The sequence below is a fragment of the Coffea arabica genome, chromosome 10c, assembly GCF_036785885.1.
Source record: "Coffea arabica cultivar ET-39 chromosome 10c, Coffea Arabica ET-39 HiFi, whole genome shotgun sequence".
Lineage (NCBI taxonomy): Eukaryota > Viridiplantae > Streptophyta > Magnoliopsida > Gentianales > Rubiaceae > Coffea > Coffea arabica.
The window spans coordinates 45,271,539-45,343,627 of NC_092329.1; the positions used below are offsets into that span (position 1 = coordinate 45,271,539).

Below are 72,089 nucleotides of genomic sequence, written 5' to 3' on the forward strand. Positions count from 1 at the left end.
CTTTGCTTCCAAGAACTGGGTTCAGAGACGCTGCAGTTGTGCTCATGCTCATTCATCAGGTTCGTGTATCACTGATCTATCTAAATTTTCTCCTAGATATCATACTTTTAAAAAAAAAATTATCCCAAGAACTATATTTATCTAGTTAGAAAAGCTACCTAATTATTGAATTTGGAATTCAAATATACATAATTTTTGTTTTCTTCAATCCATTGCATTAAACAGCCTTGCATTTCAATCCAATATCAATTTGCCACCGAATTTCTTTTACGTCACTCAACCCCCTTGTGACTAAAAAATGCCCCTCCAATTTGTATGATTATTGTGCTTTTAATTTCTCTTCCTTCTTAATTATCATTTATCAAATCATTTTCTTTTTTCCCCTTGCCTCCTACAATATTCTTCTGGGCAATTTTTTTTCTTTAAATTTCCATTATGCTCTCTGAACATCCTCAATAATGGACACTATGGGAACAACAAGATCACTACTAGAATAAACAACTTGTAGTCCATTCCGACATTCTTATTTCCACAAATAGCGTTAGTAAGAAGTTTTGCTCCCAATATTAATATTAATATTAATTTGAAAATTCTAATGCTTGCAGTTTATCACATTTGGATTTGCATGCACACCCCTGTACTTTGTTTGGGAGAAATTTATTGGAGTACATGAAACGAAAAGCTTGTTCAAGAGAGCACTTGCAAGACTGCCTGTGGTTGTTCCAATATGGTTTTTGGCCATTATTTTTCCTTTCTTTGGTCCAATCAATTCCACAGTTGGATCTCTTCTAGTCAGCTTTACAGTCTACATAATTCCTGCTTTGGCCCATATGGTCACTTTCGCTTCAGCATCAGCCAGAGAGGTATGATAAATTCTTTTTACCTCATTTCTTTGACAGTCGAAGTAGATATTTTAACTAAACGGAATGATTAAGGTTTATGAGCTGCATTTTGAACAATTTTATAGGAAAACAGTCATTTTCCAAAATTTGATGGTAACATACAACAATGGCTTGATAAACTTGAATTGGAGGTATTACTTTCTATTAAAAATAAAACGTGCAAGTTAACTATTTAATATTTCAATTGCCTCCCTTTTGTTAAGAGATATACCTACTAGATCCCGATAGGTACTCGTTAACATACCTAATCTATATCTAATTTATTTTTTGGCTTCTTTAGATTTAGATATTTACCTAAGTCGCTCTTAAGCAGTTTGCCATAGGCCGCCATTAGATCAAGCCTGTGTTAATTATTGTCATGACATTGTTCATGCCTCTATACTACATAAATATTTAGACTATTTATATGGGGTACAAAATTGACTTGAATGATCATTATAATTTCCCTTGGGATTATTGTTTTGTTGGAGACCAAAAAATTGAGTTGAATGCTTTTGTCACAGAATGCTGTGGAAAGACCACCAAAGTTCCTTGGAGGATGGGCTGGCTTGTATTCAATGAATATTTTTGTGGTGGTATGGGTTTTTGTTGTAGGTTTTGGCTTTGGAGGGTGGGCAAGCATGGTAAATTTCGTACGCCAAATCGATACCTTTGGCCTTTTCACAAAATGCTTCCAGTGCCCTCCAAGAAAAGCATGATCAGTTATGTTACTTTTCAAAAAACATAAAGAATCAAGGCAAGGAATCTAGATAAACATGTGTTGATCAAGTGTGTAAATTGATTGGCTTTGGAACATTTTTTGCTTTTTTTTTTAAATTATTTTCTTATTTTAATTTTGGGGAAGAGCTGGTTAACTTGTGTGATTATTGTATTAAAAGTGTGACTCGACTCCCGCTATACTTAAGGGATTTTATGCAATAGTGTTCATTTAATAATGAATTTTGCCACAATTTCCATTTCAAAAGAAAAGTATTACAACCATCCCATATAATATATATATCAATTAATCTTTAATAGTCCAAAATTAAAACAAATCCTGATCACAAATGCTTCCTTCTAGAAACATTTTTCCACGTATTCTATGGCTGCTGTGCCATTCAACAAAATGAGTTGATCCAATGACTAGGAGAAGGTGTTTAGAATTCTCTCCCCTGTCAAGTTTAGATTCAAACCTTGAATCTAACAATTTTGAGTGGAAAGGATGTGAAGAGCGGGTGAAAAAAAAAAGTTGAAAGATATGGTTGGTGGAACAAGGGAGACGAACCACCAACTAAGCTTCCTCTTTAAAGCAATTCTGTCTAATCTCCCCTTGAAATTGCTTTAAATTATAGAGCAATCGGAATATTAGCGTGCCATCAAAACTCTCATTACCTCCAAAAGGATTTTGAAGTCTGAAACACTAAAAGTTTGTGTCACGCTCCGAGCCTGCACTTAATAGGAATGTTAGATTCATTGTATCTCCAAAGTTTATTTCCAACAATCCTAGACATCATATTCCTAAGTACAGAAATAACTAAAGAACAAATTTTGGAACTTAACCATCGTTAGAAGCATAACAGAAACATTAAAATCAAGGAACCTATTTAATGTGTCAATCGCATGTTCACTAGGTTGCTGCTGATTTACCTAAATTTGGAATCTATCAAAGCTTCAGAGTATAGTATTGTCATTTTTCACATCTGTTAGATTTAATGATTTTCTCCCATTAGTGCAGATATTATGGAATAAAAAAAGAAAGAAAAGAAAAGAAGCTATTCAATGATCCACATTTGCTCTAGTACTCAAAATGACAGTAATTAGTCTTTGGTCAACAAGTCTACTCCACTTCTCCTACACAACCATAATATATTTCACTGAATTCTTTACTTTGTTCAATGGCATAGCAGTAGAGTTGACTCATGATTGTCCGATGCTATTGCTACCGGATAAGCACAACACCCCAATTACTGCAGGGTAGCACGAATTTGGTGTTCTTTTCACAGGCAATTACCAATCAATAATGCACTGCTGACTTTTCCATCGTTCATGTGCAATATGCTGCCGGCTTTTCTACATACCATTGTTGTCTCCCTATTTGTTTTTCCTCTGTTGTGTGGAGGCCGAGGGAGGAGGGATTTACAGTTGCACCTTGCATTGCTGGTTTTTTCTTTTTGACCGCTAGCCAACTCAGATAATAGCTGCATTTCCGATGTCTAGAGAGGGCTAGGGTCCACTGAAACGAAAGCCATGAGCTCTTGATCATGTTCCATGATATCCATCTCTTGTTGATCCAGAGTCACCCATGCTTCAATTCCATCGCCTAATCTGGTTTCCATCAGAATGATAAGATTCATGAACACTGGAGCATTTACTGCAAAGCTACTGACCCAAATAGGCTTTCCCCAGCCAAAATCGATCTCATAGAAACCGAATCCACACCAACTACTGAACCCGAGATAGTCCACCGCTGCTTCTTTGGACCCAAACTCTCCGATCTCTTTCAGGGATTTCCGCATCAGGGCTGGTCCTTCATTCCCGTGCATCTTCTTGACATAGTCACTGTTGATTTTTGATATGGAATACTGGATTTGATCTGCCAGGGCAGGCATTCCCCTGTCTTGGTTCACCAGGCATCTTGCGCCTGATATCCAGATAAGGTTTCCAATTGAATGTTCCGAGAGTGTTGGAGCTGCTCTGCGTCGAAGATTCACGACGTGCGTAAGCATAGAAGATTTTCTGTGACCAGAATTGGCTTCCGAGGCAGCCATGCTGCATTTCCAGACGAAAGCAGAGATTGCTTCCACGCGAGTCAGGCATCGAGCACCTGAGCTCGTTGCCATGGCTCTCAGGGAAGCTATTGATGCAGCATCGAAGACGAATCTCTTTGTAGCAGGCCTTCCTACCTTGAATGATGCCCCCCACATCGCCAGTGCAGAGTCTTTGAGCCAAAAATCAGTTGCAGGGAAAAGAGATGAGGCTATAAAATTGGGGCTAGCATTTTCCTCTGCTCCAGTGGCCGTCGCGGCCCAACTCTTCAAAAAAGATTTCAATGCTGCTCCATCTAGAATTCTGTGGGAAATACAAAGACCAATTGCGATTCCGCCACATTCAAAAACGTTTACTTGGATATTAGTCACGCGAGTTCCTGCCATCGGTCCAACAGAACAAACATCACAAGGCAGAAATTTGCATATCAAATGAAGGTCAGGCTTACTCAAGAATTGGAACAGATGACAATCAACTTTGGTAGTAGCAAAATAAGCCCCCTTATCGTTGCATTCGATGGATAAATCATCTTGGATTGTTCCAGCAAGAGGGTAAAAGCCAGCTAAGGTTTTCGACAATGATTGCTCAAGCTTTTCGACCCTTTTGAGGATTTGAGGATAACTCGCACCATTGTAGTTGGGATAAAATAGGACTATTGGTGCATAGGGAGCAGGAATGAGCTGGTCCAACAAAGAAAGCTTGAAGATTTTGAGATGGCTTGGTGTAGGAGAAGAAGGTTTTACAATCACTTGGGAAATGAGTTGCACTTCCATTTCTATCTTGATTGTTGCTGTGCCAATCAAGGCAGTAGAAACTAGTGTTATATGAACTTAGAAAGCTTGAGCACCAAGTACTTATATTGCAAAGTTCACCACTCACTTAGAGATAAGATCACACAAAAGTATTTGTTTTTTTTTCTTTTGTTTATTCTTTTGATTGTGATTACTAGCATTTAGATTAATTAATGATTATTAGATGCTTTATACTTTAGAAATTGCCTGCATTAATGTCAAGCAAGGAATCTGCATGCTCTCTAGAACATCGAATTATTGCTGGGGTTCTTGGCGCGTCAATAGGAGTCATTTTCAAGTCATTTTCAAGGCTTCCATTTTCAAATTTGTGCCACGGTAATTATCTCAAGGTTAATTGCCATTTGATCAGCTCTAACAAGAGTCCTCGTCTACTTCTCCTCTTTTCTGTCTTCTCTCTGTTTCGTCTCCTTTTCTCATAGGCTTTTCTTGTAGGGGAAACTGCAGCGATTTATTTTATTAGAAAATAATTTTAAAATTTCTTGTATTTTCACATCTATTCATAAATTTTTAAATCTATTGTATTTGTTAAATTGTAGATATGTAATTTCTAATACATATTTAACTTGTTATTAGGACAATGATATATAACAAATCATGCTGGATGATTTTGAGTAGTCCATTAATAAAACTTGCTTTATATATATATATTTATATAACTCTAATAAGAATCACTTGACATGTGTATGAAGTTGAACTATGCTCCTAATCATGGCGTTAATCAGGTGGTCCTGCCGCCTAGAACTGGATTTATTATCCAGCATTAGTCTTAAAACCGTCCAAAGCATCTAATTAATTAAACCATTCTATCAAATCAGTTAATACTCTCCTAATTAATAACCTAGTGCTCAGGCCAACCAACATGACACAGCTGCCGTTACAACACAGGCATGCTACTGTTTTCCTTGACATTTTAGTAATTGTAACTGTTACATCACAATAATCATGCTCATTAGGCTTAAATAATTAAGCATAATCACTTACCAAAATGCTGGGTTTGCCGCCTTCCACGTCCAGTGTCATGGACTGTGTTACTGGAAATAACCAAGGATCTATCATGCAAGATTTCTTTAGATTATACACCTAAAACGATGTCGTTATTATGTGAAGAGAAATTTAATTCAACATGATGTTTTTATTATAAATTTTTTGTGTTGTGAAATTATTGAATTTAATTCTTATTCAAGTAGTAAACAATTTGTCGTTTAATAGCTTTAAAACGTTTGTATTATTGGAGAGATATTCCATAAATTGGTTGTTTAGAAGATAATGACAAGAATTTTTCATAATATCGACTGGTAATGTAAAGGAAAACTTATACTTTGCCAAATTGAGGGGTACAATTATGATAAAAATATAAATATTTTTAATAGTTTCAAGACTATTTTTTAAAAGTTTATAAAATTGCACCCCCCGCCCTTTCAACGTAGCGTGGCTCCACCACTGAAAAGCAGGTGTCAAGTGCGTTGAAGTTTTCTTTTTCTAATACAGCCGAGTTAGCCTAGCATGATTCCAAAAACTTCAATCATTTCAATTTGTTAAGCAAAAAAAAAAAAAAAAGTAATATCCACACCTAAATATCAAACCAATTTCACATGAATCTCAATGATCACGAATTGAGAATTGAAGCAGCAAGTAAATATAGAATGTGTGAAATCTCACCGAAGAGATTCTTTTTGTGAATTTCTAGCTACCGTGAGTTTAATCCTAGTACCTTTACGTTGTTGAAGCAGAGACAAAAGAAAACATAGAAATTAAAAGTTAGCTGAGATGTCAGTAGTTTTTCCAGCCAAGAACAGCAACATGTCTAGGCTCTTGTGGTCTTGTGTACGGCGGCTTGTCCATTCCAACTTGGTTGTGTATTGGTCAGTACTCTCATCTAGTCATCTTCTTTAGCAAAAGAACCCCCAAAAAAAAAAAAAAAGTTTCATGATTTCTGGATAGGTGTCCAAATTAATTGACTAACATGTCAAGAGATAGGGGCTCTTGTATGTATACGTGTAAATCTTTTCTTCTCCTTCACCTTCTGGCAAAAGGTCTAAACAATCAATTGAGTTGAAAGCTCTAGCTGTGGACTTGTTCCAACAGAAGCATCTAAATAATGCGGTGTAGCTGCCAAACTTGACCACACGCAGCTTTATACTGTATCTGATGAAGGACAAAAGTTTGAATAATCCAGCACAAGGATAGGTGAGGCTCTCTCAAGGAATTGATGTGAGAACTTGACAGTTCTTCAAGGCATTGTTGGAACTTGGAATTTAGTGAAGAAAGATAAAGAATATTTCTTGTATTTGGCTTTTATTTATCTCTCAATTGTTAATTCTTGAATTACACTGCAAAAGCTTTATCTTATTCTGCATGAGATAAACGTGAGAATTTAAGTAAATAAGTTCGTACTGGTTTGGTCATCACGATGATTGTTTTCTTTAGGTTTCCATAGGAAATGGGAATCTTCAATTCCAATTCTGTCCAGATGTATAAACTGACAATATATCAATGTAAATCGGTATAATTTTGATATAAACGAAAATTATAATTGAGTTGGTATAAAATTCACGACTACATCAAAAATATATTAATTTATATCGAAATTATGCCAATTTATACAACTAGACGAAACTGGACAGAATCTCAAATGGAGAAGCCCCTAATCCGTTTCCATACTCTGTGTCGTCTGAAGTACTTTATTTAATTTACCAGATGCACCAACCTCGGGATGCTTTACTCGTAACCCCACGATGTTCCGAGGTGGAGATTTAACCTTATTCTGTGTGAGATTAATGGGAGAAAAATAAATTCTCTTCCTTATACTGTCTTTGACATGATAAGTAAATCAATTGAGATTTTCAATGTCCATTTTTTTTATGTTTGCTTTAACCAAAAATTTTAAAAAAAAATCCACAAAAAATAATAATTAAAAAAAAAGAACTTAAGTTTTGCCTCTCCTAGGAGCTGGCAAAAAATTCACAAAAATTGAAATATTGGAGTCAATCAGATCCATGAACGATAGTATAGATTTGTGTTTAGTTATAAGAGTATGTAGAGTGTAAACGAGGCAAACTAAGCCAAAACCTCAATTATTCAAACTTTTTTTTTAATTATTTTAACAGGCTTGAAGTCATATTCAAATTTGATTTGTTTATCTATCGAGCAAAACTCGAACGTAGTCGAGCTTAAGTAGTTTAAACATTTTATATATAAATCTAAAATATTATACTAGGAGCCAAGATCAAATCGAGTTTGAAATTTTATCCAAAATATTGTTCATATTTGAATTGATTAGTTAACGAACCAAGTTCAAATTATCTCTATTCGAGTAGAGCTCGATAGAAGTATCAAACATGTTGTTTTGACTTTCAGCCCTAAGGGTAAACAAGTCCGTTGCTTCATAATGTGTTATTGGCACATTACAAGTAGTGTAAGAACAGTCAAACGGTCCGGATTAAAAGGAGCTCAACCCACTCAATAAAAAAGGAAGAAAAAGTGCTTTAATTAGACTTTTGCTTCTTTTAGTCACTAGCTAGTACTACTACCCGAGAAAAACAATGAGGTAAATGATTCCCGTAGCTTTGAACATTTTGTATGCAAATATAAAATATTATACTAGGAGTTAAGGTCGAGTCAAGTTTGAAATTTTATCAAATGCAAAATATTGTTTGTATTTGATTTAATTAGTTAGCGAACCAAACTCAAATTAACTTTACTTGAATCGAGTTCAATACGACTATCAAACAAATTGATTTGACTTTCAACTCCAAAGGGCAAGCAAGTCCGTTGCTTTGTGATTTGTTATTGGCACCTTATAAGTAGGGTTAGAATTGTCAATTGGGCTGGATCAATCAAATCTCAACCCACTCAATAAAAAAGCGAAAATGGGTACTTTAATTAGACTTTTGTTTCTTTTAGTCACTGGCTAGTATTACTACTTGAGAAAAATAATGGGGTAAATGGTTCCCGTAGCCCCCCAATTTTTAACCAATATTCTTTTAATTAGTCCCTAATCTTTCAAAAGCAAGACAGAGAAGAAAAGGAAAGAGTAAACGCACAAATACCAGATTTAAACATTTACCATGTGTGTACTATCGTAGTCTAACAATAAAGTTTTATAGGTAAATCAGTTAAAGTGTGAAGCAAATCATTGCTCCCGACGATTTCTTCCAAGGTTAACTCTTGAGCGTGAGTTGCATTTTTGCATGCTTGCAAAGCATGTCTATTGGCATCAGGCTCAATAATGTGAATCCGAAATTCGTTTGCCGGCAAGGTCTCAAAGTGTCTTGTGTGTGAAACCCCGTATTTTTTTTATCCAATTGTTATCATTATTACTCAAATGTCTAACATGTAAATAAGTAGGATTATCAAGAATTTTATTCCTAATTAACTAACTCCATAATAATGTGATAGTGGTGTGGAAGTTAGTGTGATTAGATATCCACATTACACTGAAGTTTTACTAGACTTCTAACTTCTTTCAACCACAAGAGATAGTGGGTGTTAAGGCACCACGTTTGCTAAGTCACGAGACCTATATCTATTCTTTTTACCAACTCACTTTTCTCTATTCAGTTAATAAGGTATGCTTATCTAAAAGCAAAAGAATTGTGTGGAGTTAGACAACAGTTTTGCAATAATGGTGGACAAAATAGTAGTAGTGGGAGTGTATTAAACAAAACGATTTTTCCAAGGTGTTAAACCACCACTCAACAATTTGTTTCTTTCCTTAACTCTATTTGTCAAAGACCAAAACCCAAAAAAAAGAAGTTGTGTGCAGGCAATTATACTGAATGAAAGGAGGAATTATGCAAAGAGAAGACAGAATGCAACATCCTCAAGATGTGATCATGTAAGACTATAGATTTCGTTAATATTTCTTATACTTATTTTTTTTAAGGCCATGAATTCGTCATTATAAGCCTTAAGCATGTCTGAATCAAAGTAAGTTTTACACATAAATAGGTTTTGGAAATTCCTCTTCACAATCAAGACTTGATTGGCTTCACGGCTGACTAAATGGAATCTATATGATATCCTTCTAGTTAGAATCATTAGACTCTTTGTCATTTAATATTAGTACTAATACCTTACATGTGTCAAAAGTTGGATTGACCGAAACCTGTAAACATGAATTTGTCATGCGTTATTCCAATGGGTTCTCTGGTTCGGAAACACACCAAAAAAAAAAAAAAAACTTTCATCTTCACACCCTGAACAAGGCTCTGACTCATAATTTTCTGATTTATTCATTTTATGAATTTCCTTTAGCCTAGACTCCACTGGAAATTTATCTGGATTTGTGTCTGCCATTAGAGCTTTTTAGTTCATAGTCCGTCATATTTCAATTAGTGTTGGCTGTCAATATTTCATCTTGTGCTGCTAGTTAAAAAATAAGAAATTTTAAGGCTTTATATGTACTAAAGTCAGGCCTCGGGTTCAGACAAGTTAGGCACAACCATTGGATTTTATTTGGTTTTTCTACCAAATAAAGAAAAGCAAGAGGCTAGGCTGTCTGGTCGAAGCTATGGAAATACTAATATATTAGATAAGCAAGTAAAAAAAAAAAAAAAAAGGATAAGACCTAACGGAAAATCTTGGTAAATTTAGCCATGCACGGTTAACGGCTTTTAATTTGATTGTTCATAATGATGACTATTGGAATTGTAACTTTGAGGGGGGGGGGGGGGAAGAGTTGGAGGATTAATAAATAGTGGAAGAATAGATAAGGAGAAAAGAAGAAGAAGAAGTGTAGGAATATAATCCACAGGATAAAATAAATCAAAACAAATCTCAAAGTCAAAGAAATAAGTATGACAGCGGAAACGAAAACCGAAGGAAAAAAAGGCAATGACAAGAGATGGAAACAAGCAAAGCTTTGGGAGACACCAACCAATCTTATTCTTCTCAATTCACGGTGCACAGAACAAGACTACTAGCAGTGGTATATATAGATCAGTTAGTTTCCTAAAACTTAGCTTTCGAACCAAAAGGGAATCTTTTATACAATTGGACTTGGACTTAAAAACCACTACTGACATAACCTAGAAACTAGGACCAACAATATAGAAATTAACAAATAATAATAATCTTGATTTAACTCCTACATAGCCTCCCTTAAATCAAGATCTTCAAATTTCACCATGCCGAGCATCTTCATCAATTTCATGAACATCTCCAACTTGAGCAGCTTTATCAAAATGTCAGCAACTTGATCTTCACTTCTGCAATAATTAATGACAATTTCTTGCTCTTGAACCAACTCACGAATAAAATGATACTTGGTGCCAATATGTTTGCTGCACCCATGAAAAACTGAATTTTTTGTCAACTCAATAGCAGACATGCTATCACAAAATATTTTAGTAGGACCATCTTGCTTGTGTTGTAAGAATCCAAGCATTCTCCGCAACCAAAGTGCTTGAGTAGCACTACTCATAGCTGCCATGTACTCTGCTTCTACTGTGGACAAAGCAACCACTTGTTGTTTCTTTGAAGACCAAGAGAATACACCAAATCCCAAATAAAATGCATTACCAAAAGTGCTCCTCCTTTGTATTGTGTCACCAGCCCAATCATTGTCTGTATATCCAACAAGGTTGCTACCATGTGAAGATGAATAAAATATACCATCAGATTGCATACCTTGAACGTATCTCAAAATTCTCTTAGCAACTTACAAGTGAGACTGGCGTGGAGATTCCATGAATCTACTAATCAAACCAACTCCATAAGTGATGTCAGGCCTCGTAGAAGTTAAATACCTGAGACTCCCCATCAACCTCCAAAAATAAGTAGTATCAACAAAATCACCAGTACCATTTTTGGTTAATTTCAATTTTTCTTCAACCAGGATCATCATTGGTTTAGCCACATTCATCTTAAACTTCTTCAAAATATCACCTGCATATTTCTTTTGGGAAATGAAAATTCCACCAGCCAACTTACGAACATCAATACCAAGAAAATAAGACATCAATCCCAAATCTGTCATTTCAAATTGACTAATCATGGCCTCCTTGAATTCAGAAATTAGTTTGGGATTGTTGCCTGTAAATATTAAGTCATCCACATACAAGCATACAATAAGAACATCTCCTTCAGGGTTGAATTTGATGTACAATGTATGCTCATATGGACATCTCAGAAAACTATGCTCAACAAAATAAGTATCAATGCGAGCGTACCAAGCTCTAGGAGCTTGTTTCAGACCATATAATGCCTTCTTCAATCTATATACTTTGTCTTCTTGACCCTTTCTAACATAACCTACAGGCTACTCAACATATACCTCTTCTTTAAGAAAACCATTTAAAAATACAGGTTTCACATCCATTTGATGAATTTTCCAGCAATTATTTGTAACCAGTGATACAATCATACGAAGCGTATCGAGTTTGGCAACTGGTGCAAAAACTTCAAAATAATCAATACCTGTCTTCTGCTTATAGCCTTTGACAACCAATCTCGCTTTGGAGCGATCCATCTCTCCTGTTGACTTATACTTGGTCTTATATACCTATTTCACTCCAATTGATTTCTTTTCAAGTGGGATAGTGGTCAAATTCCATGTATCATTTTTCTCAATGGCGTGAATTTTTTCATCCATTGCACTAACCCAACAATCATCTTTGGCAACTTCTTCAAATGAGACAGGATCACAATCTGCAAAAAGAGCAAAATTCACAATCGCTTCATCAGTTAAATCATCATCTTTACCAACAACATAATCATCAAATCAGGCTAACATGTGGCGTTCTCTCTGGGGTCAGTTGGATGTCTCAACCTGAATAGTGGAAGTTGAGGGATCACCATGAGAATGCACAACTTGCTCCACTACTTGCTTACTAGCACTCGGTCCTATAATGGGAGAAATTCAAGGGTACTTTTGGCGATGTCTCAGGATTTTTTCTGGACCAATCCCAAACTCCATGTTCATCAAATGTTACATCTCTGCTAACAATCACCTTTCCTGTGTTTGGATTGAACAACTTATACCCCTTAGTCTCATGACTATATCCAACAAAAATACACTTCTCTGCTTTGTCATCCAATTTCTTTCTCAAATGATCTGGAACATGCGCATACGCAAGACAGCCAAATACCTTGAAGTGAGAAATATCCGATTTCATACCAGTCTAAACCTCTTGTAGGGTCTTCCCAAAATTGCATGTAGTAGGACACCTATTCAAAACATAAATAACAAAAGATACTGCTTCTGCCTAAAAGGATTTAGAATACCTTTGAAGTGCATCATAGACCCCACCATGTCCATCACAGTCCTATTTTTTCTTTCTGCCACACCATTTTGTTGAGGTGTATATCTGGCTGTCAATTGATGTTTTATACCACTTTCCACCAAATAGTCATCACAAACAAGATACTCAGTACCTCTGTCAGTTCTCAAAATTTTAATAAAGTAGCCACTCTGCTTCTCCACATAATGTTTGAACTTTTTAAACACATCACATGCATCAGATTTATTTCTTAAAAAATACACCCATGTCTTACTATTGAAATCATCAATGAAGATAATAAAATACTTACTACCACCATTGGAAGGAACTTCAACTGAGCATAAATCTGAATGAATCAGTTCAAACAGTCGATTAGCCCTCCAAGCCTTCCCTTTTGGAAAAAGATTCTTGTGCTTCTTTCCCAAAATACAAGACTCGCACTTCTTGTCAGGAAACTCAACAGAAGGCAACCCAATAACTAATTTTTTTCTTGCGAGAAATTTCAAACTCCCAAAATTCAAATGTCCAAAATGCATATGCCATAACCAAGAATCATCACAAGTCATAGAATTAAAGTAAGGTAAATCACCACAGTTAAGAGAAAAAGACCACAAATGACTACGGTTCATTTTTACCTTAACAATTAATCCCAATTTTTCATCACTTATGGTGCCATTACCATATTTAAAATGCAAATCATACTCTTCCTCAAATAGTTGTCCTAGATTCAACAAATTATGATATAAACCTAGCATATAGAAAACATCAGAAATATAATTCGAAGACCCATCTTGCAAGATAATTCTAATTTTTCCTTTTCCAAGAACAGGAACCTTTTCATTATTTCCAAATCTCACAAATGCATGAAAAGATTCATCTAAATTAGAGAACATCTCCTTTTTACCACACATATGATTACTACAACTGGAATCAATAAACCAATCATTTTTCATAGACTCTTCAGTTGTAGAACTAGCAAATAACAAGGTCTCCTGTCTATCACCACTATTTTCAACCACTTTAGCATGCACCTCTTTATTAGACCAACATTCATTCTGATAATGTCTAATTTTACCACAGTTATAACATTGGACATTAGATCTATCACGCATTTGAAAATTATTTCTTTGATTCTGCTGGTGATTGTTTTTCTAATCTCTATTAGAATTGTTTTTGGGATGGTAAGAATAATTACCTCTTTCATGACCACGAGAGTTACCTCTGGCTCCACATTCTCTACCTCTGAAATTCTGGCCCTTTTGATTTGTATCCATGTGATTCACCTCCTCTTTTCCTTTTGGGTGATCCACCTTAGCTTGTAACACCTCCTTTACTGTATCTGATGGCTGCTGATTCAGTGACATCTCATACGTCAGTAATTCACCTTCCAATTCAGCAAGTGACAATTTGTCAAGATCCTTTGTGGCTTCAACGACCGTCTTCTTGGTGTGAAATTTGGTAGTTAAAGATCTCAGAACTTTTTTAACAACTCTAACCTCTTCCAAATTCTCACCATTGGACTCCATATCATAGACAATTTCTTTAATTGTGCCAATAAAATCTTTAACTGACTCTGTGGATTTCATCTGAGCCAACTCAAATTGTCTCCTAAGTTCCTATAATCTGATTTTTCTCACGTTAGCGGCACTTGATTTGAATTCACCAAAATTGTCTGAACTTCTTTTGCCGGCTTTGTATGCATAAATTTTTTGGCAACATGCAACTGGACTTGAGTGTTGAGATAGTGCATTGCCTTGCAATTCAATTGTCTATTTTTCTCTAATTCTTTAATTGCATCTCTTGATAATTCCACACCTATTGCCAGTTCTGTATATCCTATTTTGATAATATCCTAAATTCCAGTAAATTTGAAAAAAGTTTCCATCATCATCCCCCAGGCCTCAAAATCATTTTTACCATCAAAGATAAAAACATGACAATTGTGCAAATAATTTGGATCCATATTTCAATTTCTCAGGATCTCAAACAAAGCTCTGATGCCACTTTGTAGGAATATAACCCACAAGATAAAACAAATCAAGACAAATCTCAAAGTCAAAGAAATAAGTATGACAGCTGAAACGAAAATCAGTGAGAACCCGCAAAATTTTCTTATTTTATTTCTTTTCATGTATTTTCTTTATTTTATTTTACTACCTAAATTTTCTAGACATTTTTATAAGTGAGTATAGTTTTTAAATTATATTTCTAGTATAAGTTAGTTCCTGTGACGTTAGTAGTGTATATCGAACGTGGGACTCATTAGTGCGTTAAGTGATATAAAATGTTGACGACTAGGTGAAGTTTACCATTGGAAGATATTATTTTATAAAGTGTTAGGAGATAATTAGAGATTAGTTAGATAAAATTACCATTGGAAGACAAGGGAAGGAGAGAAAACTCTAGAAAAGGCCAAGTGTCATGAAACCTATGGAAGAGGGACTTTGACCAAAGTTGTCTTAACTTTTCTAAAACCAATTTTGACCTAATTTCTTCCCCTTTTTCCCTTGCCTTGGCCGAAACTTAAGGAGCAAAATAAGGAGAAAACTTCATCTTGTCTTGCAATTTCAAGGTTGAATCTTGAGTTTTAACCGTTAGTTTTAGAAACTACTCCATACAAGTGCTCACTAAGGAAGTTTAAAGGTGTTGGTGGAGTAATTTTGGAGGGAAAGGCACTAAGCTACCATATTTCTAATGTTTCTAAGGTAACTTGCCAAAGAAATCTCTCTTTGCTTCCAATAATTGCATATTTGTGGCTTAAGATTGTTAAATGTGTAGTTTTATGCAATATTCCATGAGTTGAGGTTGTAACATGGGAAATTTCAGTTTTATGGTGAATTTTCTGCCCTCATATGAAACTTTATGATTGGCCATGATTTGATAACTTTGTCATATGTAATATTGAGGATTTATATGGTAGTTTAACTTGCCTAAAGGAATTTCCAACTTATGTGCCTAAATTTCAGCTTTAGGGTTTCTAATTTGAGCATTGTTAGGGTTAGTTTTGGAGCTACCAATTGGTTGTATTTGAAGGGTATTGTGACCTTAATTAAGTATGTCTAATAGTTTATCATTTGTATGTACAATTGTGGCTAAATTGAGATGAGATTGGTGATTGATTGTAGGATGAAAAATAAGGAAATTTAGAGGAAGTGCTGTTGAAATTTTTTGCAAGAACTCCTGTGCAGTCTCGGGAAATCTGTTATAACTTGATATAGAAAAGTCGGAATCGAGTTCCGTTTATTGTGTTTAAAACTAGAGTCAGAGTACTATCAACCTGAAAATTTCAGTCTTTTTCTCAATTCTCATGAATATCTGTGATTTTTCAAATTTGACTGAAATTGTATACCTATTTTGTCTTTTACTGGATGAAGTAGCAACTTGGGACTCGAATTTGATTAACTTGTGGACTAAATCTAACAAATGTGTTTTCTGGAAAATTGTAACCCTTTGTGTCTATTTTCCGACGGTATAAAGTTTATCAATTTTGGATTTAAGAATCTTGAGATATGATTTTGTAAATAGTGTTGCGCAAAATTGGAAAATTCTGTTTTCTTAGAACAGTTCTTACTTCCATTTCTCACTTTAAATTTGGAGTTGGTAAATCATTGTAAGTATGGTTTTGGGTAGAAGTGAAGGGTTTTGGGGTTGTTCGTGTCTTTAGGATCAACTATTACCTTTTCACTCCGAAAATCACATTTTTGCTTTGCATTAGTAGTTCATTTGGATAGGTATATGACTCGTAATCTAGTCTTACATATGAGCTCCATTCACTAGGTTGTGGATGTGAAAACTATAATTGTTTTATCTTGATTATTCTTAGAACGAGTCGGTGATCAAAGGCATACCTGGAAAGGAAACTTTTGAAATCCTTTTGTTTAATCGGGTGAGTTTACCACTCGCATGACTTGTTGCTTACTTGATTACTTGTACCTACAATTCGTGACTTGAATGACTGTAATATCTGTTTATTTTGGAAGAAACAAGAGTGTACTTTATCACACTCGTGTCTCTTGCTTATTTGACGGTTTACCGTATAAATTTGAATTTGTTACCTGTGCTTGATATGATATCGTATGGAGGCTTGTATCCAACGACTTTCCTGTTAAATTTGAACTGAACCTCATGGATGGTTAATTGAAACGAGCCAACAAGGGGTTTGGTCGAGGAAAATTGGCAAACCATGAGGGCTTGTTTCTTTGGAATCTTTGAATATTGTAAACTCTCGATTCCTGGTATACTTGAATATTACCACCCTTATTCCTGTTGAGGCGTTCGGACCTGGTAAGGGGTATGTTTGGTGGACAGAATTTGGTATAAAATGGTGCTCTATTGGACTGGATACTTTACTTAAAAGTTGACGGAGTGTCAACTACTACCTGATTAAGTTCTGGTAAAGCAGTGGGATTTCGGCTCTTGAGAGTCATCTGTATCATTTCTATTTGAGATGTTTATTCATTTCCTTATTTGATGTGTATATTTGACTGACTAAGAGTAAAGCTCCATGATTCTTGACTGCTTGTACTTTTGGTACCTTATTGGGCGAAAACTCATCCTCATTACCTTTGTTTTCCTTACAGGGGTCGATATTTTGGGAACTATGATTTTGAAGATAAGAGTTGAGCTAATTATAGACATGTTTTGTTTACGCTCCTCAGTAACAGCAGCCCTAATTGTATTTTGTATAAGTATGGATCTTGTGGCTTGTACTTCAAGTAATTTGTTGAAAACTCTTATGTATCTATATATGTAGTGGTTAATCATGTAACTTAAGAGTATTTGTTTGAAATTGTATGTTTTTATGGTGATGTGAACTTTTCTTGAATCCGTTGGGGAATCGGGCATGAGCGAAGTTTGAACGGAAGAAAAAAAGTTTTGACGGAAAAATTCTTCAAGGAATCTGGTCGTATATCCGGCCAAATGTTTGGCCAGATACTTGGCCGAATTGGCAGGGTAGTCGGAAAAAAAAATTGGGAAGGTCACTACCTTGAATCCGGCAGGATATCTGGCCAACTTTTAGCCGGATTGTGACGTGGCATCAGGAATCAATTTTCGATCGTTTGTTCTCGCAGTTCTTTCACCCATTTATGTAGGGTTTTCGAGTGATTTGACTCTGTAGTCCTAGCTAGAGTTGGGCAAGCAGTCTGCTAATTCTTGGGATACACCCTAGAGGAAGGTGGGGGTGTCATAGGTGGTATCAGAGTTGTTTCGCGTGGTCTCTGCGCGGAGTGAGATTGGGCCGAGTGGTGTTATGGTTCTGATTTCATGAATAAGTGTAAAGGACTAAGTGCTCTTTTGAGCATAAGCTAAGAATCATGAACTGTTATAGGTTTTGAACCTTTATCATGGTACTTGAGGACAATAGTTCGATATGTCAGGTAGGAATCTCAAATATAGATGATTTACTCTTAGGACTGGCCAACTCGAGTTGTGAATTATTTTATTTTGAATTCTTGTACCCAAATACTAAATAGATGAGAGTTTAAATTAGAAATGACTTGGGCGAACTAGAACTTTGATTCTACGGAATTTCGTGTGATATATTAGGGTTTCATTAAGTGTGATTAGCCCTGTCTAAAATATAAACTGTGTTATTCTTGTAGGCTATGGATGGAGCTAGTGGAGAAGGCGGAGGTGAGCCATGTTTTGATCCCGTGTGAGGGTAGTTAGGGAAAGCTCTTAGTTAGCTATTTTTGTACTTTTGACCTAGTTTGTACATAGTATTTATGACGATCCTTCTACTTTCATAGGATTACTTTTGTTTGTATCTAACTGATTGCTACTGTATGATTTGTTTGATACAGTTGTGTTATATGTATAATTGCCTTTTATTTGTATATACTTCTTGTCATTTGTTCCTGCATATATTTATCTTTAATATAATAATTGCATTTCGACCTTAGATTTGTTAAACCAATGGAGGGTACCCGTAGTGGACGAGGCCGTGGACGCAGAATTAGGCAATTCTCGAATGAAGGGGGAAATCGAGAACCAACGCGTGAACCAAATCTTGAACCTAGGGTCGATCCTAATGCTTAAATAACCGCTGCTATTCAGCGTATGATCGAACTATCGGCCCATGTAGTGGAACACCAGAGGCAAAACCCTGTTAACCAACCTGGAAACCCTGACAATCATGTAGAGGGTGAGGATAAAACCCTTGAACGATTCCAAAAGTTCTCCCCACCAAAATTTCTTGGAGGACCAAACCCAGACGTAGCCGAGAAGTGGCTGGAGAAGATGATCGATATCTTTGCTGCGTTGCATTATACCAAGGAGAGACAAGTGACATTTGGTGTCTTCCAATTGGAGGGAGCAGCCCGTTCTCGGTGGAATGTGATAAGACTGAAATGAGAAAGAGAATAGACACCGAGGACGTGGGTAAACTTCATGAGAGAGTTCAATGCAAAGTATTTCTCACCTCTAATTCAGGAGAAGAAGAAGGATGAGTTCATAAGATTTCACCAGGGAACTCAAACTGTAGCTAAATATGAAAGTCAATTCACCTGATTATCGAAGTTTGCTCCTGAACTAACCGTGACTGAGCAAAGACGGATAAAACGTTTTGTTCAGGAGCTAAATGTAGAAATTTAAATGGATCTAGCGGTAGCCCAACTCAACACCTTTAGTGATGCTATGGAGAAAGTCCAGCGAGTTGAAAGTGCGAAATTACAAATTAGAAACTTCCAAACGAAAAAAGGGCTATTCCTGAAAGTAGTTTAGAACAAGGGGATAAGAGTATATCTCCTAAGTTTGGAAGGGGAACTGGAGGAGTAAGCATTCCAGGGATATCAAGAGGTGCCTCACAGGGAAGTTCGGTCTCTGCTTCCCGTGGTCCCTGCGGGTACTGTGAGAAGCCAAATCACACGGAGGATATCCGTTGGAAGAAAGCGAAGAAATGCCTACGTTGTGGGAGTGCAGATCATCAGATCGCTAATTGCCCAGTCCTACCTCGAGAAGGGAGTGGGAACCGACAGTCAACCAAGACCAACCCTGGAAAGTCGAAGCTGGAAGGGACTGGATCGAAGGTGCAGGCTCGAATGTATTCCCTAGAGCAACATTAGATCCCTGACTCATCTGAGAATGTAGAAGGTACGATTCCTGTGTTCTACCATTTAATTAAGATTTTGATAGATCCTCGTGGTAAGAAAATTTCGAAAACGAAATTTCTTTAAGGGAGAGAGTGTGTGAGAACCCGCAAAATTTTCTTATTTTATATTCTTTTATTCTATTTCTTTTCATGCATTTTCTTTATTTATTTTACTACCTAAATTTTCTAAACATTTTTATAAGTGAGTATAGTTTTTAAATCATATTCTAGTATAAGTTAGTTCCTGTGACGTTATAATGTATATCGGACGTGGGACCCCCTAGTGCGTTAAATGCGATAAAATGTTAACGACTAGGTGAAGTTTACCATTGAAAGATATTATTTTATAAGGTATTAGAAGATAATTAGAGGTTAGTTAAATAAAATTACCATTGGAAGACAAGGGAATGAGAGAAAACTCTAGAAAAGGCCAAGTGTCATGAAACCTATGGAAGAGAGACTTTGACCAAAGTTGTCTTAACTTTTCTAAAACCAATTTTGACCTAATTTCTTCCCATTTTTCCCTTGCTTTGGCTGAAATTTGAGGAGTAAAATAAGGAGAGAAAACTTCATATTGTCTTGCAATTTCAAGTTTGAATCTTGAGTTTTAACTGTTAGTTTTAGAAACTACTCCATACATGTGCTCATTAAGGAAGTTTAAAGGTGTTGGTGGAGTAATTTTGGAGAGAAAGGCACTAAACTACTATATTTCTAGTATTTCTAAGGTAACTTGCCAAAGAAATCTCTCTTTGCTTCCAATAATTGCATATTTATGGCCTAAGGTTGTTAAATGTGTAGTTTTATGCAATATTCCATGAGTTGAGGTGGTGACATGGAAAATTTCCATTTTATGGTGAATTTTTTGCCCTCATATGAAGCTTTATGATTGGCCATGGTTTGATAACTTTGTCATGTGTAATATTGAGGATTTATGTGGTAGTTTAACTTATCTACAGGAATTTCCAGCTTATATGTCTAAATTTCAGCTTTAGGGTTTCTAATTTAAGCATGATTAGGGTTAGTGTTGGAGCTATCAATTGGTTGTATTTGAAGGGTATCGTGACCCTAATTAAGTATGTCTAATAGTTTATCATTTGTATATGCAATTGTGGCTGAATTGAGATGAGATTGGTGATTGATTGTAAGATGAAAAATAAGGAACTTTAGAGGAAGTGCTGTTGAAATTTTTCGCAAGAACTCCTGTGCAGTCTCGGAAAATCTGTTATAATTTGATATAAAAAGTCGGAATCGAGTTCCATTTATTGTGTTTAAAACTAGATTCAGAGTACAATCAACCTGAAAATTTCAATCTTTTTCTCAATTCTCATGAATATCTGTGATTTTTCAAAATTGACTGAAATTGCATACCTGTTCTGTCTTTTACTGGATGAAGCAGCAACTTGAGACTCGAATTTGATTAACTTGTGGACTGAATTTAACAAATGTGTCTTCTGGAAAATTGTAATCCTTTGTGTCTATTTTCCAACAGTATAAAGTTTATCAATTTTGGACTTAAGAATCTTGACATATGATTTTTCAAATAGTGTTGCGCAAAACTAGAAAATTCTGTTTTCTTAGAACAGTTCTTACTTCCATTTCTCACTTTAAGTTTGGAGTTAGTAAATCATTGTAGGTATGATTTTGGGTAGAAGTGAAGGGTTTTGGGGTAGTTCATGTCTTTAGGACCAATTGTTACCTTTTCACTCTGAAACCACATTTTTGTTTTGCATTAGTAGTTCATTTGGATAGGTATATGACTCGTAATCGAGTCTTACTTATGAGCTCCATTCACTAGGTTGTGGATGTGAAAACTATAATTGTTTTACCTTGATTATTCTTAGAACGAGTCGGTGATCAAAGGCATACCTGGAAAGGAAACTTTTGAAGTCCTTTTGCTTAATCAGGTGAGTTTACCACTCGCATGACTTGTTGCTTACTTGATTACTTGTACCTACAATTCGTGACTTGAATGACTGTAATATCTGTTTATTTTGGACGAGACGAGAGTGTACTTTATCACACTCGTCTCTCATGCTTATTTGACTGTTTACCGTATAAACTTGAATCTGTTACCTGTGCCTGATATGATGTCGTATGGAGGCTTGTATCCAACGACTTTCCTGTTAAATTTGAGCTTAACCTCATGGGTGGTTAATTGAATCGAGCTAGCAATGGGTTTGGTCGAGAAAAATTGACAAACGATGGGGGCATGTTTCTTTGGAATCTTTGAGTATTGGAAACTCTCGATTCCTGGTATACTTGAGTATTACCGCTCCTGTTCCTGTTGAGGCGTTCAGGCCCGGTATGGGGTATGTTTGGTAGACAGAATTTGGTATAAAATTGTGCTCTATTGGACTGGATACTTTACTTGAAAGTTGACGGAGTGTCAACTACTACATTCTGGTAAAGCAGTGGGATTTCGACTCTTGAGAGCCATCTGTATCCTTCCTATTTGAGATGTTTATTCATTTTCTTATTTGGTGTGTATATTTGACTGACTAAGAGTAAAGCTCTATGATTCTTGACTGCTTGTATTTTGGATACCTCATTGAGTGAAAGCTCATCCCTTTTACCTTTGTTTTCCTTACAGGGGTCGATATTTTGGGAACTATGATTTTGAAGATCAGAGTTGAGCTAATTATAGACATCTTTTGTTTACGCTCCTCAGTAACAGCAACCCTAATTGTATTTTGTATAAGTATGGATCTTGTGGCTTGTACTTCAAGTAATCTGTTGAAAACTCTTATGTATCTATATATGTAGTGGTTAATCATGTAACTTAAGAGTATTTGTTTGAAATTGTATGTTTCTATGGTGATGTGAACTTTTCTTGAATCCATTGGGGAATCGGGCATGAGCGAAGCTTGAACGGAAGAAAAAAAGTTTTGACGGGAAAATTCTTCAAGGAATCTGGCCATATATTTGGCCAAATGTTGGCCGGATACTTGGCTAGATTGGCAGGGCAGTCGGAAAAAAAATTGGGAAGGTCACTGCCTTGAATCCGGCTGGATATCCGGCCAACTTTTGTCCGGATTGTGACGTGGCATCAGGAATCAGTTTTCGATCGTTCGTTCTCGCAGTTCTTTCATGCTTTTATGTAGGGTTTTCGAGTGATTTGACTCTGTAGTCCTGGCGATTGTTAGGTACGCAGTCCGCTAACCCTTGGGATACGCCCTAGGGGAAGATGGAGCTGTCACAAAATCGAAGGAAAAAAGGCAACGACCAGAGACGGAAACAAGCAAAGCTTTAGGAGGCACCAACCAATCTTATTCTTCTCAATTCACGGCGCACAAAACAAGACTACTAGTAGTGGTATATATAGATCAGTTAGTTTCGTAAAACTTAGCTTCCGAACTACAAAGGGAATCTTTTATACAATTGGACTTGGACTTAAAAACCACTACCGACATAACTACGAAACCGGGACCAACAATATAGAAATTAAAAAATAATAATAATCTTGATTTAACTCCAACAAGAATAAACAATCTTTGTTAAAAAGCCTAAAACATGACTAAATTTCTTTAATCTGCTCATATTTGAATCATTCAAGTGACGGTTCATTAGTCACTAAAGTTGATGTTGCAGACTTAGTTTTAGTTTTCAAAGTTTTTTTTGGGTAAATTACAGAACAACCTCTAAAGTTTGGTACAATTAAGTTTGGCCTAAAGTTGGTAATAGGATTGATTATTAACTAAAAGATTTCTTTTCTTTGAATAATTTCAAGTCTGTTACAAAACATGCAAAGTTTAATTGAAAATAATAATGTAAAGGTAAGTCCAAATTTATAACAATGACCCAATTTTAACTGGACATCCGTAAGAATTTATTTTACAAGACTCAGGTTTTGACTAAATGAACCAATGACGCTTTTAAAAGTCTAGTCAAATTGTAAACCCAATAAACAAGGCTCTTTCCATGGATGGACTTAATTCAGTGGTAAGTTCGAACACTCATTTGGCCTAATCTAAAGCTGACCTGTTTCTATAGAAATAAATAAATTAATAAATAACGCTTATTTCAAGGACAACAAATTATGGCACTTTCAATAAAAGGAAACCTTCTAAATTAGAAAACTTTCTAGAAGGGATAAACTTCTATTTTTAGGAAGCTATTCAAGTATATTTAATAGAAAGTCCAGACATATTTTATAGGGTTATTTAAGAAAGAAATAAGTGCTTTGAGAGTAAGACATGATAACTAATTATTGTATACATGTTATTAACAATAGATTTGAAACAAGTATAAGGCACGTAAGATTTTCAAGTCAGCAATTTGAGGTAGGTGGTGCTTACCCTTTGTATTTTCTAAAATGTTAAATATGAACTTCTTCAATTAAATGCTTTATTTTGATATATGTAAAATGGATCATATATGCCTATTTGAAATATTTTGCTATGCAATGTTTTATGAAATGAGTGGCATTTTTTCATGAAATGAAAAAAATGTGCATGTGACATGTGAAATGATTTGTGTTACGAACAACTCTAAACGGTCATGAAATAAACGGTAGGGTCTAGTTATTGCTGCGTCAAGTGAAGATTAAGGAAAATACTTGATTGGTTATTGGTTATGAATAGTCATTGTATAGGTAGATTAAGTGAAGATCAAGAAAAATGCTTAATCTACCACCCTCCTAGAAGGAGTTCAATTTCTAAGCTGAGTATTCAGAAACCGGATATTACATATATATATTTATTTAAGAGCTATGTTTATGAAATGATATGACATGATTGATATGTTTTATGATTTGCAAGCATGCCCAATGAATACGATTATGTCATGTTATGTGTGCTTCGATAAGGGCCACCTCTAGGACTTGCAGGATTAAGTGTCACATCGGATAAATGCCACTTATGTGCATGCCACTCACTTTCAATAAAATATGTTTATATAATAATGTGAAATGGGATGGCAAATGTTTTTAATTGATGTATGCATATGGAATAGTGTGATTGAATTACAAATATATATAATATATATATAGCTACATGATCCAACAGGGGAGTAACTGCTATCTACTGGGCATACGTCACTCAAACCACATCTCTTTATTTTTTTTTCTTGCAGATCAAGAAAGCCAGCTTGTATACGTTTAGAAGATAAGTGAGAGAGGTAATGTTTAAATTCTAGAATGTTAAAGTAATGAATTTTGTAGATGCAATTTAGCGAAGTGTATGTATTTCATTAGTATTTGTAAGTTTTAAATTTTAATAAAATTTTGTAAGTTATGATTATGATGCATTGTATTTATGGGGTAAGGTCTCATAGATTCAGAGTACCACATTGCAAATCCAGTCGAGGGACCCGGATTTGGGCGTGACATTGTGGCTATTTGCATATAATGGGTGTGAGAACCCTGAATTTTCATCTTTTCTACGCATTTCTTGATGCTTATTTTTTTCCTTTTGAAAATAAAAGAATTTGTTACCTTATACTAAGGAGGGTTTCATTTCATATATGTGAACATGTGTTTGTGTGTATTAAGTATTTGTGCATGAGTTTTGAATATATATTCATTGGATGGAACTTGGAAAAAAAAAAATTTTTGAAAACAAAGACAGGGGCCGAATCCGGCCGGGAATCCGGCCAGAAACTGGCCAGATAGCTGGCCGGATTGCCATGAAATTTTGAAAAAAAAAAATGGTTCAGTCTCGGCCTCATATCCGGCCAGGAATCCGGCCGGATATCCGGCCAGATTCTGGCCGGATTCTGATGGGACAGCAGCTTTGACCGGCGATTTCTCTTCCTTCTTATCTTGTTTTGGTCCAAAAATATCTTCATTTCTTCCTTGCTCAGCCGTGGCTTTTGAGAGAAAAGACCAAGCAAAGCTCTTCCAATTCTAGTTTCAATTTTCTCTTTGATCTTGAGTTTTCACCATTTGATTTCTAATTCCTTCCATACAAGTGCTAGCTAGGAGGGGTTTAAGGGATTGGTGGAGTGAGTTTTGGAGTTGGAGCTCTAAGCTATCATTTCTCCTTAAGTTTCAAGGTAAACTATCTAGAAATTTCCTTGTACTTCTTATGCTTGTAAAGTAGTGGATTAGAGATGTTACATGTGTAGTCTTGTAGCTAAGTTTATGGGTTTAAGTAGAGGTATAGCAAATTTCTGTTTTATAGGTAAAATTTCTGTTTTATGATGATTAATGTTTGGGCATGATTTGGTAGTTGATAAGAGTAATTTTGAACTTGAGAATGTTAGTTTTACTTGTCTTCAAAGAATTTCAGCTTTTGTAGCAAAATTTCCAGTTTTAGGGTTTATATTTTGCTCCTTGATGTGGTTGCATTTGAAGGATATTGTGGTCTTAATTCAAGGTGTTTAATAGCTTGTTGTTTGTGGGAAAGATTGTGGTGAATTTGAGGAGTGAATTGGTATTGAGGTTTGGTTGGAAAAGTAAGGAAAAACTAAAGGAAGTGCTGTCAAATTTTCGTAAGAGTTTCTGCGCAGTCTTAGGAAACTTGCTATATCTTGATGTAGGAATATCGGAATTGAGTTCCGTTTGTTGCGTTTTAAACTAGACTCATAGGGCTATAAACCGTGTAAGTTTCAGACCCTGTTTCTATTTGTGAAATTTATGGTGATTTTTCAAATTTGACTGAAAATTGTAACCTGTTCTGTCTTGTGATGGTTAAAGCAGTACCTTGCGACCTAAATTTGACCGACTTGTGTTCTGAATCATAAGATGGTGTTTTCTGGAAAGTTATAACCCTTTGAATGTAGTTTCCAACGGTGTAAATTTTATCAATTTTGGACTTACAAAACTTGAGATACGATTTTTCTTATAGGGTTGTGCAAAACTGGAAAATCCTGTTTTCCGAGTAATGATTGTACATTTATTTTCTACTTCAACTTTGGAGTTGGTTACTTATGATAGATAGAGTATTGAGGTTGTTCATGCCTTTAAGACCGATTGTTACTCCTTTTCACTCCGAAGTCGCATTGCCTTTGCATTAATGGTTCATGTGGTTACGCACAGGACTTGTAACCGAGTTACTTGCAAATTTCTTTGATTCCAATTGTAATGTCAAGTCGTAAGTGTTTGCCTTGCTTGTTCTAGGAGGTGCCAGCGAGTAAAATCACACTTGGCAAGGAAACTTTTGAAACTATTCTTGTTTGATCTGGTGAGTGTACCACCCCTTGTATTGTTGCTATTTGAGCTATCTGTACGTGAAATCTATGACATAAATGACTGTGAATCCTGTTTAGTGTGATTGAGACGAGGGTGTACTTTATCATACTCGTACTCTTGCCTGTGTGGTATAAACTGCAATCTATTACTTGTACATGTTATGAACTTGAACCTGTTACCTGTACTTGTTATAATGTCGTTTGGATGCGTCCAACGGCTTCCTTATTAAACCTGAGCTCAACCTCATGGGGAGTTAATTAAATCGAGCCATGCAAGGGCTTGGTCGAGAAAATTGACAATCCGTGGGGGCCTGCTTTATGGAATTCTTGAGTATTGAGACTCTTGAATCCCGGTATACTCGAGTATTACCATTCCTGTTTCTATTCGGCGTTCGGGCCCGGTAAGGGGTATGAATGGTGGACGGGACTTGGCGTTAAAGCGGTGTTCTACTGGACGGGTTTTCTTATTTGAAAGTTGACGGAGGGTCATCATAGTCGGATCAAGTACTGCAACGGGAAATTGGCTCCTGAGAGCCATCTGTATCCTTTCTGTCTGGATTGTTTACTTATTTTCCTGTTGGGTACATGTATGTGATTAATTGAGCATAGAATTACTTGGTCCTTGACTGTATCTCTTTATTTTGGTACCTCATTGGGCTTATAGCTCACCCCGTTTTGTTATCCTTGTTTTCCTTACAGGAAAATCTTTTGGAAGCATGAGTTGAGTTGATTATATATATTCTTTTGTATAGCTCCTCAATAGATGGAAACCTTGAATGTATTTTGATCAAACAACTCCCTTTTGATTTGTAACATTGTGATCATGTATATATTTAAAAGTATTTGCTTATGTAACGTGTTACCCCTCTCCAACGTGTTCATTCGTTATGGTTGCCTGGAGTTATTGAAACTACGGAGGTTTCGGACGAGTATACTCAAGCGTGAGAAGGTAGAGAAACAAATTGTGGCAGGGACTTCCAACCTTTTAGCTTGGTGGTTTCTGTATTGTTCGTTTCCTTTGGTTTCTGTCACGCGTACTTTAGAGCGGTGAGTGTGGTGATCGACTGAGTCCCGGCGAGAGCTGGGCAGGCGGTCCGCCGAACCCTCTGGTTCGCCTTAGGGGGAGGTGGGGCCGTTACAAGTGGTATCAGAGCCACTTCGCGTGGTCTCTGCGCGGAGTGAGCTTGGGCCAAGTGGCGTTATGGTCCCGATTTTGTGAATATTTATGAATGTCTAAGTGCTCTTTGAGCATAAGTCATGGATCGTGAAGTGTTATAAGTATTAAACTTTTATTATGGTGCTTGAAGATAGTAGATTTGTAGGTCAGGTGGGAATCTCGATTGTAGATGAATTACTCTTGGGCCTGGCCAGCCCGAGTGGTGAACTTATCTTATTTTGGGATTCTTGTACCCGACTACTATATAGATGAGAGCCTAGGTTAGAGATCGCTTAGGCCAATTGGGATTTTGATTTGCGGAACTTTGGGTGATATTAAGATTTCATGAAGTGTGATTGGTCCTGATTAAGGTGTAGACTATGTATTCCTGTAAGTCATGGATGAACACTTTTGGCTTGTTGTTGTATACTTTTGGGTCTAGTTTGTTTTTTTGCATTTTGGATTTGACCTTGTTACTTGCATGGACTTACTTTTGCTTCCATTTGCCTGATACTGCGTGACTTGCTGGATCAAGTTGTGTTCTATATATATGCCCTTTTGAGTTGTATCTACTTTTGTACTCGTACCTACTTGCATTTACTTTACTATTTTATTTGCGTTTCGACCCTAGAGTGGTTAAACCAATGGAGAGTACACGTAGAGGACGAGGCCGAGGGCGCGGCCGTAGGCAAACCCCGATTGGAGGGGCAAATCGAGAACCAACGCCTGAACCTAACCCTGAACCTCGAGCAGATCCTAATGTTCAGGTAGCGGCCGCCATTCAACGTATGACAGATTTATTGGCCCATGTAGTGGGACATCAGGGTCAAAATCCTGTTAATCAGCCGGGCAACCCTGGTAATCATATAGAGGGTGAGGATAAAGCCCTCGAACGATTTCAGAAGTTCTCCCCACCGCAATTTCTTGGAGGACCGGACCCCGACGTGGCCGAGAGATGGTTAGAGAAAATGATTGATATATTTGCTGCATTACATTATACCGAGGAGCGGCAGGTCACATTTGCTGTCTTCCAACTGGAGTGGGCAGCCCGTTCTTGGTGGAATATCATAAGGGTGAAATGGGAAAGAGAACAAACCCCAAGGACGTGGGTGAATTTCATGAGAGAGTTCAACACGAACTATTTTCCACCTCTGATTCAGGAAAAGAAGGAAGATGAGTTCATTAGACTCCGTCAGGGAACTCAAACTGTCGCCGAATATGAAAGCCAGTTCACCAGATTGTCTAAGTTCGCTCCCGAACTAATCGTCACCGAGCAAAGGCGAATAAGGCGTTTTGTCCAAGGGCTAAACGTTGAGATTCAGAAAGACTTGGCCGTGGCCCAACTTAATACTTTTAGTGATGCAGTGGAGAAAGCTCAACGAGTTGAAGGCGCGAGGTTACAAGTTAAGAATTTTCAAGCCAAGAAAAGGAGGTTTCCAGGAAGCAGTTCGGAGCATGGAGATAAAAGCACGCCTCCTAAGATTGGAAGGGGCAACGGGGAAGTACAACTGCCAGAGGTGTCGAGTGGCGCCTCACAGAAAGGCTCAGTTTCTGCTTCCCGCGGTCCTTGTGGGTACTGTGGGAAACCGCATCACACGGAGGATGTTTGCTGGAAGAAAGGAAGAAAATGTCTGCGTTGTGGGAGCGCAGATCATCAAATTGCAAATTGCCCAGGCCGCTCTCGAGAAGGAAATAGGAGTCAACAGCCACCCACGACCAACCTTGACCCGTCAAAGGGGAAAAAGAATGGACCAAAGGTGTCGGCTCAGGTGTATACCCTAGAGCAGCGTCAAGTCTCGGACCCGTATGAAGACGTGGAAGGTAAGATTCTAGTATTTCACCGATTGCCTACTAGCATGGAGTATAAGAATTACAACTTAGGAAGGAAGAAGAAATTATGGTATATTGGCCAGTGAATGGATACGGATTGGTTAGTTAAGTATGGTATATTGGAGAAGGCACTGATAAGGAATTTCGAGGACGAAATTCTTTTAAGGGGGAGAGAGTGTGAGAACCCTGAATTTTCATCTTTTCTACGCATTTCTTGATGCTTATTTTTTTCCTTTTGAAAATAAAAGAATTTGTTACCTTATACTAAGGAGGGTTTCATTTCATATATGTGAACATGTGTTTGTGTGTATTAAGTATTTGTGCATGAGTTTTGAATATATATTCATTGGATGGAACTTGGAAAAAAAAAAATTTTTTTGAAAACAAAGACAGGGGCCGAATCCGGCCGGGAATCCGGCCAGAAACTGGCCGGATAGTTGGCCGGATTGCCTTGAAATTTTGAAAAAAAAATGGTTCAGTCTCGGCCTCATATCCGGCCAGGAATCCGGCCGGATATCCGGCCAGATTCTGGCCGGATTCTGATGGGACAGCAGCTTTGACCGGCGATTTCTCTTTCTTCTTATCTTGTTTTGGTCCAAAAATATCTTCATTTCTTCCTTGCTCAGCCGTGGCTTTTGAGAGAAAAGACCAAGCAAAGCTCTTCCAATTCTAGTTTCAATTTTCTCTTTGATCTTGAGTTTTCACCATTTGATTTCTAATTCCTTCCATACAAGTGCTAGCTAGGAGGGGTTTAAGGGATTGGTGGAGTGAGTTTTGGAGTTGGAGCTCTAAGCTATCATTTCTCCTTAAGTTTCAAGGTAAACTATCTAGAAATTTCCTTGTACTTCTTATGCTTGTAAAGTAGTGGATTAGAGATGTTACATGTGTAGTCTTGTAGCTAAGTTTATGGGTTTAAGTAGAGGTATAGCAAATTTCTGTTCTATAGGTAAAATTTCTGTTTTATGATGATTAATGTTTGGGCATGATTTGGTAGTTGATAAGAGTAATTTTGAACTTGAGAATGTTAGTTTTACTTGTCTTCAAAGAATTTCAGCTTTTGTAGCAAAATTTCCAGTTTTAGGGTTTATATTTTGCTCCTTGATGTGGTTGCATTTGAAGGATATTGTGGTCTTAATTCAAGGTGTTTAATAGCTTGTTGTTTGTGGGAAAGATTGTGGTGAATTTGAGGAGTGAATTGGTATTGAGGTTTGGTTGGAAAAGTAAGGAAAAACTAAAGGAAGTGCTGTCAAATTTTCGTAAGAGTTTCTGCGCAGTCTTAGGAAACTTGCTATATCTTGATGTAGGAATATCGGAATTGAGTTCCGTTTGTTGCGTTTTAAACTAGACTCATAGGGCTATAAACCGTGTAAGTTTCAGACCCTGTTTCTATTTGTAAAATTTATGGTGATTTTTCAAATTTGACTGAAAATTGTAACCTGTTCTGTCTTGTGATGGTTAAAGCAGTACCTTGCGACCTAAATTTGACCGACTTGTGTTCTGAATCATAAGATGGTGTTTTCTGGAAAGTCATAACCCTTTGAATGTAGTTTCCAACGGTGTAAATTTTATCAATTTTGGACTTACAAAACTTGAGATACGATTTTTCTTATAGGGTTGTGCAAAACTGGAAAATCCTGTTTTCCGAGTAATGATTGTACATTTATTTTCTACTTCAACTTTGGAGTTGGTTACTTATGATAGATAGAGTATTGAGGTTGTTCATGCCTTTAAGACCGATTGTTACTCCTTTTCACTCCGAAGTCGCATTGCCTTTGCATTAATGGTTCATGTGGTTACGCACAGGACTTGTAACCGAGTTACTTGCAAATTTCTTTGATTCCAATTGTAATGTCAAGTCGTAAGTGTTTGCCTTGCTTGTTCTAGGAGGTGCCAGCGAGTAAAATCACACTTGGCAAGGAAACTTTTGAAACTATTCTTGTTTGATCTGGTGAGTGTACCACCCCTTGTATTGTTGCTATTTGAGCTATCTGTACGTGAAATCTATGACATAAATGACTGTGAATCCTGTTTAGTGTGATTGAGACGAGGGTGTACTTTATCATACTCGTACTCTTGCCTGTGTGGTATAAACTGCAATCTATTACTTGTACATGTTATGAACTTGAACCTGTTACCTGTACTTGTTATAATGTCGTTTGGATGCGTCCAACGGCTTCCTTATTAAACCTGAGCTCAACCTCATGGGGAGTTAATTAAATCGAGCCATGCAAGGGCTTGGTCGAGGAAATTGACAATCCGTGGGGGCCTGCTTTATGGAATTCTTGAGTATTGAGACTCTTGAATCCCGGTATACTCGAGTATTACCATTCCTGTTTCTATTCGGCGTTCGGGCCCGGTAAGGGGTATGAATGGTGGACGGGACTTGGCGTTAAAGCGGTGTTCTACTGGACGGGTTTTCTTATTTGAAAGTTGACGGAGGGTCATCATAGTCGGATCAAGTACTGCAACGGGAAATTGGCTCTTGAGAGCCATCTGTATCCTTTCTGTCTGGATTGTTTACTTATTTTCCTGTTGGGTACATGTATGTGATTAATTGAGCATGGAATTACTTGGTCCTTGACTGTATCTCTTTATTTTGGTACCTCATTGGGCTTATAGCTCACCCCGTTTTGTTATCCTTGTTTTCCTTACAAGAAAATCTTTTGGAAGCATGAGTTGAGCTGGTTATATATATTCTTTTGTATAGCTCCTCAATAGATGGAAACCTTGAATGTATTTTGATCAAACAACTCCCTTTTGATTTGTAACATTGTGATCATGTATATATTTAAAAGTATTTGCTTATGTAAACGTGTTACCCCTCTCCAACGTGTTCATTCGTTATGGTTGCTTGGAGTTATTGAAACTACGGAGGTTTCGGACGAGTATACTCAAGCGTGAGAAGGTAGAGAAACAAATTGTGGCAGGGACTTCCAACCTTTTAGCTTGGTGGTTTCTGTATTGTTCGTTTCCTTTGGTTTCTGTCACGCGTACTTTAGAGCGGTGAGTGTGGTGATCGACTGAGTCCCGGCGAGAGTTGGGCAGGCGGTCCGCCGAACCCTCTGGTTCGCCTTAGGGGGAGGTGGGGCCGTTACAATGGGATCTCTTCCAGATTTGGATTGCCTTGAATGTGCCTTAAAATGTATGTATATTGTAATAATTGGCAACATCTTATATACTATTTGATATCTTCTAAAATGTTTTTGATGAGCAAGTTAAATGTCATATTCTAAAAAATATCTTAATTTAAAATTAAGAAAAATTATTCAAAATGTCTCTCGTATTTCGTCAAATAAATTTTTTTGTCCTTCACTTTTAAAATGTTAATTTTATGTTTTTTACAAATTCAAATAAATAAAATTTAGTCTCAATCCAGATTTTTAACCATTTTTTATCCTGAATCTATCATATGACTCATAATGTTGTCATTTTTTAGGGGCAAAAAGATTAGTTACCCTTAGGGATGGCAATGGGGTGGGGTTGGGGCGAGGGACCTCTCCCCCATCCCCCACCCCACTGCTTACAAACTCCCCACGCCCCTGCCCCATCCCCCGTCCCCCGCTCCCCTCGTCTCCCGCTTCCCCCGCGGGTGCCTTCGCGGGACTAATAAAATTTGTTATTTAATTTTATTATGATTAAATTTTAACAAATAATCAAGTACTAAAATATCAATATATCATCAAATTATTATTCATTGTAATTTTACAATTAAAACTTATAAAAATAATCAAATAAAAATTATTTGAATACAATCCAACATGATGAAATAAATATAACTAAAATAGTCAAGTTTTCACTTTTTCCATAAATACAATCACTAATTCATTATTGTGCTTGTGCTTTTTTAAGAAAAAATGTTGTTGTATTAATCGTAATTAGGGATTTAGTATAAATGTATTAGTAAATTTAGTATAACCAATTAATAATTTGTATTAGTACACATATATAATTATTAGTATATTTAATAATATCAATTATATTATATATACTAATAGATATTATATAATACATATAACTAATAATATCATTATCATAAGTTTGTAACTAATTAAATTATATGTTATATATATAATTATATACATATATTATATATATTTTTTATGTATTTATTTTTTTAAAGTGGGTGGTGAGGCAAGGGATGGGGCGGGGGTACACTCCCCCGTCTCCCGCCCCGTTTCTAAGTGGGAGGAAAAAAATTCCCCCCGCCCCCGCCCCAACCCCCTCCCATTAGGCCCCCGCGAGGCGGGTGCCCGCAGTCACCCGCCCCCTTTGCCATCCCTAGTTACCCTTTGTAGTTAAACAAATGATCTAATCTATATTCACTTTTGCCTCTAAAAAAGGTAGAATCTAACTTGATGGGTGTCAAATCACTAAAATTAAAATTTCTTCTCTAAAAACTTAAATTTAAATATAGTGGTGAGTAGGGTTGTTTTGTCAGGGACCGGATAATTTATTTCCTTCTAAAGCAAGAATTAAATGGGGGGTTTTGAAAAATGCAAAAATAACTAATTAATTGACTAATAAAATAATTAACGGAAATAAATAGAAATTAAATCAATAATAAATATAACTCTAGCCAAAGGTGCAACTTTGTAGACACGATCCACACAACTGATCATAGATGCAAGAATAATTCAATTACTCATTAATAAATTAGTTATAGCCATCAACAAGTTCTGACAACTAACTTTTTCTTAGTTTATCAATAGCCAAGGTACGAATGTTAACTATTTTCCTAACCAAGAGACAACCCTAGGTACGAATGTAGAATTTAATTTTTTGATTGCATTAATAATTAGAAAAATCCAACCTTAACCAACAAACATGTTACGAGAGTTTGTTTAAGTTAGATTGTACGTTTTCCTAACATGGGACGAATCACTCTAGTCACCACTAATATTAACCAATCAAACAATTACGGATTTAACCGATTAATATGACAGTAGATTATTAGGTTACTTTGAATATTGGGCCCATTATATTCAAACAACGAAACAATCATAAGAAATTAAATAAAAAATCGTATGAATACCAATGAATTAAAAGAAACAAGTAAAAATCAATTCAATCTCACAAATATTTCGAACCGCATCGTCAAATTGAACTAAAAAAGGAAATTTAGCTACTCATCATTGAAAAAAATTCCAATGCAAAGGTTTGATAAGTGTTGACCTTGGTCTCTAACTTTTGATGTTTACAAAACAATGGATAATACTAATATCTCTTCAAGAAATATTTTCAGTTGTGAAGCAAATCAAATTCAAAGATCAAGTGCAATTGAAAGGGACAAAGGCTGTTGAAAGCTGTCGGATGCTTGGATCGGACGTCCGATAATCGTTGCACAACTTCGGACGCATGAAAAACTCTACCACCGGACGTCCGAAGGAAATAAGACATTCCCCCTAGCTCACTGACCTCGATCGGACGCAAGCATTGGACATCAGATAGGATCGTTCAAACTCGATGAAACCTGTCGGACGCTCAAAAAGACAATACTGGACGTCCGATAGAATTGAAGAATATTTTGTAAACTCACTGCCTGCTGTCGAACGCATACTTGGATAATACCGGACATCCAATACTCTAACGGCTAGTTGATTGTTCAGCTACTTTCTATCCGTTGGAAGTATTAATGAAACACTTTCTTGGTCTCCTATAAATAGAGCATGGTCAGAATCTTCAAATAACTTTTGCACACTGAAGATACAAAAGATCTAGAGTGATTTTAGTGAGAAAATACTCTCCAACGAAGATTTATAGTTTTAGTGGTGTGAGGTTCATTGTAAATTTTTCATTTGTGAGTGAATATTTCATAAGTGTAGCTCTGCGAAAGTTGTCCTGGGGGATAGTAAAACGTCCTAACTTGATCGAATAGAGTTCGGAGCAAGGAGGAGGTGAACTTTCCTTTGTACACAAGAGTGATTGTAATTCATCAATTTGAAGAAACTTGTTTGAATTAATCTACAAGCTCAAGAGGAGTTGGGTAGTTAATTGATTTGCAATTCTTTCCTTTTTATTTACTTATTGTTACGTTTGTGATCTTTACATTGTTTATCTCTTCTACTTCTCTCAAGTGATTTTGTTCATTTATTAATTGATTCATTGTGTGATCATTTAGAAAAGAGGGTAAATTTTATATTGAACAAAAAGCGCCCATAAGTTAATTAGGTTTTTAATCAACCTAATTCACTCCCTCTTAAGTTGTCTTCGATCCTAACAATTGGTATCAGAGCTTGGTCTCCTAGAGATTAAACTCAATGGGCTTAGGAGTAAAAATGACTACCAATAATGTTATATTTTTTTAAGGACATTCTGTTATTAGACCATCTATGTTTAATGGGTCAAATTATATGAGTTGGAAAGAAAGAATGATTATCTTTTTACAATCTATTGACATTGAATTGTGGTTTATTATTAGTGAAGGCTCATATGATGCCTCTCTTATAGATGAAAATACTCATAGATCTAAACCAAAAACAAGAAGTGAACTGACTGCTGTGGATAGAGCTCATTTCACCTTAAATGCAAAAATCATGAATGTGTTATATTGTGATTTAGACTTAAATGAATCTATTAGAGTCAAGAGTTGTAAGTCCGCTAAAAAAATTTAGAACAAACTTAGAGAAATCCATGAAGGAAGTGACTGTTATGTGAGAAAGATCATGAGAAAAGACATGAAATACATGTGGATAGTTAGACATGATACTAAGTCTAACAAGTAGAAGATATTGGTAAGATTAATGAGATTCTTGTTCATAATATTTTTTTTTGTAATTCTCTTTTGATGTTTCTGATGTTTTGAACTGAGTTTTTCTTGATATTTTTGAATATTACTGAATTTGTATGATGTCAAAAAGCGAGAGAAAAGAACAATTCTGATCTAATGATGATTTGTTTTGTTAAACTCTCTGTGATATGTTGGTATTTCTTTTGGTATCAAGTCTATGTGATATGTTGGTATGTTGGTGATTGCTGAATTCTGGTATCATTTCTCTGTTTTTGTTTGAAATATTGGATTCTCTGTTATTGTTGCTGGATTACGGTATGGGATTGATGACAAAAAGGAGGAGAAATGGATGCTATATGTAAGGAAGAGTTATTATGAGATTATAAGTTTGGATGCAATGAGTGAGGGGGAGCTTATGCTCATATACGCACTCTTTTTCCTTCTTCCATCCATTGTTTTGTCATCATCAAAAAGGGGGGGAATGTTGATCTTGGTCCCTAACTTTTGATGTTTACAAAACAATGGATAATACTAATATCTTTTCAAGAAATATTTTCAGTTGTGAAGCAAATTAGATTCAAAGATCAAGTGCAATTGAAAGGGACAAAGACTGTTGAAAGCTGTCGGACGCTTGGATCGGACGCTCGATAATCATTGCGCAACTTCGGACGCATGAAAAACTCTACCACCGAACGTCCGAAGGAAATAAAAATAATCCCCCTAGCTCACTGACCTCTATTGGACGCAGGTATCGGACGTCCGATAGGATCATTCAAACTCGACGAAACCTATCGAACGCTCACAAAGACAATACCGGACGTCCGATAGAATTGAAGAATATTTTGTAAACTCACTGTCTGCTGTCGGACACATATTTGGGTAGTACCGGATGACCGATACTCCAACAGCTAGTTGACTGTTCAGATACTTTCTATCCGTTGGAAACATTAATGAAACACTTTCTTGGTCTCCTATAAATAGAGTATGGTCAGAATCTTCAAACAACTTTTACACATTGAAGATACAAAAGATCTAGAGTGATTTTAGTGAGAAAATACTCTCCAAGGAAGATTTGTAATCTTAGTGGTGTGAAGTTCATTGTAAGCTTTTCATTTGTGAGTGAATACTTCATGAGTATAGCTCTGCGAGGGTTGTCCTGAGGGATAGTAAAACGTCCTAACTTGACCGAGTAGAGTTCGGGGCAAGGAGGAGGTGAACCTTCCTTTGTACACAAGAGTGATTGTAATTTATCAACTTGAAGAAACTTGTTTGAATTAATCTACAAGTTCAAGAGGAGTTGGGTAGTTAATTGATTTGCAATACTTTCCTTTTTATTTACTTATTGTTACGTTTGTGATTTTTACATTGTTTATCTCTTCTACTTCTCTCAAGTGATCTTGTTCATTCATTAATTGATTCATTATGTGATCACTTAGAAAAGTGGGTAAATTTTATATTGAGCAAACAGTGCCCATAAGTTAATTAGATTTTTAATCAACCTAATTCACCCCTTCTTAGGTTATTTTCGATCCTAACAATAAGTCACTAGATACATGCGGCTAAGGAAAAGACAAAAGAAGAACTGAGGCGGTCATTTCTTTTAGAAGAGAAAGAACGGAGCCTTTGTTCCTTTCCTTTCTAAAGTACTAATCAACTGCCAGCTAGTCGACCTAATTCCTCCTAAGTTTTAGCTTTTTAACTAAAATAAACCTCCTACTTGGAGAAGGAAACCCTAAAGAGATAATGTCAATTGTTTTATAATTAAAACAATCTATCTAATAAGGAGAGAAATTCTCTTAATCTTCACTTAATGTCTTGCTCGAAATCCGACTTGGATTAGGAAACTTCTACACGTACGAAAATCTCGAGCCTCTAGGATTTGACAGCAATTCTTGACCGAACCCATGTCAAACTGGTAAGAAGTTTTCTGGAAAATTGCCCCAATTAACCATGTTTTACTCATTTTTTTACAATTAACACCATTAACCAAATATAAATAGAATATATTAATTAATACAATATTTGGCTAAAATCAAGGGAAAAATAATCATAAATTTAATAACAAAAAGCAACCTATCATAACTCGAACTATACTCATTTTTTCCTAAAAATGTTAGACTTGCCCTGATCCATTTTTTTTCCTCCCAAACAAGTGAGATCTGACTTTTTTGTACCTAAAAAATGATTACATATGAGTCACATGATGATTTTAAACTTAAAAGTGGTCGACATCCTAGGTTAAGACCAAATTTTATTGACTTAAATTTATATGGGACGTAAAATTAATATTTTAAAAGTAAAAGATGAACAAATTCATTTAGAAAAAATGTGAGAGATGTTTTAAACAATTTTTCCTTAGTTTTAATGTTTAAGCTAGATGTGAACCCGTGCAAAATTGCATGGGATACTTGTTGGTTTAATTTTGCTTGGTACTATGCAAGACGAAAAAAATACTACATGATTTTCAAATAAAAAAATGGTCAAACCATATGTATCTTATACCTGCAGTTATATTAATTAAAAGAGGTTATTGAAAGAAAATCAAATTGTACCTAGAGTGTCAAACACACGAAAATTAGTTGTCCTTTGATAAATGAGTTAGTCAAGCAAATAAAAAAATATTACTTATGTTTGAGCAGATGATAGGAAAATGATTAATTACCCAATAAAACAATTTGAAGCAATAGTATCTTTAATTAAGAAATGATTCTTTATTGTGGTTCAAACGCCAATCACTAATCTCTTATTTAAAAAAGCAAAACATGATAAATCAATGCCTATAATTAAAGAAAATTATGGGAAATATATGTGTGTGTATATATATACTGAATTTCTTTGTTGCGATTACAACTATGAAATTTTCATATGTTCCAAATTCCATTAGTGAAAAAGTTCCATAGGTAGTCTAGATCACATTCTCAAAATCTTCCTCAAGGATTTCTTGGTCATGATTATGATATGAGTTCCAATGTTGAAGCAACTCACACATATGACCGCAATTCGGAGCCTCCCCCTCAATGACCCCCTCAGAAGGATGGAAATGACCCCCTCAATAGCATAAAATTTTCTTTGCTATCTATTGCTAGTGTAAAAATATTGACCCTAAAAAATAAAAATTCCTAGTTCAAATGCACTACTGATGCGTTAGAATTTGTACTCATGTTATATTAAGTATTTGGTGCTTCAATTGCTTGATTTGAATCATAATGAGGATAGAAGCTGCCTAATTTAGTGTTGTATTTGTTTGTATAGGAGAACGGCTGAATATGAAAGAAAATGAATTGAAATTGCTCGCAAAACTCAAGCTCGAGGCGGAAGATCGAACTCTAAGCAATCTTCTATTCAAAGTCCGCCGCTGGTCGCTAGAGGGGACTCTATGCTGGATATCTGCTAAAGCTTGATCATGAATTGAGTGATTCAATGACCAGTGCTAGTCTTCACATTGGTCATGGCATCGGTCTTCGTCGAATTTTCACATGTGCTCGCCTCTCTTCTACTTTAAGAAACCTATTCCTATTGTATTTGGACAAGTAGTTCAGAGGGCTATAAATAAGGGTTATTTAGAATATTTTTAGGAGTTAGAAACGTTAGGCAAACTTTAGTTCGTTCTTTTATATCTTTTTCATCAAAGATCAAGATCAGGGCACAAGAATCAAGGAGCAAACAAGATGGAAATTAGAGCGGCAAAGATTGAGAAGTTTTCTTGTCAGCTTTGAGCCTGCACGCGATCGTCACGTGACATGCATTGTATTCTCAAGTCCCGCTCAAGAATACAAGACAACATTAAACTAGACTAAACTTTAAAAGTACTAAATAATATAACTAGATAAAGTGCGGTACAAATCTCATATGAAGGATAGTCTACGAATATCCAATAAGTTCGTACATTTATTCTCTGGTCGAAACAGCAGAAACAAAAGCATATAAGCTAACAACTAGAAATAGCTAGCCTGCTAACTTCTGTTCACTTAAAAACTAATAAAAGTCATCCTCAAGTTCTTCTACGTAAATCAACTCACACTCTTCAGAATCTGCAAAGATGGTAAAAAGTGGGTTGAGCGACAAGTCGCTCAGTAGATAATATCTACCCCTCTATTAGACCATACGTTCATAACTTTACAGATACATACATATATAAATCAAATTATTTGCACATCGTTCACATCCATAATCATGAAAATAATGTTATGGGTAAAACAATTAGTAGTAACGAGTGACAAAGTAATTTCAAAGCATCTTATTGTCAACCGTACATGAAAGTCATAAAGTCATAGATCATTTCATATCAATTCATAAGTCTTTTCATATCGGCTCCTAACAAGTACATGTAATGACCGACTATTGAGTACTCAACTTAGAGATTAAACCTCTTCTAGATGGGCTAGCAATAGGTTTCATGACTACCAATTGGTCTCATTACATACATGGATCAATCGGCCGGACTCTATACCAGACTACCATGACCATTAGACAGGACTATAACCTCTACCGTCTATTCCATGACTGTTTTGACCTTTTCTTGACATATATTCATTTCCCACGTCACATACATAGTTCTTGATTTCATAAAAAATACAGCTCATTTCGTATATAATAATATATCAAGAAGTTTGAAATACGTCACATGGTCTATTTTGTATAGTAAAAATAGAACTTGCTTAAATAGTCAAATAAATCATTCAATCAAAACAATTCAGATTAACACGTAAAAATATAATCGATGACAAAAATTTCACTTTGAACTTTTGAAATCTGAAAAGGATAAGTCTCACCTACCTTTGTCTGGCTGCTGAGTGGAACTACTTTAGATCTTTTAAACTTGTGTCGTACCTATCAAATGCATAGGTTTCCTAATTAGTTGATATTTCCTACAAATACATAAATATACAAACTCTAAGCAAGTCAAAGATTCATGTTTAGACCATTATATAAACCCTAGTAGCATTTTTCCAAAGTAGACGATTTCTATTTGTGGAAAGTTTCCTAAATTGGGAAGTTTCTTTTTTTAGAAAGTTTCTTAATTTGGAAAGTTCTCCTTTTTGTAAAGTCTCCTAATTTAGAAGAAAATAATTATTCATAATCATATTTATTATCTTGACTATTGTCTTACTATACATATTTATGATTTATTATTATCCATTATTATTATCAGTGTTATCGTTAGTATCGTTATTATTGTTATTATGATTGTAAGTGTTTCGTTTAACAATCTAGGACGTATCTTACATTGTATAAATTAACCCAATAAAGCTAGAATAAGATGTGTTAGATTTCTATTTAAGTATTTTAGACTTAATTAATTAAGTATAAGCTTAAATGACTAATCTTTAACTCTGAAAATTTTCTTTCGCTTGGGTTTTGAAATTTAATTCCTTTGTAAGTCCATAAAAGATGGCCTAGTTATTTCTAAAATTTATTTATTGAATATTTACTAAACCCATACTATATTTCTAACCTGTGTATACTTGCTATTATATATATATATATATATGTTTATTTATTTATTATTATCATTGATATTGATAAAAAAAATTTCTATGGGCTTAAACTCCACTGGCGTTACCAAAGCTTTTTGTCAAGCTTTGGCAGCACCGCCATTCTTGACTTCTACTTCTTTTTTTTTCTCCTCCGACCAACCCTAGCAATTGGTTCCTTTGTCACCAGTCATGCGCTGGCGACTTTCTCCCTTCTTCTTTTTTTCATTCGTTTGGCCTAAAGGCCAATCTTTTCATGTCGCCAGCCATGTACTGTCGGCTTTTCCTTTCCCTTTTTTTTGGTTGTTGTGTTACTAAAGTTGAAGCTTCCGCAACGCACACAATAGCTGCCACTGCTCTTCCCCTCTTCCTTTCTTTTTTTATTTAACAGACTAGAGATTTCAATTCCATTATACTCCATAGCTAAAATTTAGCACTCTATCTCTATCGATCCAAATATAGATCTTCCAAAATTTCTCCTACATGCTTAAATATATCATAATGCATATATGCACGAAATTTTCAAAATAATTCATGGAATTAAATAGATTTAAGAGAAAAAGAATTTTAGCGTGCGTTCAGGACTTACAGGTCTAGGCATTTAATTGTCTGCTTGTTCGACGACGATGTCCTCTTCTTCTCCTCTACTCTTAGTTGATTCCTATTCTAGGGGAGGCAGACAAAGGAAAAATAAGAATGGTATTATTTTTTTCTCTATTGTTCTGACAAAATCCTAAACCCTAGCACTACCCACTAGTAGGTTGTTTAGATAAGAGTTTTAATTTATTATGAACTCTTATCCACCTTATCTTCTTGCTAACCCTAATTACTCCTCTACCCTATCCTACTAGTAAAATTTTTTATATTATTATTATTTTTTTACTCGTAGTAATTTTGCCCTTTTAATTAATTGAACAAAATAAACTAATAAATAATAAAAAAAATTAGCAAGGACGTGAGTTTTACATTCTACCCCCTTATAAAAAGTTTCATTCTCGAAACTTACGTATCTTGGTAAAAAAGATAGGGGTATTTATTCCACATGTCCTCCTCTAACTTCCATGTTGCCTCTCGCGGCGTATGGTTCGTCCATTGCCCTTTCACGTAGGGTATGGTCATTCTTTTTAGAACTTGGTCCTTTTAGTCCACGATTCTCAAAGGAACTTCCTCCACCGACAAGTTCTCCCTCACCTCAATGGGTTGATCTTCCAAAATATGACTCGGGTCTGATACATACTTCCTCAGTTGGAAAACATGAAAAACATTATGTATCATTGACAAAGCAGGCGGGAGAACTAATCGATACGCTAAAGGTCCAACTCTATCCAGTATTTCGTAAGGCCCTACATACCTCGGACTTAACTTGCCACTTCTTCCAAATCTCATCACTCTCTTGGTAGGAGATATTTTCAAATACACTTTTTCTCCCAATTGAAACTCTAAAGGTCTCCTCTTTGAATTCGCCTAACTCTTGTTTCGATTCTGAGCTACTTTAGTATTTCTCGAATAAACTTAATTTTTTTCAAAGTTCTTTCTAGCAAACCGGGACTAGTGATAAGCTTCTCACCTACTCCATCCCAATATAAGGGGGATTTACACTTTCGTCCATACAACATTTCAAACAGTGCCATACCTATACCGCTATAACAGCTATTATTGTACGAGAACTCCATTAGTTTTACCAACCTATCCCAACTATCTGTTAAGTCTAGAGTACAAACTCTGAGTATATCTTCCAATGTCTGTATGGTCCTTTCCGATTGTCCATCCGTTTGAGGGTGGAAGGCGGTACTTAATCTCATGTCAATCCCCATAATTTCGTGATAGGTCGACGAAAATTTAGATGTGAATTTAGGGTCTCGATCACACATTATATTTACTGGAACACCGTGAAGATATATGATTTCCTTTATATATATCTCTACCAACCTCTTCATTGTTACCTCATTCAACATAGGTAGAAAGTGGGCAGATTTGTGACAGCCCCACCTTTCCCTAAGGCGAACCGAAGGGGTTAGCGGACTGCCTGCCCAACTCTCGCCAGGACTAATGGGACAGTTTAAAGCGATCTAAAATGTTCCGGAAAGTATAAGCGCGCTTAAACAAGACAAAATCATAAAATAAAAAAAATAAAAATCGGAGTCGACCATGAATAGTACCGGCCACTTCGGAATCCGGCCACACATCACGCAAACATACATATCTTGAAATTCAACATTTACATACCAAAATGGCATATCAAATTATCCCATAAGTTTGTACATGTACAGTTGCAAATTACAATTCAACGATGGGTTGGGTCAAAATGAGTTTAGAGTTTTGCCCAAAAGGAGCTATTCAAATATATATATACATAAGCTCAACTCGACAATCCATATTCATCACCTTTCCAAAAGTATTCAATTTCCTGTAAGGAAAACAAACGGAATAGAGTGAGCTTACGCCCAGTGAGATACTATCACTCAAGCAATCAAGTTCATATAAGCATAAAGCTTTTCATTTCAAATCATCAAAAGTAAACCAAGAGCACATATTAATAGAGTTGATAAAAGGATACGGACGGCTCTCAAGAGCCCCTTTCCTCGCTTACATTCTTGATCGGACCTCATTGACCCTCCGTCAATGTTTAAGAGTAACCAACCGTAGGCTCCACTTTACTTCCATTCCTTCCACCCAACATACCCCTACCGGGCCCGAACTCCAAACAGTAGAAATTTTGGTAATACTCGAGTATACCGGAATCAAGAGTCTCACTACTACAAGATTCCATATAACAGTCCCCATGACTCGTCAATTTTCACGACCAATCTCTCGCCGGCTCGATTCAATCGACTACCAATGGGGTTGAACTCAGTAGTAACAGTAATGGCCGTTGGATACTCGTCCAAACGACACTAAATCCAGTATATCAGGTATCATTTAAATACCACAGTGAAACAGTAAACAGTCGTACATAGTACCAAAAGGGTTGAGGGCGATCAAGTACACCCTCACTTTAATCAGTTTCAATGGCACATAGGCCCTCAAGGCATCAAGTTCAAATATAACAAAGCCACATTGTAAACAAACAGGTGAGTAGTACACTCACCAGGCAAGCAAGTGAAATTTCATAAACTTTCGCCCAAAGAGCGTCTTTAATCACCGTCACGCCTTAGAATATTCAAACAAGCACAATAAAACTCGATTACAAGTCATAAACCAGTTCCGCATACTACCAAAATAGGGCTCCATCAGAATGTATAAGCACTAGAGTAAACCAGGGAAATCCGGAAATGGAATTACGCTCTAATCCAAAAAAATAGTTTTTGACATAATTTTGCAGTTTTGGCACCATTGGCACTACGATTATCGGATGGAAGTGCAAGATACACCGTTTCAAAGCTAACAAATAGGGATATAATGTTGCACAAGGTCACTTAGTCCAGTTCATAGTGCAACTAGGTCAAAATTGCAAGATACTAAACCAGAACCGCAAAAACAGGTGAACAAACCGCATTCTGGTTAACGAACTGTAATTCAGGCTACCTAAGTCCAAATCCAGTGATTCCAAAGCCATCCGAAAGCTAAGACATCAGGCTACATTTCTTCAGAAGACCTCAACAACCAAATCAGAAGTACTCCCAGCCAAATTAGCCAATTACAGAAGCAATTCTCAATTTCGGGTAAAAACAGGGTAGCAGGGGTATTTCAGTCTTTTCACAAGCTACGCTACTCCGATTGGCCTGAAATTTTGCAGGTATCTCTAAATTATCATTCCCTACAACTTTCATGTTTTAACCCAAGACTAATTCGGCCTCTAACTATGATGAACAGTGCCGGGCAGAATGAAGGAAATGAAACCCTAACTTTCCAAATTTCCTTCCAAAACAGAAATTTTCTGCAATTAACCACACTTTCCACCTTCTAGCTTCCTTCAATATCATTTCCAATCATCATACATGGCCACACACTAATAATCATATGAAAACAGAAAAATCACAAATAAATATAAAACTTCACAAAATTCAACCAAAATCAAGATATAATCCACAAAATTACCTCTTAGACTACCACAAATCATGAATTAAACATCTTTAGATGGAGGAGAGGGGTTCCTTCACTACTCACCATAGTAATACAAGAGAGAGAGCAACTAATCACCTTAGCCTTCCAAACAACTCCACTAAACACCTCACAATCACTAAGTGAAGGGGTTTTATGGAACAAATGCAAGATCAAATGGTTGATTTGTTGAATTTGAGTAAGATGGAAGCAAGAATTTGAAGAGCTTTTCCCTTTCTTTTTGCTTGAAGTGGCCGGCCAAGATGAGGAAGAAAATGGTGAATTTTTGATAATTTTTTTGATTTATTTGGTCAAATGGTAAAAGGTGAATAGTAGTCATAAAGTACAACCAATCTCTAAGTGACACTTGTCACTTCATTAAATGCATGAATATCCTTTTGTTCCCTCTCACTCTAATCCATAAGGTATTCTCTAATTATCTCTTAGCACCCGATAATTTAAATCCAGTATCCAAAACTTAACCTAGTTGGCCGAATTTTCCGAACTTTGCGCACTAGCGGGTCCCACGTCCGGTATACGCTCTTAATTTCTCAAAACCTAACCGATACTAGAAAAATCATCTAAAAACTATATTTACTAATAAAAATTATCGGAAAAATTTTCCTAATAAAGAAAATGCAGAAAACATGCCATTAAAGAGATTAAAACCTAGAAAATGAGAAAGTTACGGGTTCTCACAAGATTTGATTAGCCGATCGACTATAACCCAAATGGCATCATTATTCCTAATTGTTCGAGGCAATCCTACCACAAAATTTATTGTCACATGTTCCCATTTCCATTGGAGAATTTCTAGGGGTTGCAATAAGCCGATAGGTCTTTGATGCTCGATCTTTACTTGTTGGCATACCAGACATTTCACCACATATTCCGCTATTTCTCGTTTCATCCCATTCCACTAGTAATTTCTTTTCAACTCTTGGTACATTTTAGCCCCACCAGGGTGAATTGAGAATCTTGAACTGTGTGTCTCCTTTAGCAATTCATGCTTCAATCTTTCATCCCTTGGCACACATAATTTACCCTCCTTCCGTAAACTCTCATCATCTTTCAATTCAAACCCATCGAAGGATTCCACTCTAAGTTTTTCCTTAATCTTTGCAAACTCGTCATCAGAATGTTGGGTTTCTTTAATCCTATCTATTGAGGTAGGTGCGACCACTAAGGCAGCTAACATTTGAGCCGTGGAGTCCACTTCAAAATTCTTCATCTGATCCTTTGTCGCGGGTTCTCTTAATACCCTTGACTTCCTACTGAAGGCGTCTGCTACCTTATTTGCCTTACCCGGATGGTAACTGATGGTCAAATCATAATTCTTAATTAATTCTAACCACCTTTTTGCCTCATGTTCAATTCCTTTTGAGTAAATAGATATTTGAGACTCTTGTGATTGGTGAAAATCTCACATTGCATACCATATAAGTAATGCCTCCATATTTTCAACGTAAACACTACTGCCGCCAATTCCAAATCATGCGTTGGATAATTCTGTTCGTACGGTTTTAGTTGGTAAGAAGCATAAGTAATTACTCTCCTGCTTTGCATCAAAACGCATCCTAAACCATTTTTAGAGGCATCACTATAAATCACAAATCATTCCGTTCCCACTACAAGAAAATTGGTCTTCAGTGACAAGCCATTTTTGTCACAAAAAAATAAAAAGTCATCACTGATAACTTTTATTGACAACTTTCTAGTTGTCACAGAGTCGTCACTGAAGGCCCGTCGGTAAAAGTACATAGTGACAACAATAAAAGTCATCAGTGAGTGGGACTGTTTTGTGACAACTGGTGTCGTCAGTAATTGTTATAATTTTAGTGATGACATAGTATCTTGTCAATGATGTACAAAGCAATGTCGTCACTAAAAGTGATCCATAATTGTCATTGGTATAGACTAATTACTGACAACTTTTGTTATCACTAAACATTTTTTAATTCTATGACAACAGGTTGTTATTAATGAAAAATTCTGATTCAGTGATAACACTTTATCACCATGAAATTTGAAGATTTTCCTAGTACAATTATATCTATAAATGAAAAAAAAATGACAATGCTTGAGAATTAGCAAATGAACGCATCCATTACATTACGAAATACCAAGATATCATATCAAGCATTCAAATATCATAATGAAGTTCAACAACACCCTATAAATAGTTTGATAAGTGGTATTTGGCCTAAAATTCACATATAAGTCGAGGTAGCTTTACAAAACAAATCCAAGTCCCAAAAAAAAAAAAAGTGTTGTCATGACATTTCCTAAGTATAAGATTTTCTTTATCATCCTTGAGTCAATTAGCAACTCCTGCTACTGATCTTCGAAAAAGCTAAAATGAGCAACATATCTGCAGTGAAGTACTACAATTATTAGTAGGTCATAAGAAAAACTTGAGACAATAAAGATAACTAAAGAATTTGCAAGAAAATAAGCTAAATCAATCCTTTTAAGTATAATCTAGAAAATGACTAAATAAGAGCAAAGTAAGAGATAAGCACTTGGAACATTATAGCTCAAGAAACACTTCTTTTACTTTCACTACATTATTAAGACCACAAGAAACAGTTAATATGCTTATGCTAACCAAACAGTGATCCTTCTATGGCTTCATAGGCTCCATTTGTATGGTTCATTCTATAGATTATGTATAGCAACTTCAACTTCAAGTATTGAAAATGCATATTTTTTATCGCTAGACCAAATTTCAATGACAAATAAAATTCAACATATATAGAGATTCTTAGCGCCCATTGGTAATATTTTAATGATTTTAATAATAAAATATTTGATGCATCTAATATTTTAGTGAAACTTTGTAAAAAATGGAAAAGATGCTCCACTATAAATCGAAGCTTCTGACTATGAGGCGAACCAGTACATTCACTAACCAACCTACTTTCAATTTTCAAAAGTTCTAATAGCAAATATCACATGCTAGTAGCTTAAATAGCATAAAAGTAAGTAGTTATAAAGAAAAGTTTGCATAAGATGTGATGAAATACCAGATTATGAAATTTCTTTTCTACTAGTTAGCTTAGAGACCACTTGTAGCTTGTTTATATGCAAATGTCTCCTAGAAACAAAGTGAAAATTGTCACTTTTACAGAAACTTTGTTGACAAGACCCAACCATTTGAAACAAGTCTAACATAGATAGAAAGGAGTATATACTTACCCAAAAAACATCACAATAATTGGAAATTCCATAGCAAGGACCAATAGCATCAGCATAATAAGCTGCAAGACAATAACAAACCAATGATGTCCCTACGAAATGATACTGTGCATTATAAGCTCGAAGACAATGAATAAAATGGTAGCTGTAGTTCTTATAAGAAAATGTTTGCATATAAAACATATGTTTTCTTCTTTTCATTTTGATACTAATCTATACTTGTACCTAATAACGTTACAACTACATATTCCAAGAACACTACATAATCGTCAAAACTTACATATTCATTCAGGTAGTCCATCACCAAATATGAAAAAAATGGTAGGAAAGAACTACTTATTCAATATAAACTCTAGAATTTGGACAATGAAAATCAAGCTTGATGTATACCTTTGGTAAGGAAAATGCTGCCTCCAGCTTATACCATAATCTTGAATATCATGATTTCCTCAAAAAAAACTTAAAAACACCTGCTTGTAACATAGTTAGCTATATAAGGCAATTAAAAGTAATATCAACAGAATCAAAAGTAAAAACAACTGATTGAAAACTTAAAAAGTGTATTCCAGATTAATCACATGGTGAAAATTGGTAAACACTCCAGATAAGATAACCCAAGGTAGAATTTGGATAAATTTCCAATCAATTTCATTACTTTATGATGCACTGCTACCCACTAGAAACCTTCATTAAACAAGCAACTGGATATGATACCATGTGTGAATGTAACAAAAATCATAGAGAATGAAACCCATGCTGCATGTACCCTATTGTGTGAAATAATGTAGGTCCAAGTTTAAAAATGAAAGATTTTGATATTCTTGGGCAAGTATTTGGCTTTATAGCCAGATAATGAACATCTAACCAGACCCACAAAGAAGCTGAAAGGAGGCAAGAAGGTACGGAAGTGGGAACATATTGGGCACCTTTTTTTCTGATATCAATCACTACTTGAAACATATGCTGTTATGACAGCTCAAAGTATCCTTACACATCCATTTGATGATGTTTCTACTCTAGTGATCTAATGAAAGTGTGAAAGTGTGATCCATTCTAACATTAAGATATGTAATAATGACACTTTCAAACGTCCCAATTAGTAACTCTATTGGCAATTAGAAGCATCATTATTTTTATGAATTATGACACTTGCAAATGTCAAGAAAGAGGTGTTAACCACTGACATGAGTTAAACTAAAATGACACCCATTAAGTGTGATATTTTTACACTTGTCATGAAACTTTTTATAGTGTAACTAGAATAAGATATTATGACACTTTTAATTGTTAACTTTTGTAAATAATTTGATAGTTGTGTATGACTATTTTACATCCATTCTTCATTTTACATTTCACACTGCAGATCCCAAATTTCAATTTTCATGACTATACCATAATATAAATCCAGCTATCTCTATGTTATCAAGTCCGTACTCCTTAACTAACCATAAAACTTGAGAAAATTACGCCTCCCAATGCAAAAGATGTGCAATATATACAAATTTCCCATGCAGCTTTTGTATTATATTTGAATTATGCTCCATTTCAGCAACTAAAAGTTGTTCATAAGCAAGTCTCTAGAATCAGCATTACAGCCAGCCATGAACCTTTTATTGACTTCATTAGTTGCACATTGGGAGTTCAAATGTAACTTACCTAACTTTAAAAAAAGGCAATATAACTTTTCTCTTGCAATTTAAAGAAATCAGAACTTCACTTTCAAAACTGAAAAGCCTGCTATTAAAAAACATTAAAAAAAATAAATTATTTCATTCATGTACCAAGACTTGATCTCTATTGGATGGAGTACAGAATGGACATAAGGTCGGTGATGGTGTAGAGAATGGACTTGAGATTTTCTCTTGAAATTCCCATGACAATTTACCAAATTTCAACACAAAAAAAAAAAGAAAAGAGGGGAATTTTTTACATCAGAAAAAATTTCACTAAACCTTGCCATTTCCCATTTCCCTCTCCACCCAGCACCACTTAGCCCACTATTTTTCTCACTTGCAGCCACTCACAGCCATATCTACATCATAATTACCTATTAAATCTTTTCCACTCCTACCATTCACTACAACAAAATGGCTTTTCCTGACATGCTTATAAGGACACTTGTTGGTTTGTGTCATTATAGCACTTCAATTATGACATTTGTTATCAACTCAATAATATACACTCTATTTTTTTTTAATTTTATCTGATATAAGAATGATAATGTGCCTTTAAACTACCTATCATGACACTTGAGAAAATGTGAGATATACCAAAAAAAAAAAAAGAAAAGGCACAAAACAACATCATATATAGTGAATTGGCGGAAGATTCATTTGCTGTGAAATATTCAAAACTTTCAATTTGTCGGCCAAAACACTTAGTCAAATTTTGCTTCTTTTGATCTCTCTCACAAAAAACACACTCTCTCCGCAAACTAACTCTCGGCAAATTATCTCTCAGCCAAGTAGGGGCGTTAAGATCGGAGCTTTTTGTAGATGGCGCAAGGCGATTGCAGATGGGTAAAGAAACCTGGAAAATAATAGACCACCGAGGTACTAAAGGAGACTTTCTTCCACTTTCTTTCCTTTCACTCTTTCTGGCTCCTGTGACCAGTTAAAGTAACGAACAATCAGCCACGGGAACTGTGAAAGAGTTCCAAACTCTCCTTTCTAAGAGTATCCCGTCTTTCCTAGCATGGGGAGCGATTACAACCAGGACGAGAAAGCCACAGCCGAATCCTTGATTTGTGAGTACCGATACCCATCCTCTAGCCTAGTCTGTTTGAGATTGAAATGGATATAGTAATTGTTTATAATTTGAGTGCACTTGTTGTTTAGCTTTATTCCTCTCGGTTGTCTACATGGTTCATGTGACTATTTTGTTATGAATTTGTTGTCTATAACCTGTTCGATAAAATGTCTAGACAACCGAGAAACTGGTGAATCTTAGAAAAGTGATTACAAATAAATCTCATGTGACCAGATACTTCGTGTGAAAGAGTCTTAAAAGGATACATGTTGACAATCCAGTGAAAGAGAGAAGCCTAGTTTATTCAATTTGAATTAATCATAGTTTACACAGTTCTGAGGGGTGAAACTTTTTAGTTATTTGCATGTTATTACAAGCTCGACAATTACATCTGCCAAGAAAAATAAAAACTATGACTCCATTGAATTGTGATTAATGGTGGCTTGGTTTGCTAAAGTAGGAAAAGTATGCCTGAGTTGGACTGGGACAAGGCCGAGACTGATAATGGGGAAGGCAGAGCTGATGAGGCTGATATTGAATGACAAGGATGGTCACTTCCAAAAGCCTCCACAGAACCCTCTTGTGGACCTTTTAACGCTGGGAGTCTCAACCTTGTAAGGTGAGAAATGGGCCAAGCGTAGAAGGTTAATTACTGCTGCATTCCATCATGAGAAGCTGCCGGTAATCCCTGCTTTCTTCTAGATTACTGTGGAATTTTTCTGATTTTTTCTGTCCCACTGCAGTGTAAGTAATGCTTCGTGGAATGCTTCATATCTTATTCTGGTAGGCTTTTGGCTATTTAGTTGGTGTCTTATAGACTAATGGTCGGAAAAGCAGGGTAGACAATTCTTTTTTAGTACATTTGACCAAAAAGAATGTGAAACATAACTGAACATTCTTTAATTAAATGCATTGCAATAAAAAGAACTTTTCTGAGGTCAACAAGTTATGCTAAGGAAGAGCAAAAGTGCATTATCTTGATCAAGTTGCATGCCTAAACTGTTAATATAAGTGAGCTTCATCCCTATGTACTTATGACTTAAAGAAAGCAGGGAATGGTGCCAGAGTTTTTAGCAAGTTGCTGCAACCTGATTGATCGATGGAAGATGTTGGTTGCATCCGATGGATGGAGTGAAATTGATATCAATCCTGAACTGCAGAGCCTTTCTACCGATGTGATTTCTAGAGCAGCGTTTGGAAGCAGCTATAAAGAAGGGAAGAAGATATTTGAGCTTCAAAAAGACCACCAAGTGCTGGATACATGTTGACAAGCCAGTGAAAGAGAGAAGCCATGTTTATTCAGAAAATTTTTTTTTAAAAAACAAATGATTCAATCATTCCTTTCTTGTTCGGTTGTTTTTATTGTTCTGTAGTAAATTCCTTTCAAGTTTCTGTTTCTATTCCTAATAACTGGCAATAATCTTCTGGTGACTAGTTGGAGCTTCTGTCCTTCTTGATCGTTGAGTTGTGCCTCGTCGGGTATGAAATGCTTAGGTTCCCCCGTCTCTCTTAGCAGCTGCAGCAATCTTTACTGCACAATGCTCTGTCAATGGATTCAAGAAGTGGATTAAGACATGCGAGAGGCATACAAACTACACTGAAGATCAGCTTTGGTAAGTGGTTCCTTATGCTTTTCACACATTAATGAATTTTATTGCTAGCTATGATGATCTAATAATCCCAACAAACTTTGTGCATAGGTGGAACCAGCTGAAGATTGATGGGGTATTCGTGGTTATGACTGAAGGCTCTCATTTCATTGGAAAGTTTGGAAATTACTGCAAGTTCTTTCTACTTGTTAGTGAAGAGAATCTTTTAGTTTGTGCACATGAGGATCTTTTAGTTTGTGCACAAGAGTCTTTCAAATTTGTACTTGTTAGGGATTTGCTATGTTAGTACTTGTTACTGACTTTTAGTTCAATAAATTATATTTGAGCATTGACTTTTGTTTTTAGATTACTATGTGCATTCTATTTTTTGGGATAATTTTACAAGTCCTTTGGGTTTCTGATTGACAGAATGTATAGCAGAAAGCACTACCTACAGGTTACTTCTATATAAAAAAAAAAAAAATTCCTGGCAATTAAAAGTGTCAGCATAGAATTCGATATCCTAATGTTATACTATAGATATCCTGACACGTTTGAATGCTACGAGCCTATCCCCACATTGGAAGGGACAACACTCGTCCGAAGTGTCAGAAAAGGTAAAGTGTCAGGTTAAATTATCTATACTGACACTTTTAAATGCCATTAAAGGCCATTTTTGTTGTAGTGACTATAGCTAATTAAAACCTTCACCTTCGTCCCCAAACTCAACCTCAAACCCGTTTCCACCACCAACCCTACTGAAACCGTTTATCTTGCACAATAAAAAAATGAAGTAATGGTATTCACAACTAAAATAATTCTAGTGGAGATGATTTCGCCCATAACTCAAACAATATCCAAAAAAATTGGGCACAAATTTTTGGCGAAAAAATAATTAGGGCAAAAAAAATTGGGGAAAAATCGGGGAGAAGAAGGAGAGACATGAGATACCTTTTGTTGCAAAGAATTGGTGGAGTACTTCTTCTGTTCAACATCACAAAGATATGATCGATCTATGGAGAGAAGGAGGAGAATTGTTTTTTGTTAATAGTTTCTGTCGAGGGAGTAAAGTGAGAGAGTGGGAGACCAATGGAGAGTAAAGCGGAGAGCTTTTCTATTGGGTTACAAAATGTTTGCTTTTCAAATTTGACCCGCACCACATATTTTTCACATACTTTGTTTATTTAGTTTCAGTGAAATATCGGTTCACTGAGTTCCCCAAAATTTCAATCAAGTTTTTTAGTTGAAGTATAATTTTACTAATACATTATTAATTGCTACCTTTTAACATTTTTGTCAAAAAAATTCATAATGTGAGTCAAGTTCTTGTTAAATTAATACAAGTGGTAACTGTACTTTTGTTCAACATCAAATAGTTCAATTTTTTTGGTAATAACTTTAAAAATTTTTTTGTTGAATAACTTCAAATAATTCACACAGGTGTTAAAACTTTATATCACTTCCTGAAAATTGCAAAACTAAATTACTATATCTTACTTTTAATTTAGTCTAGTAGTACCATAGGTCTTTAGTTATGGAAAATTCTACTTTAAATAACATATGACTTATATGACCGACATAAACTAAAAAATGGTTCACCCCCTAATTTTTAGGAATTCCCATATATTTGTGTCTATTGGTTTGTATATAGTGTTTTTTAAAGTCAGTTATTTTAAATGAACTCTTTAGTTATTTTATACTGATAAGCCATGTATGTTACCGGTTAATTTTGTTTGAAGTTATCGTACTACTAATTTGCAAAACAAACCTAGGTTGCCATTAATTTTTAGTAGATTTTAAATAGAGCATATTCAATTAACAAAGCACATTTTAAATAACGCACATTCAATTAACATCCAATACAAAACTTCACTATTAATCCATTATCTTCAAATAAGAAAAAAAATGCACAATTAAACTATTACATAAAGTGTATTAGTTAATTAACTATGGAGTTTAGGATTTATCCACTTCGATAACTAGTTCAATTTGAAAACTCTTATTTATATTCATATCAAATTAACTAATAATCATTCTAAGTTAAGTAGTCACAAGTTTATTTACACTAATGAATTTTTTATTTTTTAATTATTTTTATTCTAATGAAGTTATTACATATACAAGAAAATTAAACTAATAAGGAGGCTCATAAGTATATAATACTTAAAAATCATTAGAGAACACATAATGATTACAAAAAATTAGGAGTAATAGTTGCAAAAAGCAATAAATATTTTAAACCAAACAGTGACAAGACTAGGTTGTCACTGACGGCTATACAATTTTATCAGTGCCAACAATTGCAAAGTTGTCAAAGAAAGTGCTATTAATACTGACAACTTTTAGAAAGTCGTCACTATTGCAGTTCCCGCTCTCTCCATGACTCCTGGCAGGAATCGAATTGTGACGACAATGCAAGGTTGTCACTGATGTATTGGCTCCCTTGACTCAATTGTGACAACTTGCTATATTGTAGTTAAAGGACCCCATTCTGTGATGATTTTTTTTGGTCGCTAAGAAATGTTGTCACTAATGACCAAATTTCTTGTAGTGTCCAAACGGTAGGGTAAGTACTAGGGTTGAGACTAGTTTCTCTTTTAAGTTCTGGAAACTTGTTTCACATTTATCTGTCCATTCAAATTTTGCTCTCTTTTGAATCAACCTAATAAGAGGCATAGCAATGGTGGAGAATCTTTCTGCAAATTTTCAATAATAGCTGCCCAACTCTAAGAAACTCCTCACTTCAGTTATATTAGTAGGCCATGGCCAGTCTACAATTGCCTCCGCCTTCTTTGGATCTACGGACACCTTTCGAGCTGTTATCACATGTGCTAAAAAGGCCATACTTTTCAACCAAAATTCACATTTACTAAATTTAGCGTACAATTTCTTCCTTCTTAATATCTCTAGAACCTCCCCGAGGTGGGTGGCATGAGCTTCCTCATTTGGGAAGTATATTAGAATGTCATTGATAAATACCACAACAAAACGGTTTAATTGTGCTTTGAACAGCCTATTCATTAAATCCATAAAAACTATCAGGGTATTGGTTAATCCAAATGGCATTACTAAAAATTCATAGTTCTCATATCGTGTACAAAACACACTTTTTTGAATATGATCGGATTTAATCTTCAATTGATGGTATCCAAATCTTAGATCTATCTTGGAGAATACTTTAACTCCCTTCAACTGATCAAAAAGATCATCTATCCTAGGAAGGGGATATTTGTTATTTATCGTGATTCTATTCAATTCCCTATTATCGATACATAATTTTAAACTACCATCTTTTTTTATTTACGAAGAGTACTAGTGCACTCCAAGGAGAGACACTAGGTCTAATGAACTTCTTGTTTAATAATTCCTATAATTGCTCCTTGAATTCTTTTAATCCTGCAGATGCCATTATGTAGAGGGTCTTAGATATAGGGGTCACTTCCGGAACAATATTTATTTCAAACTTTATTTCTCTATCCGGAGGTAGACCGGGAAGGTCGTCCGAAAATACGTCAGAAAAGTCTTTCACTACCGAAATCTTTTATAAAGGCGTTTCCTCCTTCTCTATATCTACAACGTAAGTCAAATATGCCTCACATCCTTTCCTTATTGCCCTATATATTTGCATAGCAGATAGGAGTGGTAACTTACGGATTCTTCTAACACCAGCATTTCTTTGATACAAGAAATCCTTCTCGTGGGGTTTCATGAATAGCACTCTCTTCTCCCTACAATCAATCTATGCAAAATGTCTAGCTAACTAATCCATTCCTAGAATGACATCAAAATCACTCATGTTTATATGTACTAGATCCACTTCTAATTTCCTATCTTCCACTTCCACATTACAATTTGGATACTTAGTATGGGATACAAGTATTCTATTTCCTGGAACAACCACTCGGTAGGGGTAGTCCATCCATTCAGGAGACATGTACAAGTACTTTGCAAACTTCTTAGCAACAAAAGAATGACTAGCTCCACAATCAAATAGCACATATGCAAGCACAGAATTGATCAGAAGGGTACCTGTGACTATGCCGCCTGACGCCTCTGCCTCAACGTCCGTCATGGCATGCACTCTTGCATCAACTTTTGGCTTCTTACCAGTGGAGTTGCTGCCCTTATCTCCTTCCATCTTTTTATTTGGACAGTTCATAGCTCTATGCCCCTGTTGCCTACACTTAAAACAAGCTCCTGTCCCAACTCGATATTCTCCCGATGCATTTTTCGACAAATTTTATATGTGAAAAAAGTTGTCCTAAGTCGGCACTCTCCCCAATACATTTTCCTGCAAATTTTGCACGTAGGGAAGGGGTTTCCTCCAGTTATTTTTGAAGGTGGCCCACGACTCTTCTTCACTAAGCGGAATCGTCCACCAGGCTTTAGTGTTCCCGACACTACAAATTTATTTCCTAATCTAAGCCTTTTGTTCCTACCCTCCTGATCAATTCTTTTGCAAGCCGTCTCAACTTTAATGCTGGCATCCAATACATCGTTAAACGTAGGGGTATAAAAGGTGTTCACTCTAATTTGAATTCTGCTCGATAATCCCCATATGAACTTATATTTCTTCAACTCGACGTCCGCCATTGTCGACGGAACAAACCTTCCTAGTGCCGTGAACTTATTTGAATACTGCACCACAGACATCCCCGGTGTTTGTTTTGAATTTTCAAATTGGTCTATTTTCTGCATCCTCACGACAGGTGAAAAAAAGTACTTCCAGAACTCCTCCCTAAATTTTGTCCAATTTACAGGTGGGGCGATAGTAGATTCCAAAGTTGTCCACCCCTTATTGGCCTCTCCTACCAAAAAGGGTTTGATGATTGGTGTTTCATCTCTTCTGACACTTGTAAGAGCGAAAAATTATCTTCTATCTAATCTAACCACTTTTCTATCAAAATTCGGGTCAGGAGTCCCATCAAAAGTGGGGACATGGACTCTTTTCATTTTTTCATAATAGGATTGAGTCCCTCCCTATCCATGATTTTGGGATTGAACAGCCTGAATCTGTGCTAACTGTAACTGGGCTTGTAACGCCTGTGCTATCCCAATTAGTGTAGTCACTAATTCTGCGGGTAGTATCACGTATGATTGGTGTCCACTTGGTCAAATCCCTTGGTAACCCATGTTTTGGTTGTTGTTTTATTGATATGATTCTTGGTTATGGTTACCATGGTCGTTCTCACCATCAATACTGCCATTGTGATTTCTGCCACGTCCAATGTTTGGGGCCATTTCCTAAATCAAGCAAATAAGTTTCACACTAAAGTGAGTATTTTATCCTTATTTATCATTATTTCTACTTTTCCTCTCTCTCTCTCTCTCTCTCTCTCTCTCTCTCTCTCTCTCTCTTTTTAACATAACTAAAATTGTCTACTTATACGTCTTATACTCACTACTTCATAAGACAAAATTTAAAGTATAGAGATTTTATTCAACGACTCAAGATGAAAAGAACAATCAACCTCGACAATTAACTTCCTACCCTATTCTAGAGATTCTAATAAGGCTAAAGTTCAAAATCTCTAATTATGTCCTACGATCGAATAGAGGAACTAATTAATGTGAACAATCACAAAAACTTAAGTACTACTATTCGTGGATACTCAATAACAATAATAAAAGAAAAAATCTCTCTTAGACCAACTCTACAACTTGTTCGTTGGGGGGTTTGCATCCTCAACTGCTCCACCTCCTACATCCTCTCTAGTGCCGCCCTGGTCGTCAACTTCATTTTCCACTTGAAGATCACCTATGGGCATGTTCTCTAGGGGTTCTTCCTCAGGATCCCCCTCTGGGCAATCGTCTAGTTCCGCGTCATTATCAAGCCACAGGTGGTTCCACCCAAGCATTGGTGGTACGAGTGGGGAGTCATCATCTCTCTAGTTCATCACATGTTGCCTTCTCTCTTCATATTTCACCACTAAAGTATGGTACTCAGCATCCTGCTCTTGAAGTAAGGAAGTCACTTCTTCAAACCTCTCGTGATATATATCAGTTAGTCCCTTCTGCATCACATTTTTTACTTTCAACTTATTGACCTCCTCCTATAGACGGAGAGCCTCCTCATGCCAGCCTTCTTTGCACTGCTTTATGTGTTCTCTCGACACTATCAATGTAGAGATCTCGTGCGTTTGGTCGGCTATTTGATCAGTCAATGCATGAACCTTCCTAACTCTGTCCGTGGCTCGCTCTAATTCCTCGAGATACACGTCCTATAAAACTTCAGCCTTTTCTTAAGACGAGTCATATCACATCCATTAACCTGAACTAGGTAGTCGCATTGCTCGTACTCCCCGTGTACCGATTCAACCATCTCCTGCAATGACAAAGAGGAACACTATCAGTAATGATTGATTTTTTTTTCTCTTCTAAGATACACCGACCTTTTCAAGCCTAATCTTCTAATTGCTACCGATCATTTCCTTAATATTTTCTATCCCATGGTGTTATTTATAACCTAGGCTCTGATACTACTAAAAATGTCATGCTTCGATCCCGCACGCGCCCGTCACGTGACATCCGTCGTATTCTCAAGTCCTATTCAAGAATACAAGGCAACATTAAGCTAGATAAACTTTAAAAGTACTAAATAATATAACTAGATAAAGTGCGGTACAAATCTCATATGAAAGATAGTTTACGAATATCCAATAAGATCGTACATTTATTCTCTGGTTGAAACAACGGAAGCAAAAGTAAATAAACTAACAACTAGAAGTAGCTAGCCTACTAACTTCTGTTCATTTAAAAACTAATAAAAGTCGTCCTTAGGGTCTCCTACGTAAATCAACTCATATTCTTCAGAATCTGCAAAAAATGGTAAAATGTGGGTTGAGTGATAAGTCACTCAGTATGTAACATCTACCCTCCGTTGGACCATGCACTCATAACTTTACAAATACATACATATATAAATCAAATTATTTGCACATCGTTCATATCCATAATCATGAAAATAATGTTATGGATAAAACAATTAGTAGTAACAAGTGACAAAGCAATTTCAAAGCATCTTATTGGCAATCATACATGAAAGTCATAGATAATTTCATATCAATTCATAAGTCTCTTCATATCAACTCATAACAAGTACATGTAATGACTGGCTATTGAGTACTTAGGTTAGAGATTATACCCCTTCTAGGTGGCTGACAAATAGGTTTCATGACTACCGATTGGTCTCATTACATATATGGGTCAATTGGCCGGATTTTATACCAGGCTATCATGACCTTGTTAATCGACCGGACTCTATACCAAGCTACCATGACCATTAGACAAAACTATAGCCCCTACCATCTATTCCATAACTGTTTTAAGCTTTTCTTGACATAAATTCATTTCACACGTCACATACATAGTTCTTGATTCCATAAAAGATACAGCTCATTTGGTATATACTAACATATCAAGAAGTTTCAAATAAGTCACATGGTCCATTTTGTATAGTCAAAATAGAACTTGTTTAAACAGTTAAGTAAATCGTTCAATCGAAATAACTCAGATTAACACGTAAAAATATAATCAATGACAAAAATTTCACTTTAAACTTTTGAAATCTCAGAAGGGTAAGTACCACCTACCTTTGTCTGGCTGCTCGAGTGGAACTATTTTAAATCTTTTAAACTTGTGTCATACTTATCAAATGCATATGTTTCCTATTTAGTTGATATTTCCTACAGATACATAAATATACAAACTCTGACCAAGTCAAAGATTCTTGTCTAGACCATTATATAAACCCTAGTAGTATTTTCCTAACGTAGACGAGTTTTATTTTTTGAAAGTTTTCTAAATTGGGAAGTTTCTATTTTTAGAAAGTTTCTTAATTTAGAAAGTTCTCCTTTTTGTTGAGTCTCCTAATTTAGAAGAAAATAATTATTCATTGTCATATTTATTATCTGGACTATTATCTTACGATACATATTTGTGATTTATTATTATAATCAGTGTTATCGTTAGTATCGTTATTATTGTTATTATGATTGTAAGTGTTTCGTTTAACAATCTAGGACGTATCTTACATTGTATAAATTAACCCAATAAAGCTAGAATAAGATGTGTTAGATTTCTATTTAAGTATTTTAGACTTAATTAATTAAGTATAAGCTTAAATGACTAATCTTTAACTCTGAAAATTTTCTTTAGGTTGGGTTTTGAAATTTAATTCCTTTGTAAGTCCATAAAAGATGGCCTAGTTATTTCTAAAATTTCTTTATTGAATATTTACTAAACCCATACTATATTTCTAACACAGGTATACTTGCCATTATATATATATATATATATATATATATATATATATATATGTTCACTTATTTATTATTATCATTGCTATTGATAAAAAAAAAATTTCTATGGGCTTAAACTCCAGTGGCATTGCCAAAGCTTTCGTCAAGCTTTGGCAGCGCCGCCATTCTTGACTTCTACTTCTTTTTTTTTTCTCCTTTCGGCCAACCTTGGCAATTGGTTCCTTTGTCGCCAACCATGCGTTGGCAACTTTCTCCCTTTTTTTTTTCATTTTCGGCCAACCTTTTCATGTCGCTAGCCATGCGCTGGCGGCATTTCCTTTCCTTTTTTTTTTAGTTGTTGCTTTGCTAAAGCTGAAGCTTCAGCAGTGGCAGCTCTTCCCCTCTTCCTTTCTTTTTTTTTTTTAACAAACTAGAGATTTCAATTCCATCATACCCTATACCTAAAATTTAGCACCCTATCTCTATTGATCCAAATATAAATCTTCTTGAATTTCTCCTACAGGCCTAAATATATTATAATGCATATATGCACGAAAATTTCAAAATAATTCATGGAATTAAATACACTTAAGAGAAAAAGAATTTTAGCATGCGTTCGGGACTTATAGGTCTAGGCGTTTAATTGTCTACTTGTTCGACGACGACATCCTCTTCTTTTCCTCTACTCTTAGTTGATTCTTACTCTAGGGGAGACAGACAAGTGAAAGATAGAAATGGTGTTATTTTTCTCTCTATTGTTCTGACAAAATCCTAAACCCTAGCACTACCCACTAGTAGGTTGTTTAGATAAGAGTTTTAGTTTATTAATAATGAACTCTTATCCCACCTCATCTCCTTACTAACCCTAATTACTCTTCTACCCTATCCTACTAATAAATTTTTTTATATTATTATTATTTTTTTACCCATAGTAATTTTGCCCTTTTAATGAATTGAGCAAAATAAACTAATAAATAATTTAAAAAATGAGTTTACATTTTTACTCTTTATCTTCAGTCTTGTATTATTTCTTTAATTCTTATTGTTATTCATGTCTATGTTGTACTAATTTAATTCCATAACTAGGGTTATGTGAAGGAGTATTGGTTAACTATTCTAGTTAAAATTTTTATTTTTATTTGATTTATCTATTTTGTCTTAATTACATGTTTATACTTGGCCATCATAGACATATTTCTAGGATTTGTATGAACTGAGAAGGGATATACAATCGAGCACTAAATAGATAAACACACTTCCTAAATACGAGAGTAATTTGGTGTTTGTATGATGTAAATAAAATCACTTAAGATCCTAAATGGCTCAAATAAATACTTGTGATTTTGAGAGAAACGCGAGATTTAATTGAGTATAATTTAGATGTATTGAAAGATAATCTAAAGTACTTTTATGTGATATGTTCTTGGCATGTTAAGAAAATATCTGGATAATTAATTTAAGCTCTCGAACAAAATCTGACAAATCCTAGTTACTTGCCAATTGTTTCTCCAATATATTTTCTTTGACTTGATTGTTTAATTTAATTCTTAGATAGTGAATAATAAATTCCTTGAACTTCACTTTTATCACTTTCTTTACTAATTAAAGTAGAAAAAATTAACTCTTCCTTGTGGGTTCGATCCCTGAAATTCTCCAAGTAATTTAATTACCATGGTTGGCTCTATACACTTGCAGAAATCGTCATCAAGTTTTTGGCATCATTGCTAAGGATGGTAACTTCACTTTTATCACTTTCTTTAATAATTAAGGTAGGAAAAATTAACTCTTTCTTGTAGGTTCGAGCCCTGAAATTCTCCAAGCAATTTAATTACTATGGTTGGCTCTATACACTTGCAGAAATTGACATCAGTTTTTGGCATCATTGCTAAGGATGGTAAGGTGGTAAAATACAAAGCATTCATTCCTACTAAATTTTTGAAGTTGAGGCATAGTTTGCTTTTTTACCTACTAAATCATAATATTGTGTCTGCTTCTAGTAGTAAGAATGTGATGTTGGGTATTTGATTACTATCTCATGGATAAAATGGAGTTTGGGTTAGGAGACATTGTCGGTGTTCCATTGGCTGCTATCATTCTTAGGACTATGACCAACGCCACTTGTTACAACTAAAAGGACATGATTTTGCCTTATTCTCGTCTCTTGACTTTACTGTTTTAGCACTTTGGTGTAGATTTTCAGGATGAGCATAAGCTCAATTTTCAATAGCCCAAATCTATGAATGCCTTTACCAGTATGCGCATTGCTTGCTCATTGGATGCTGATATTGAGGATGATGATCAGGAGGCCAAGTTTGAGCAATAGGGGTCACAACATAGAGCTAGGGAGGGCACATCTCAGTAGTCCTAGGAGCCTTCCATTCGTGATCTATTGCATACTGTTTTAGCTGAGGTTTGTGGGACATGAGAGTCTATGAAGATGTTAGAGAGGGAAGTGATGAGTCTAGAGAGATGCATGATGGGCATTGAGGAGGAGTTGGGTGTATGGCATCCATATCGGCAGGATCTACTTTGACTTGTTCTTTTTACTTTATGTCATTTAGCTTGTGTTCCTATTTTTGGGATTGGTGGTGGCATTTACTGTTTAGACATTTGCAATTTTATTTCTTTCAAGTGAGGATTATTTGGTGATGTCTTAAGTCCTATTTTATTTCTTTCTTGGTCACAATAAAATAAGGGGTTGGCTACCCTTCCCGAGCGTCGGGATTTGCCGATAATATATATATATATATTAATTTTTCAAATCTTTAGGTATGAAAACTAGAAAAAAAATTTGAGAATTAAGAAAGTAATATTAATGTATTGAAAGAATTTCTTATACTTATCAAAATTTTAGAGAGCATTATTATTTATAGATGTTGTTACATAAGGTCAAAAATTGTTAAGTCATTTAAAAATATCAAAATTATTGATGAAATATTATATTCACCTTTTAAATCTACAAATGTCACTCAATTTGTTAGATATAATAATGATTGATATGTAGTATTGTTAGAAGCATCAATTTAAGGATCACTGTTGAAACTACAAAATATATTTTGTATTTTGCTAATGATGTCATAAATCACAAATTCTCTAAACTTATGGAATCATTATTAGATGGTATTACCTGATAATTTGAATTACATATTTAAAAGAGGATCTATAAATACTACTTTATATCTTACAGTAGATGAAATAAAGAATCAAGATCTTCAAAAAAATTGAGAAATTATTAATCAAGTATGATAAGCCACTCAAGAATTTTTTTCTGATGCTACAACCATTAAATGCAGCTAGTCGTCTCAATATGAATAGGTTTATCTGTGAATAACTTAAATTTTATAGTGCTATAGAAAGAAATTATTTGACGATCTATAGTCTGATTTAAATAACGACCAAATGTATACTTATAATAAAATAATTTAAACATATGACAAGAAAATTAGATATAATCATTTCATAAATGGTAGTAGTAGACATATTTGTAGAGAACATTGATTGTTAAATTTAGATCACAAAATAGAATTGTTCTTTCAGTTGCATCATCTAGGAAAACTTCTACTACCGCCAAGAGATGACATTCAAAATTTAAAATTTTAATTAATATAGATGAGCAATCAGATTGTGTTATCAATAAGCAATCTGATATAGTATAATTAATCAATTAAACAACACTGATAATGTAGAATAAAGTTTTAATGCTACATCATTATATATTTAAAGCAGTTGATTGTTCTTTCAAAAACATTTTAACAGTTTTGTCAAGGAATTCAATTAATAAAGCCTTTGGAAAAAAACTATTTGTCATAGAGATTTTAGAAGAATATTGTTAGTTGTAATAAAAGATAGGCGTACATGTTTTGTAATCATTTTCTTGCACAAAATATTATAATAGAATGAATGCATAATGTTGCATTTGAGAATTGATATGTATGCATTGATAAGACAATGTTTTACCTGAATGCATAACTATTTGGTCAATTTTACTTAATGAATTTTAAAGACTGATGATGGGAAAACTCTAGAAAAATCTTATACAGAACAATCTTAAGATATGTTGAAAAGACATGATGCATTTAAGAGTTATCTTTGATGTATTCTGACGAGAAAGGTTGTTTGCCAATCTCCAAAAATGCATATTTTACACTAACTACCTTGTGTTCTCAGAATATGTTGTAAAGTAGGGAATACAAGTTGATAAGATTAAGGTTAAAGCCATACAAGAATGGCCTACACCTAACTCCGTAGATGTAATTCGAAACTTTTATGGGTTGGCTAGTTTTTATAAATGCTCTGTCAAGAACTTTTACACCATTGTTGCACCATTGACAGCAATTCTTTAGAAGAATGAGAGATTCCAATGGGGTGAATAACAAAATGAGGCATTTCAATTAATTAAGCACAAATTTACATATGCATAACTTCATATTTTAGTTAATTTTGATCTAATTTTTGAAATTGAATGTGATGTCTCAGGTGTGGGAATTGGCATAGTGTTGATGCAAGGAGGTAAGCCAATCACATATTTTAGTGAGAAATTATATGGTATTGCCTTAAATTATTCGACATATTATAAAGAAATGTATGCTTTGATTTATGCGCTTGAGACATAACAACATTACTTGCGAGTTAAGGAATTTGTGATCAACACTAACCATGAGTTGTTCAAGTATTTGAAAGCTCAACATAAACTTAATAAGCAACACGCACGATAGATAGCCTTTGTAAAGACATTTTCATATGTCATCAAATATAAGTCGGGTAAGAACAATATAGTATCTGATGTTTTTTTCTCATGGGTATTCTTTACATACATTTTTAGATGTTAGACTACTTGATATTGAGTTTATTAAAGAATTATATGCTAATGATCCTGATTTTGATGAAATGTATGAATCATGTAGTAGACCTGCTCAAGTAGGTTTTATTTGCATGATGAATTTTTATTTTACCTTGAAAAGTTATACATTCCATGTGGTTCAATACGTGACTTATTGATTAAAAAGTCAATCGAGGTGGATTAATGGGATATTTCGGTGTTGTCAAGACTTTATTTATTTTGCAGAAATGTTTCCATTGGCCATATATGAGGAAAGATATGGAATGCCTAGTGAAGCGTTGTGGAGTGTGTCATCGAATTAAATTTAAGATTAATGCCTATGATTTGTATACTCCTTTGCTTATATCGAATCATCAGATTAATCTTTGTATAGATTTTGTGTTTGGTTTACCACGTTCTAGGTGAGAGCATGATTCAATTTTTATTATTGTTGATTAGTTTTAAAAAATGGCACATTTCAAACCATGTCATATTTTTAACTTGTTCTTTAAAAAGATTATTAGGTTGCATGGTATGCCTAGAATTATTGTGTCGGCTTGTGATGTTAAGTTCTTAAACTACTTTTGAAAGTTTTTGTGGGGGAAATTGGGTATTAAATTGCTATTCTCTATTACTAGTCATCCCCAAACAGATAGTCAAACTGAAGTAGTGAATATACTTTATCTATTTTATTGTGTGCAACCATTAAAAATAATCTTTAAATCTGGAAAGAATGTTTGCCACATGTAGAGTTTATTTATAATAGGATTGTGCACAGTGCTACACAATATTTTCGATTTGAAGTTATAAATGGTTTTAATCCTTTCACTCCCTTTAAAGTTGTATATCGTTTTAATCCTCTGACTCTCTTTGAAGTTGTGTATCGTGTTAATTCTTTGACTCCCTTAGATTTATTGCCTTTGCCTATGACTATGCACATGATAAGAAAAAAGTAGATTTTGTTCATAATTTTCATGAAAAGGTGCATGCTAACATTGAGAAGCGGACCTCTCAATATGTTCAACAAGCTAACAAGGGTCGTCGTAACATGATCTTTGAACTTGGTGATTCAATTTGGATTCATCTACACAAGAAACGATTTTCAACACAAAAGCATAATAAGTTCTCTCTAAGAGGGATTTTAATATTTAGTAGAAAAAAGCTACCAAACTTCCGCTCCGAATTCTTCGGATCTCCAGAAACATCGTCTTTGTTAGGGCGAACTCCTTGCATGGCGGCCGTTGCGCCGCCAGCAATGCTTCCGGATGGGGGTCCTGCACCGCCATCCTTCGCCGCAGTGGTGTCGCACGGTCGGCCGGATGCGGCACCTGCGGCGCTGGGGGAAGTGTTGACATACAGAGGGGAGTCGGCTTTACGGCTGTCGAGACAAGATATCACAAAGCTCTCAGAGCCTTTCCAGAATGCCCTGGTGGGGCGGTTCTCTTTTGCCTGTCCACCTATGGAGATCATTCGCAAGTTCTTCACAGCCTTGGGCCTCAAAGGTGAGTGCTCCGTTGGTTTGTTGGACCAAAAACACGTGCTGATACGCCCTTCCTTGGAGGAGGACTACACCAGAATCTTCGCGCATCGGATCTGGTATGTACGAAGCTCTCCAATGTCCATCTCCAAATGGACTCTAGACTTCAAGGCGGATCAAGAGCTGGCGGTGGCCCCGGTGTGGGTGGCATTCCCTGACTTACCCATTCCATTCTTCCAGAAGGCCCAACTGATGAAGCTCGCTGCAACTCTGGGTCGCCCGCTGAGGGTGGATGCAGCGACCTGTGAACTTCGCCGCCCTTCGACGGCGAGAGTGCTGGTAGAGATCAACGTGTCTGCAACTCCGGTGAAAAGGGTGTGGATTGGGGACGACAATTTTGGCTTCTGGCAACCAATGGAGATGGAACGGATGCCAGATTACTGCGCGTATTGCTCCATGTTTGGGCATGCTATTGCGGCTTGTTGCCAGAAAAATCCAGCGCTGAAAATGGGGCACAGGCCTTCGACACAGACCGAAAAACAGAGACCTCTGCAGAGGTATACGCCGAAGAAGGCTCGGGAACGGGACAACGTCCAGGAGACCCATGACCCCGTTCCACTTCTGCCAGTGGAGGGAGTCGGCTCTGGCGTCATGGACGCCGAGGGAACTGGTGTCATGGACGCAGGGATGCCGCACTGTCCGGTGGCTGCCCCAGGCCCCGCGCCGCTGCCGCTGCTATCAGAGGGGGCTGCTGATGTGTCTGGCGGCAGGAGAGAACCACAGACAGAAGGTGCGCCACTGACGTAACCTCCCCAGTCGTTGCATGGGGAGCGTGAGGAGGGAGCCGACAAGGCGATACTGTTGGGTATGTCCCAACGGCCACTGCTGGTGGCTGCGTCCTTGGTGCAGCAACCGCAACAGCCCATGTTACAGCTTCTGGATGGGTCGAACGCTGGGGAGAACATGGGTCTTGGGGGTCGTCTAGAGATTACACTTCCCCGCTTGGAGGCGCCTCCGGAGATGCCGTTTGCGGCCTCGGGGTTGAGCGTGACTCGGGAGGGGGGGAGGCAGAATCGTTTCGCAGCACTGCAAACCCTGGAGGGGGACGAGTCGGATGGCACCTGGTCTGAGTCACCTAGGACTTCCCCACGTCTGTTACGCAAGCGAGACTTGCCGCGGCGCCTGTCGGCGGATAACCTGGAGGAGATGGTCATCACGAGGCAGGAGCTGGTGGACGCCCATGTAGAGATGAGTCGGAGGTGGGCTTCTTTCTTGGCAGCGGATGGAGGGGCACACGGGAAGAGTGGAGGGGAGGCGGATTCCGCAAGTGAGTCACATAACAATGGCGCGAGGCGACGGGGCCGACCTCGTAAGGGCGGCAGGAGGAAACAGGTACGGTCAGTAGCTCAGAACTCTTATTCCCTCCGTTCTTATGTTAAGCCCGCTTAATATGTTGTGTTGGAATATTCAGGGAGCCTCCCGAACGGATTCTATCCGGTATGTGGGAAAAGTTTGCCGGGATAATTCAGTTCGTTTACTGGTGTTATTAGAACCAATGTCAGAAGTAGGGCAAATGGAAGTCGTTCGCCGCAGACTCAATTTTGATAATGCGGCTAGTCTTATTGATCGGAAAATTTGGCTTTTTTGGGATTCGAGATTCAGCCTTACATATATAGAACATGCAGAGCAATTGGTGCACGTAACGGCCTTCTTTGGCTCGGGTGTGTCAATCGGTATCTCCGTAGTTTATGCCAATGCACCAAGGTGGCCAGACGGCCACTCTGGGAGGCGTTAGAGGGCATCGGCGAATCAATGACACACCCATGGATGGCAGTGGGAGACTTTAATGTCATTGCCTTGGCAGACGAGCAAGCCGGGGGGTCCCCCCCAACCTGCGAAACATGGACGAATTCAATAGTTCGATGTTTAGATGTGGACTATCTGCGATGGACCTTGACGGTTCTCAGTTCACGTGGACAAATGGCACAGTATGGCAGAGATTGGACCGTGCTCTGGTCAACGACAAATGGGGAATGGCGTACCCGCTTTCAAGGGTGTCGCATCTTGCAAGGGGGCGTTCGGACCATGCCCCATTGCTGGTAAAATGCGCCCCGGGGACAGGCTCTTCGCATTCCTTCCGGTATCTGAATGTCTGGGCTCGCCATCCTGGTTTTCTTACAGTGGTGAAGGAGGTTTGGGAAACGGCGACATCAGGGGTTGGGATGGCCCGTTTCTCCAGGAAACTGGTCCAGGTGAAGAAAGCATTGCGAGTCTGGAGTCGGGTCACGTTCGGTGACATCTCTAACGCGGTAAAGGTGGCTGAGGGCGCCTACAAGGCATGTGAGGAGGAGTATGATCGGGTTCGGAATGACTCCGCTAGGACCCGTCTCAGTGCGGCTCAGGTAGAGTACAATAGGGAGTTGGCCACCGAATGCGAGTTCTAGAGGCAGAAGGCGGCGGTGAAGTGGCTGAGGGATGGGGATGCTAATACGTCCTTTTTTCACTCGGTGGTTCGACAACGCCGGAGCATGAATTTCATAGCTAGGATTAAAGACGCGGATGGTCAGTGGCACGATGATGCACAGCACATTAAGGACTCGGCAACGGATTTCTATGCCAAATTGTTCGCGTCAGAGGCGACAATTCGGGGTGGTTTTCCAGATCCTGCATTTGCGCTTCCGTCGGTAGATGGCTCGCACAATGCCAGGATTCAAGGTATTCCTTCAGAGGAGGAAGTCCGGCAGGTGGTCTTCTCGATGGAGGTAAACAGTGCTCCTGGCCCGGATGGCTTTGGAGCAGGTTTCTACCAGAAGTGTTGGGAGATCATTAAGGACGACCTGGTGGGGGCGATTCAGGAGTTTTTTCAAGGGGTGGGGCAACCGAGGGGTTGGTCGAACTCGCTAATTGTCCTAATTGCCAAAGTGGAGGGTGCATGCCAATGGCGGGATTTTAGGCCTATTAGCTTATGCAATGTAAGCTCCAAACTCATTTCCAAGATCCTGGCTGCAAGAATCAATGCAATCCTCCCAGATATCATATCTCCGTGGCAGACGGGGTTCGTCCCAGGGCGGGATATCACCGACAATGTCTTGCTAGCTCAGGAGCTGGCACAGGACTTGGATAGACGCCTGAAGGAGCCGAATCTGATACTTAAGCTGGACATGGAGAAAGCTTATGATCAGGTAGAGTGGCCATTCCTGCTTTACATGCTTCGGCAGTTCGGGTTCAATGAGCAGGTGGTTGATTTGTGCTTCAGGACATTTTCGAATTCCTGGTTCTCAGTGCTTATAAATGGCGAACCTACTGGGTACTTTAAATCTTCACGGGGTGTACGACAGGGGGATCCGCTGTCTCCAGCGCTATTTCTTCTTGTTGCTGAATTCCTGGGACGGGGGTTGCATGATTTGTTCCTGGCTTGCGAGTCCAGATTCTATGTCTCAGCTGGGTCCCGGGTTCCCTATTTGGCATTTGCGGATGACACCATGATATTCACGCGGTGTTCGAGGGATGCGTTAAGTGCGATTAAGCTCTTCTTGGAGTTATACCAATCGTGGTCGGGGCAGAAGGTAAATGCCGATAAGAGCTCGTTCTCCCCATCCTCTGGTATATCGCCGGAGCAAAGTCAATTGGTGCAGTCCATCCTCGGGTTCCAAGAGCAGCGGCTTCCTATCAGGTACCTAGGGGTCCCGCTAACAAAGGGGAGGGTGAGTTGCGTGATGTTTGATGGGTTGCTAGCAAAACTGCGTCAAAGGTTGTTCCACTGGAGCTCCAGGTTGTTGACCATGGGGGGTAAGATTGTTCTAATCCGTCATGTTCTTACCTCGATTCCGCTCCATCTGCTACAGGCGCTGCAGCCCCCTAAAGCGGTTTTAGTGGCTCTGGGCAGAATTT

General features: G+C 36.5%; 4 protein-coding genes and 2 long non-coding RNA genes across 7 annotated transcripts in view; 3 read left to right on the forward strand and 3 right to left on the reverse strand.

Annotated features, from left to right (window-relative positions):
- The window catches only part of LOC113714947 (auxin transporter-like protein 3), a 4,327-nt gene extending 2,486 nt beyond the window's left edge, over positions 1–1,841 (forward strand). The window contains exons 6-8 of the mRNA XM_027239097.2: positions 1–59; positions 606–863; positions 1,406–1,841. The exon at positions 1–59 is cut by the window's left edge and continues 149 nt beyond it. Coding sequence (XP_027094898.1) covers positions 1–59; positions 606–863; positions 1,406–1,600 — 512 coding nt within the window. The 3' untranslated portion in view covers positions 1,601–1,841. The remainder of the gene's footprint in view (positions 60–605; positions 864–1,405) is intronic.
- A 1,253-nt stretch (positions 1,842–3,094) lies between these two features.
- LOC113714113 (epi-neemfruitin B 7-O-acetyltransferse L7AT-like) lies at positions 3,095–4,420 on the reverse strand. The gene has a single exon (XM_027237912.1). The coding sequence runs from the start codon at positions 4,418–4,420 to the stop codon at positions 3,095–3,097; it is 1,326 nt and encodes a 441-aa protein (XP_027093713.1).
- A 42,626-nt stretch (positions 4,421–47,046) lies between these two features.
- Positions 47,047–47,583, reverse strand: LOC140015950 (uncharacterized). Its single transcript, XM_072068785.1, has 2 exons — positions 47,564–47,583; positions 47,047–47,443 (listed from the first exon to the last, which is right to left on the reverse strand). The coding sequence occupies exons 1-2, from the start codon at positions 47,581–47,583 to the stop codon at positions 47,047–47,049; spliced, it is 417 nt and encodes a 138-aa protein (XP_071924886.1).
- A 671-nt stretch (positions 47,584–48,254) lies between these two features.
- On the reverse strand, positions 48,255–49,573 carry LOC140015592 (uncharacterized). The gene is made up of 2 exons (XR_011822234.1): positions 49,326–49,573; positions 48,255–48,498 (listed from the first exon to the last, which is right to left on the reverse strand). It is a non-coding gene; the product is annotated as an uncharacterized lncRNA (long non-coding RNA).
- Positions 49,574–51,969: 2,396 nt separating this feature from the next.
- On the forward strand, positions 51,970–53,904 carry LOC140016236 (uncharacterized). 2 transcript variants are annotated; one of them, XR_011822573.1, is made up of 3 exons: positions 51,970–52,071; positions 52,534–53,686; positions 53,774–53,904. It is a non-coding gene; the product is annotated as an uncharacterized lncRNA (long non-coding RNA). The 2 variants fall into 2 exon arrangements; XR_011822574.1 differs by having other exon boundaries at positions 51,985–52,071; positions 52,531–53,686.
- Positions 53,905–70,099: 16,195 nt separating this feature from the next.
- Positions 70,100–70,642, forward strand: LOC140015951 (uncharacterized). The gene has a single exon (XM_072068786.1). It carries the CDS (start codon positions 70,100–70,102, stop codon positions 70,640–70,642), a length of 543 nt encoding a protein of 180 aa, XP_071924887.1.
- The last annotated feature ends 1,447 nt before the right edge of the window (positions 70,643–72,089 follow it).

Bases quoted from the DNA above. Each gene is read 5' to 3' on its own strand.
- LOC113714113 (XM_027237912.1), bottom strand. From the start codon at position 4,420: ATGGAAGTGCAACTCATTTCCCAAGTGATTGTAAAACCTTCTTCTCCT.
- LOC140015950 (XM_072068785.1), bottom strand. From the start codon at position 47,583: ATGGAGGCATTACTTATATG. The intron at 47,444-47,563 runs GTATGCAATGTG...TTTGACCATCAG, and splicing joins ATGGAGGCATTACTTATATG to TTACCATCCGGGTAAGGCAA.
- LOC140015951 (XM_072068786.1), top strand. From the start codon at position 70,100: ATGGACGAATTCAATAGTTCGATGTTTAGATGTGGACTATCTGCGATG.